Below are 60948 nucleotides of genomic sequence, written 5' to 3'. Positions count from 1 at the left end.
GGCAGCGTTCACTCTGTAGTATCTGGTGAATGTGCTCAGTGATGCCCATGAGGCTGCAAATAAGTGCAAACGCCTGCAGTGAAGCATCACTGAGGCTGGTGGCAGAAATGTTGAAAGTAGACTGCTGCAGAGAAGCTGAGAGGGCAAGCATTAGATGGGAGAGGGAGTTGCCTCTGGTGTATCCAGCATGCGTGCAACTCCCTCAGATATTGTTCGGAAGGAGGGATAGAAAAGGAGGCAGGGGCGGGAACACGCCTGAAGAAAGCAGGTGGGGGTTTCCGGCTGCCGTATGTCCAGCTGCTGGCGGGCCTGTGCCCTGAATGACAGACCCCATGACAGACCCCATGACAGAATCAGAATCAGAATCAGAAACCGTTTTTTGCCAGGAATGTTTACACAAACGAGGAATTTAGTTTGGTGGAAGGTGCATACATTAGACATTCGACAAGACAAACAACAATCACAGACAACGACAGCAACAGTGCAATGATATTTAAATCAATTATAGATAAAGATAAAGTGCTCAGACAACAGTTAAAGTGACATGTGTGTTTAAGTTAAAGTTAAAGTTAAGTGTATGTTAGGTGGCATGAGTGTTTAAATATGAAGTGTGCAGTGGAGTGACCGGTGAGAAGAGAGAAAAGGAAGAAAAATTATCCGAAAGAAAGAATTGTCCGAGAAATAGTCCTGTGGTGATAGAATCAGTCAGTGGGGAACCCGGGCTCTGTTGATGAGCCCGACTGCCGACGAGAAGAAACTGTTAGTGTGGCGTGAGGTCTTAGTCCTGATGGACCTCAAACTCCTGCCAGAGGGAAGGGACACAAACAGGTTGTGTCCAGGGTGAGAGGGGTCAGCTGCGATCTTTCTTGCTCGCTTCAGTTTCCTGGAAGTGAACAAGTTCTGGAGGGATGGCAAATTGCAGCCAATCACCTCTCCGCAAAGCGGATGATGCGCTGCAGCCTGCCCTTGTCCTTGGCAGTGGCTGCGGCATGCCAGACGTGATGGAGGAGCAGAGGATGGACTCAACGATGGCAGTGGAGAACTGCACCATAATTTTCTTTGGCAGGTAGAATTTCCTCAGCTGCCTCAGGAAGAACATCCTCTGCTGGGCCTTTTTTGTGATGGAGCTGATGTTCAGCTCCCACTTGAGGTCCTGGGAAATGATGGAGCCCAGGAAGCGGAAGGACTCCACAGCGTTGATGGCAGAGTCACACAGGGAGGGGGCGGGTGGGGCTGCATTCTTTCTGAAGTCAACAACCATCTTCACTGTCTTCAGAGTGTTGAGCTCCAGGTTGTTCTGGCTGCACCAGGTCTCCAGGTGGTCAGTCTCCCACCTGTAGGCAGACTCGTCCCCACCAGCGATGAGTCCGATGAGGGTGGTGTCATCCGCGAACTTCAGGAGCTTGACGGACTGGTGACTGGAGATGCAGCTGTTGGTGTACAGGGAAAGAACGCAGCCTTAGGGGGAACCGGTGCTGATGGTCCGAGAGCCTGAGACGTGTTTCCCCATCTTCACGTGCTGCTTCCTGTCAGTCAGGAAGTCTGTGATCCACCTGCAGGTGGAGTCGGGCACGTGTAGCTGGGAGAGCTTGTCCTGCAGCAGAGACGGGATGATGGTGTTGAAGGCAGAGCTGAAGTCCACGAACAGGATCCTGGCGTAGGTTCCTGGGGAGTCCAGATGCTGGAGGATGTGGTGGAGGGCCATGTTGACAGCATCGTCTACAGACCTGTTGGCCCTGTAGGCGAACTGCAGAGGGTCCAGGAGTGGGTCAGTCAGGGTTTTGAGGTCGGACAGGACAAGGCGCTCAAAGGACTTCCTGACCACAGAGGTCAGGGCGACGGGCCTGTAGTCATTGAGTCCTGTGATCCTGGGTTTCTTGGGGACGGGGATGATGGTGGAGGCCTTGAAGCAGGCTGGTACGTGGCATGTCTCCAGGGAGGTGTTGAAGATCTCAGTGAACATCAGAGACAGCTGATCAGCACAGTGCTTCAGGGTGGAGTGGGAGACAGAGTCCGGGCCCGCTGCTTTGCGGGGTTCTGTTTTTTAAACAGTCTGTTGACGTCCCGACAGTGTTCCTTTGTCCTCTTTTAGTGATCCACGACAAGTTGTATCGAGTAAGATGATTTATTGTCTTTCAATTAGGACATGGATAGGCTTCCTAGATGCCTATTACCCTTGCCCAACATTACCGTCGAAGTGGTCAAAACCTTTTGCTCTTTCCGGGGTCCAACACCTGTCGTCAATCATAACTGATTGATTATATAGCCACTCCCAGAACACAGCACAGCGCCACCCGGTGTAGACATTTAGGAACAGTGTTGATCTAATTTGGCTCCTACAGACCCAATGACAGACCCAATGACACACCCCATGACAGACCCAATGACACACCCTATGACACACCCCATGACAGACCCAATGACACACCCTATGACAGACCCAATGACACACCCTATGACACACCCTATGACACACCTCATGACAGACCCAATGACAGACCCAATGACACACCCTATGACACACCCTATGACACACCTCATGACAGACCCAATGACAGACCCAATGACACACCCTATGACACACCCTATGACACACCTCATGACAGACCCTTTGACACACCCTATGACACACCCAATGACAGACCCAATGACACACCCTAATTTACAAGGCATGATGCCACAGTTCATGCAGGGGTTCTCCGAAAGACCCTCCCTCAGGTGCAAGACAAGGGGCAAAAGTCATGGCCTACACGCTCAGTATGGTCATTGACTTAATTAACCTCAGTAGCGTCCCACCAGTCAGCCTGAGCGGGGCATAACATAATAGTTAGCCTGCATAGCGATAAGATGAAAAAGGACTGATCTCAGGATGACACCGGAACTTATACCCGACTGGGGTCATCCAAGGTCACAGGTGACTTTGATATAAATACTCGACCTGCGCATGTGCGAGATGGAAGATATCCAGCGTTAAGCACTGCCTCAGGAAGGATGAGATAGAACAATAAACAACAGTAACAACAAACAACTCTTAAAGAAAACATGTTTTGTTTAGTTTCACTTATTTACCCCCCCAGAACCATGAACCTCCTGAAACCAGAGCAAACACACAGGAAAACCCAGAACCAGAGATCAGGACCAGAGACCAGAATCAGAGACCATATGTTACACACACACACACATATATGTGTGTGTGTGTGTGTGTGTGTGTGTGTGTGTGTGTGTGTGTGTGTGTGTGTGTGTGTGTGTGTGTGTGTTTATTTATATATTTGAATTTCCAACATGTTCTGATATCTTCAAATAAAGTTTTGAGTTTTGAAACTTTCTGTTGGCCATAAATTAAAGTAACGGATCAAATCAGCAGAAATATTAAGAAGTACTTCTGGTCTTCTGAATCAACAAAGAGGAGGACGGGTTGTTGGTCCCTCTGAACCAATCAGCTGTCAGAGATCTCACACTGATTAACCCGCCTGCTGCGTCATGTGACTCCAATGTTTAACCCCAAGAGGTTAGTGATGAACTAACACCCCATAAATACTAGAAGAACATCATATAAATACTGTAATGTGATGTCACGGCGCTCTGAGTATGAATGACATCAGCTGACGGACACTGTCGGCTGAGTGGAGGTACAGCCACAAGTACAGGTATAACTACAGGTATAAGTACAGGTACAAGTCTAGGTAAAAGTACAGGTATATTCAGAGTTTCGTGAACATTAAAGTGTAGAAACCCAGAATACTCATAATAACACTAATACCACAATGAACCTCTGAAGGAAGTCTCCGCTGTCTCTTCTCTACATCTGTCCTTGTGTCTTTGTGTCCTCACTCAAATGTAACTTCTAAAACAATGAACTCACTCTGAGAGGAGTTTATAATCCGTGACCTTTGACCCGGACCTTTGACCTCCCAGAGAGTTCATCAAAGTACTGAGGACTGCTGTGTTAATAAGTAGACGCTGTGTACTCTGTCAGCTGACCCACAGTCAGTTAATCATTCAACACGCTGGACTCTGAGAGGACGAGTCGGGGGTTTGGGGTTTTGGGGGGTGGAGTTAGACCTGCAGAGTTAGACCTGCAGAGTCTCTTCATCCAGTCTCAGGCGTCATGGCTCAGTTGGTGGAGTGTGTCCCCAACTTCTCCGAGGGGCGAAACAAAGAGGTGAGTCGTTTAAACTATTTCATAATCACTGTTATATATTCATGTTAATCATATAGTTCCTCAGTCAACGGATGGTTTAGTAGTACTTTCAGGCTGTAGATACTCAAGGGAAGTATAAATTTTTATATTCAGTAGACCCAATTGTAAATATTCATGCTCCCTTTTTTGAACTTGTACCTGCTTCTGAAAGAGCCTGATGCTTTTGAATGACCATTATAAATAGGAATAATAAACATTCCACATGATTATTGATTTGTGTGTCAGGTGATCGATGCCATCGCAGCAGCCGTCTCTGGCACCGCGGGCTGCAGCCTGCTGGACGTGGACCCCGGGGCCTCCACCAACAGGACGGTCTACACCTTCGTGGGCTCACCTGCAGCCGTGGTGGAGGGGGCGCTGAACGCCGCCCGGCAGGCCTTCAGCCTCATCGACATGAGCAAGCACTCAGGTGAGGTCCCAGGACACGTGTTACCTGTTCAGGTGAAAAGGTCCCACAGGACACGTGTTACCTGTTCAGGTGAAAAGGTCCCACAGGAAACCTGTTACCTGTTCAGGTGAAAAGGTCCCACAGGACACGTGTTACCTGTTCAGGTGAAAAGGTCCCACAGGAAACCTGTTATCTGTTCAGGTGAGCAGGTACTTCTTCCTCACAACATGAAACAGCTGACGTGTGTTACCTGTTCAGGTGAGCATCCTCGGACCGGAGCGCTGGACGTCTGTCCCTTCATCCCCGTCCAGAACGTCTCCATGGACGACTGCGTCCACTGCGCTGAAGAGTTCGGACAGAAACTGGCAGAGATGCTGCACGTCCCCGGTGAAGTACCGCCTTAATACTAACTAATACATCTATTATTAATACCCTATTATTCACTGATTATTAATTTATAGATACATTTCTCATAACAAATTAATGTCTAATTAATATATTATGAATAATTGACTATTCATAATTGGTTAATAACTGGTTATTACATATGTTACCATCAGGCTTAATAACTGGTTATTAGCTCATTATTACATATACGTTACTATCGGGTTAATAATTGGTTATTAACTGTTTATTACATATTTGTTACCATCAGGTAACTGATCATTACATGTAAATGGTAAATGGACCCGTACTTGATTCGCGCTTTTCTAGTCTTCCGACCAGTCAAAGCGCTTTAACACTACATGACATCATTCACCCATTCATCCCATGGTTATTACATATACGTTACTATCGGGTTAATAACTGGTTATTAACTATTATTATATACACATTACTATCGGGTTAATAACTGGTTATTAACTATTATTATATACACATTACTATCGGGTTAATAAGGTTAATACTAGTGATGTGTCCTTTCGTGTCGAGGCTTCGATGCGCGTGGCGAGTAATCCAGGTAGATTTTGGTGAAGCGTATCGAGGCTCGTGTCGATGACGTATGTGGTGACGTTCGAAAGGGTGAAAGGGTATTTTATAAAGCAGGCGAAATAGTCTCAAAAAGCCCAGCACTGTGGAAAAGTTCTTATTCTTACTTTAACAAAATTGGACACATCAACATGGACTAGCGGAGTCAAGGCTCGAATCACCGATCCTCTGACTGAAAGTCTGATATTCTAACCACTGACCCACAGTCACATCACAACCCTCTCCCAATTGGTTTCGAGTTTTGATTTTGATCCCGCCATTATATCATAAAGATAGACACAATATTAATAAGTTAATAATTGATGTATTGGCATCATAAACATAATTTGTTCAATTTGAAGCTTCACACACCAAAGCCATGGTGTCGTTATGATCACTCTGCCTGTTTTACAAGTATTGTCCACTTGGTGGCGCAGTAGAGCAAATGAAGCTCCATGAAGCTTCGGTCCATGAACGAACCAATTGGATGGAAAGCTTCAATGCTTCAGGAAGCTTCATCTCACCATCACTAGCTTTTACATATACGTTACTATCGGGTTAATAACTGGTTATTAACTGGTTATTACATATACGTTACTATCGGGTTAATAACTGGTTATTAACTATTATTATATACACATTACTATCGGGTTAATAAGGTAATTACGTATATGTTACTATCGGGTTAATAACTGGTTATTAACTGGTTATTACATATATGTTACTATCGGGTTAATAACTGGTTATTAACTGTTATTACATATACGTTACTTTTGGGTTAATAACTGGTTATTAACTGGTTATTACATACACGTTACTTATTGGGTTAATAACTGCTCATTAACTGTTATTACATATACGTTACTATTGGGTTAACAACTGGTTATTAACAATCATTATATACACATTACTATCGGGTTAATAAGGTTATTACATGTATGTTGCTATCGGGTTAATAACTGGTTATTAACTGGTTATTACATATATGTTACTATTGGGTTAATAACTGGTTATTAACTGTTATTACATGTACGTTACTATTGGGTTAATAACTGGTTATTAACTGATTATTACATATATGTTACTATCGGGTTAATAACTGGTTATTAACTGTTATTACATATATGTTACTATCGGGTTGATAACTGGTTATTAACTGTTATTACATATACGTTACTATCGGGTTAATAACTGGTTATTAACTGTTATTACATATACGTTACTATCGGGTTAATAACTGGTTATTGACTGGTTATTACATATTTAATAAGCCCTTCATGTCTTCAGTGTTTCTTTATGGAGAAGCAGCACGAAAGGAAATCAGAAGAAGTCTTCCGTCTGTGCGAACCGGAGAGTACGAAGCTCTACCTGACAAGGTGAGACACAACTTACTCTTTTATTATGAAGGCTACTTTCTGTCTGTCCTTAACTATGTCTTCAGCCAATGCATTGTGGGAAATGTAGCAGACCAGTAACAAGCAAAGTGTGTTGAGTGATTCCAAAAGACATTTTAATCTTCAGGAGGACCGAACTGATCGTCAACAGGTTTCCTGTGTTGTAGTTTCAAAATAAAAGTCCTGGAAAACACAATCTGAGAATATAATTGAACTCTTTCCTCCACCAGTTGAAACTGGCCGACTGGTCACCTGACTTCGGCCCCGCTGTGTTCATACCATCTTGGGGCGCCACGGTAACGGGCGCTCGCAAGTTCCTCATCGCCTACAACGTGAACCTGATCGCCACCAAAGAGCAGGCGCACCGCATCGCCCTGGACGTCAGAGAGCAGGGCCGCGGGAAAGACCAGGTGCATGCTGGGAGTTTGGTTTCTCAATGTCTGTCCTCTGTTTGAGGTGTCTCCACCTCAGTATGTTTGAAAACGTTCATTCTTTGAAATGTTCAGCTATTAAAAACAGACTCTCATTTAATACAAAATATATAATATATTTACCAAAATATATATATGAATCTATATATATATATTTATTAGGGTTGGGCACGTGAATGCAGCAAATTTGATCATGCGTTAACTTTTTTTGCATTGGAGGGGCTTAATGCTGCCGCTCACAGGTGCTGCACTTTAAATCTCTCCCAGACGGCGTAGTTCAGACCTGGGCATCTTACGGCTCTCCCAGTCCGGCCCGCATGAGGTCAATCAAAAAAGAGAAATAAATAAGATGCACGCCATGAATGCAATACAACGGCACTGCTTTTACTTTGAAGGCAGTTTACATATGTGCGCGCTTACGCAGCCCAACACAGACTGGACTTTTCTCATTGAGTAGGAACAACTGAACTGAACAAGATCAAAAGCACTGATTGCTTTTGTATGAAGTTAATCAATTGCTGGTCTTTAACATTCATCTTTAAGGTCAGCAACAAACTGAACATGACAAAAGAAGGAGTGGCTTGTCCCTCACAGGGACCCTTACTACTGAACATGACAAAAGAAGGAGTGGCTTGTCCCTCACAGGGACCCTTACTACTGAACATGACAAAAGAAGGAGGGGCTTGTCCCTCACAGGGACCCTTACTACTGAACATGACAAAAGAAGGAGTGGCTTGTCCCTCACAGGGACCCTTACTACTGAACATGACAAAAGAAGGAGGGGCTTGTCCCTCACAGGGACCCTTACTACTGAACATGACAAAAGAATAAGGGGCTTGTCCCTCACAGGGACCCTTACTACTGAACATGACAAAAGAAGGAGTGGCTTGTCCCTCACAGGGACCCTTACTACTGAACATGACAAAAGAAGGAGGGGCTTGTCCCTCACAGGGACCCTTACTACTGAACAGACTGTTTATGTTGTTCCTGATAAAAGACAAATGTTTCTTCTTCAGCATGATATTAAGCTGTTTCACATTATAATAAAATAGTCTATAACATCTGAAAATAAATACAATATTTAATTGAATGACCAGTCATATAGAAGCATTAAAATAAAATACATATTTTTTTTCTTCCCTAGCATATATTTTAGATGTATATTCTGTTGATAACTTGCTTTTGCTCCAGAGTGTTATATTGTTCTGATAACATTACTTTAAAATAAAAGCACACAATACACTAGTTTTTACTTCATTGTGGAATTTGGCGCATAATGCGATTAATCTCAGAAAAATTATGCGATTAATCAGTTAAATTTGTTCAACTTTGCCCAGCCCTATATATATATATATATATATATATATATATATATATATATATATATATATATATGTATATATACATGGTTTAATGGCCATGGAGACGATTAGTAACCCATCTTCAGATTACCTAGTGACCTCTCCCTGACCTCTAGTGATCTCAAATGACCTCTAATGACTTGTCGTGACCTCTCCCTGACTTCTAGTGACCTCTCCCTGACTTCTAGTGACCTCTCCCTGACCTCTAGTGACCTCTCCCTGACCTCTAGTGACCTCTCTCTGACCTCTAATGACCCCTAATGACTTCTAGTGACCTCTCCCTGACTTCTAGTGACCTCTCCCTGACCTCTAGTGACCTCTAATGACCTATAGTGACCCTTCCCTGTCTTTTAGGGACCTCTCTCAGATCTCTAGTGACCTCTAATGACCTCTAGTGACCCCTCCCTGTCCTCTAGTGACCTCTCCCCGATGTCTAGTGACCCCCTCCCCATCCTCTAGGGACCTTTCTCAGATCTCTAGTGACCTCTACCTGACCTCTAGTGACCTCTCCCTGTCTCCTGACCAGCCGGGACTGCTACAGAAGGTGCAGGGGATGGGCTGGTACCTGGACGAAGCCAACATCGCCCAGGTGTCCACCAACATCCTGGACTACGAGCTGACCCCCCTCCACACCGTGCACCAGGAGGTCTGCAGGGTCGCTGAGGTCAGAGGTCACAAATGTTTCAAAAGTTAGAATCAACAAGTAGATGTTGAACGATTGTCTGATCATTGATGGATGTGTTCAGGACCTGAAGCTGCCGGTGGTGGGCTCTCAGATCGTAGGTCTGATCCCTCTGAAGGCCGTGCTGGACTCGGCTGCCTTCTACATCCAGAGAGACGGACTCTTCATTGTTGAAGAGGAGCACAAAGTCCGGCTGGTGAGAGACCATATATATATATATATATATATATATATATATATATATATATATATATATATATAAATACATTAAATATTCTACTTTAACTACAGGTAAAGTTGAATGAGGAAAGGTCTCTTTGTGTCCTCAGGTGGTCAGTAAACTCGGCCTGGACTCTCTCGGCCCGTTCAACCCAAAGGAGAGGATCATAGAGTGAGTCTTTATACACACATGTGTATGTGCATTATGTGTATATATACATGTGTATACGTGTATATATGTATATGGACTGGTCTTCAGCAGAATGAGGTAGCAGGGTTAAATGTTTACCTGTGACTGGTGTCATACGCAGTGGGTAAAGGTTACCTGGTTACCTGGTCACCTGGTCACCTGGTCACCTGGTTACCTGGTTACCTGGTCACCTGGTCACCTGGTCACCTGGTTACCTGGTTACCTGGTCATCTGGTTACCTGCTTACATGTGACTGGTGTCATACGCAGTGGGTAAAGGTGCTCACCTGGTCACCTGGTTAGCTGGTTACCTGGTCATCTGGTTACCTGGTCACCTGGTTACCTGGTCACCTGGTCACCTGGTTACCTGGGTATCTAGTCACCTGGTTACCTGGTTACATGTGACTGGTGTCATACGCAGTGGGTAAAGGTGCTCACCTGGTCACCTGGTTACCTGGTTACCTGGATACCTGGTCACCTGGTTACCTGGTCATCTGGTTACCTGGTCACCTGGTTACCTGGTTACCTGGTCACCTGGTTACCTGTTACCTGGTTACATGTGACTGGTGTCATACGCAGTGGGTAAAGGTGCTCACCTGGTCACCTGGTTAACTGGTCACCTGGTCACCTGGTTACCTGGTCACCTGGTTGCCTGGTTACCTGATTACCTGTTTACCTGGTTACCTGGTTACATGTGACTGGTGTCATACGCAGGGGGTAAAGGTGCTCACCTGGTTACCTGGTCACCTGGTCACCTGGTCACCTGGTTACCTGGTCACATGGTTACCTGGGTACCTGATTACCTGTTTACCTGTTTACCTGGTTACATGTGACTGGTGTCATATGCAGTGGGTAAAGGTGCTCACCTGGTTACCTGGTTACCTGTGCAGGTACATGGTGAGCTCCCCGGAGGACAGCCGTCTGGTGTCTCTTTCTCTGCAGCAGTTCGTTCAGAGTGTCGCTGCTCGGTCGGCGGCTCCTGGAGGAGGATCGGTTTCTGCTGCCATCGCTGCTCTGGTACACGAATACACATCATTATACTAGTGAATACATCATCAATAAATTATGGTATAGAGTAGTACACATCACAGAATAACATGGTATATTTACATCACAGTATAAAGTAGTACCTCACACAGTATAAAGTGGTACCTCACACAATATAAAGTAATACCTTACACAGTATATAGAAGTACCTCACACAGTATATAGTAGTACCTCACACAGTATAAAGTAGTACCTCACACAGTATAAAGTAGTACCTCACACAGTATAAAGTAGTACCTCACACAGTATAAAGCGCTACCTCACACAGTACTCCCCTCCCGCTCCAGGGGGCGGCGCTGGGCAGCATGGTGGGTCAGATGACTTACGGGAAGAGGCAGTTTGAGGAGCTGGACGGCGAGATGAGGAGGCTGATTCCTCCGTTCCATCAGGCCGCCAGTGAGCTGCTGCTGATGGTGGACGCCGACTCTTTGGCCTTCAGCAGCTACATGGTGGAGTCCCGCCGCCACTTCTTCATCCTCATGTTCATCATCTGACATCTTCAACAGTCAATACTCAACCTCTGTCTCTCTCCGCAGGCGGCGCTGAAGATGCCCAAGAATACGGCCGAGGAGAAGCAGAGGTGCATCGCCTAACCCTAAGAATGATACCTTTATGTGTAAATACATATGTAGATATACATATGTATATACATATGTATATCTACATATATACATATGTATGTATACATACACAATTTCTGTATGTGGAGTGTATTATAACCTATAACCTATAATCTATAATCTATAACCTATAACCTATCATCTATATCTATAATCTATAACCTATAATATATAATCTACAACCTATAAACTATAACCTATAATCTATAACCTATAACCTATAATCTATGACCTATAATCTATAATTTATGACCTATAACCTACAATCTATAATCTATAACCTATTATCTACAATCTATAACCTATAACATATAATCTATAATCTATAACCTATAACCTATAATCTATAACTTAGCCCTATAACCTATAATCTATAACCTATAATCTATAATCTATAACCTATAATCTATAATCTATAACCTATAACCTATAATCTATAACCTATAATCTATAATCTATCACCTATAATCTATAACCTATAAACTATAATATATAACCTATAATCTATAATATATAACCCATAACCTATAACCTATAACCTACAATCTATAACCTATAACATATAATCTATAATCTATAACCTATAACCTTTAACCTATAATCTATAATATATAACCTATAATCTATAATATATAACCCATAACCTATAACCTATAACCTACAATCTATAACCTATAACATGTAATCTATAATCTATAACCTATAACCTATAACCTATAGCATATAATCTATAATCTATAACCTATAACCTTTAACCTATAATCTATAACCTATAACCTATAATCTATAACCTATAACCTATAACCTATAATCTATAACCTATAATCTATAATACATAACCTATAACCTATAACCTATAATCTATAACCTATAATCTATAATCTATAACCTAGCCCTATAACCTATAATCTATAACCTATAACCTATAATCTATAACCTAGCCCTATAACCTATAACCTATAACCCATAATCTATTACCTATAATCAAAACCAGGAGGGAGGCGGCCCTGCAGGCGGGCCTCCAGCGGGCGGCGGCCGTGCCCTTGGCTCTGGCTGACAGGATCAGCGTCCTCTGGTCGCCTCTGAAGGAAATGGTCGTCTACGGAAACATCGCCTGCAAGTCGGACACTCAGGTGACCAAAAGACCTGAAACACCGCTTTTAGTTCAGAAAGGAACATTTTAATGAAACCTTATACACCTTTATTTTGAAGTCTGTGTCTGCAGGTGGCAGTTAAAGCATCGGAGGCGGCTGTTTTCAAAATAAAACATGAAATAAACCTTTATTTTGAAGTCTGTGTCTGCAGGTGGCAGCTAAAGCGTCGGAGGCGGCTGTTTTCAAAATAAAACATGAAATAAACCTTTATTTTGAAGTCTGTGTCTGCAGGTGGCAGCTAAAGCGTCGGAGGCGGCTGTTTTCAAAATAAAACATTAAATAAACCTTTATTTTGAAGTCTGTGTCTGCAGGTGTCAGCTAAAGCGTTGGAGGCGGCTGTTTTCAAAATAAAACATTAAATAAACCTTTATTTTTAAGTCTGTGTCTGCAGGTGTCAGCTAAAGCGTTGGAGGCAGCTGTTTTCAGAATAAAAGATGAAATAAACCTTTAATTTGAAGTTTCCTCCTGCAGGTGGCAGCTAAAGCGTTGGAGGCGGCTGTTTTCGGAGCGTACTACAACGTCACCATCAACCTCAAAGACGTCACCGACGATGCCTTCAAGATGGCGGTACGTCTGTGCTCTTCGAGTGATGTTTGTTGAAATGAATGCAGAATAATAATCAATAACTGTGATGAATGTTTTGTTTGCAGACTCAGAAACGAGCAGCGCTGTTGCTGCAGGAAGCCAATGCGAGCGCCGCCGCCGTCCTGCTCGCCGCCGACGAGAGGAAGTGAAGTTCTTCTGTTTGTGGGGCGTGTTCTTGTTCTACAGGAAGTGAAGTTCTTCTGTTTGTGGGGCGTGTTCTTGTTCTACAGGAAGTGAAGTTCTTCTGTTTGTGGGGCGTGTTCTTGTTCTACAGGAAGTGAAGCGTCAGCTCAGCTTCTCCACTTCCTGTCTCGGGGTCAGAGGTCAAACCCTCACAGCTGATCATCAGATCTTCTTTGTATTCTGAACTTTATGTTTCAAACATCACATGAACATATTATTATAATTATTTTAATTATTATTCTCATTCCTTTTGAAGATTAAATAAAGATTTGAATCATAATATTATATGTATGTGTTATTACTGTACGATTATTCTTTTGGCTTTCTTACTTTATTGGAAAGTGATGGTCAGAAAAGGGGAATTCTTTTTTCATTATTCATATTTTTTGTATCTGGGTTTTTTGTGTGTGCTCGTATTTTATTTATATTATATTGTTGTCACAGTTCCGGTTGGTCACGCCCACCTCATCATCTCCATCACTCTCACCGCCACTCTGCTGCACTTCCTCCTTCCTGTATATAAGCTCCTCCCTCTGGTATATAAGCTCCTCCCTCTGGTATATAAGCCCCTCCCTCTGGTACACTCACTGCCAGATCATTCTCCCAGTTCTCCCAGTTCTCTCAGCACGACTCTTGGCCTTCTCCAGGTGCGTTTCTGGTAAGCAGGATAAGATCGTGCCCTCTTCCGCATCTGGTGCCCTCTTCCTCGTCTGGTTCCCTCTTCCTCATCTGGTTCCCTCTTCCTCGTCTGGTTCCCTCTTCCTCGTCTGGTTCCCTCTTCTTCGTCTGGTGCCCTCTTCCTCGTCTGGTTCCCTCTTCCTCGTCTGGTTTCCTCTTCCGCGTCTGGTGCCCTCTTCTTCGTCTGGTTCCCTCTTCCTCGTCAGGTTCCCTCTTCCTCGTCTGGGGCCCTCTTCTTCGTCTGGTTCCATCTTCTTCGTCTGGTTCCCTCTTCCTCGTCTGGTTCCCTCTTCTTCGTCTGGTTCCCTCTTCTTCGTCTGGTTCCCTCTTCCTCGTCTGGTTCCCTCTTCCTCATATGGTGCCCTCTTCCTCGTCTGGTTCCCTCTTCCTCGTCTGGTGTCCTCTTCTTCGTCTGGTTCCCTCTTCCTCATCAGGTTCCCTCTTCTTCGTCTGGTGCCCTCTTCCGCGTCTGGTTCCCTCTTCCTCGTCTGGTTCCCTCTTCCTCGTCTGGTGTCCTCTTCTTCGTCTGGTTCCCTCTTCCTCATCAGGTTCCCTCTTCTTCGTCTGGTGCCCTCTTCCGCGTCTGGTTCCCTCTTCCTCGTCTGGTTCCCTCTTCCTCGTCTGGTGTCCTCTTCTTCATCTGGTTCCCTCTTCCTCATCTGGTTCCCTCTTCTTCGTCTGGTGCCCTCTTCCGCGTCTGGTTCCCTCTTCCTCGTCTGGTTCCCTCTTCCTCGTCTGGTGTCCTCTTCTTCGTCTGGTTCCCTCTTCCTCATCTGGTTCCCTCTTCTTCGTCTGGTGCCCTCTTCCGCGTCTGGTTCCCTCTTCCTCGTCTGGTTTCCTCTTCCTCGTCTGGTGTCCTCTTCTTCGTCTGGTTCCCTCTTCCTCATCTGGTTACCTCTTTTTCGTCTGGTTCCCTCTTCCTCGTCTGGTTCCCTCTTCCTCGTCTGGTGCCCTCTTCCTCATCTGGTTCCCTCTTCCTCGTCTGGTTCCCTCTACCTCATCTGGTTCCCTCTTTTTCGTCTGGTGCCCTCTTCCTCGTCTGGTTCCCTCTTCCGCGTCTGGTTCCCTCTTCCTCATCTGGTTACCTCTTTTTCGTCTGGTTCCCTCTTCCTCGTCTGGTTCCCTCTTCCTCGTCTGGTGCCCTCTTCCTCATCTGGTGCCCTCTTCCTCGTCTGGTTCCCTCTTCCTCGTCTGGTGTCCTCTTCTTCGTCTGGTTCCCTCTTCCTCATCAGGTTCCCTCTTCCTCGTCTGGTGCCCTCTTCTTCGTCTGGTTCCCTCTTCTTCGTCTGGTGCCCTCTTCCTCGTCTGGTTCCCTCTTCCGCGTCTGGTTCCCTCTTCCTCATCTGGTTACCTCTTTTTCGTCTGGTTCCCTCTTCCTCGTCTGGTTCCCTCTTCCTCGTCTGGTGCCCTCTTCCTCATCTGGTGCCCTCTTCCTCGTCTGGTTCCCTCTTCCTCGTCTGGTTCCCTCTACCTCATCTGGTTCCCTCTTTTTCGTCTGGTTCCCTCTTCCTCGTCTGGTTCCCTCTTCCTCGTCTGGTTCCCTCTACCTCATCTGGTTCCTTCTTTTTCGTCTGGATCCCTCTTCCTCGTCTGGTTCCCTCTTCCTCGTCTGGATCCCTCTACCTCATCTGGTTCCCTCTTTTTCGTCTGGTTCCCTCTTCCTCGTCTGGTTCCCTCTACCTCATCTGGTGCCCTCTTCTTCGTCTGGTTCCCTCTTCCTCGTCAGGTTCCTCTTCCTCGTCTGGTGCCCTCTTCCTCATCTGGTTCCCTCTTCCTCGTCTGGTTCCCTCTTCTTCGTCTGGTCCACCTCTTCTTTGTCTGGTTCCCTCTTCCTCGTCTGGTTCCCTCTTCCTCGTCTGGTTCCCTCTGCTGCCTGACTAGACCTCTCTGTGGGTTCTTAATACGTATTCGTCTGGTTCCCTCTTCCTCGTCAGGTTCCTCTTCCTCGTCTGGTGCCCTCTTCCTCGTCTGGTTCCCTCTTCCTCGTCTGGTTCCCTCTTCTTCGTCTGATTCCCTCTTCTTCGTCTGGATCCCTCTTCCTCGTCTGGTTCCCTCTTCCTCGTCTGGATCCCTCTACCTCATCTGGTTCCCTCTTTTTCGTCTGGTTCCCTCTTCCTCGTCTGGTGTCCTCTTCTTCGTCTGGTTCCCTCTTCCTCATCTGGTTCCCTCTTTTTCGTCTGGTGCCCTCTTCCTCGTCTGGTTCCCTCTTCCTCATCTGGTTCCCTCTTCCTCGTCTGGTTCCCTCTTCCTCGTCTGGTGTCCTTTTCTTCGTCTGGTTCCCTCTTCCTCATCAGGTTCCCTCTTCTTCGTCTGGTGCCCTCTTCCGCGTCTGGTTCCCTCTTCCTCGTCTGGTTCCCTCTTCCTCGTCTGGTGTCCTCTTCTTCGTCTGGTTCCCTCTTCCTCATCTGGTTCCCTCTTTTTCGTCTGGTTCCCTCTTCCTCGTCTGGTTCCCTCTTCCTCGTCTGGTGCCCTCTTCCTCATCTGGTTCCCTCTTCCTCGTCTGGTTCCCTCTACCTCATCTGGTTCCCTCTTTTTCGTCTGGATCCCTCTTCCTCGTCTGGTTCCCTCTTCCTCGTCTGGATCCCTCTACCTCATCTGGTTCCCTCTTTTTCGTCTGGTGCCCTCTTCCTCGTCTGGTTCCCTCTTCCTCGTCTGGTTCCCTCTTCCTCATCTGGTTCCCTCTTTTTCGTCTGGTTCCCTCTTCCTCGTCTGGTTCCCTCTTCCTCGTCTGGTGCCCTCTTCCTCATCTGGTTCCCTCTTCCTCGTCTGGTTCCCTCTTCCTCGTCTGGTGTCCTCTTCTTCGTCTGGTTCCCTCTTCCTCGTCTGGTTCCCTCTTCCTCGTCTGGTGCCCTCTTCTTCGTCTGGTTCCCTCTTCTTCGTCTGGTGCCCTCTTCCTCGTCTGGTTCCCTCTTCCTCGTCTGGTTCCCTCTTCCTCATCTGGTTACCTCTTTTTCGTCTGGTTCCCTCTTCCTCGTCTGGTTCCCTCTTCCTCGTCTGGTGCCCTCTTCCTCATCTGGTTCCCTCTTCCTCGTCTGGTTCCCTCTTCCTCGTCTGGTTCCCTCTACCTCATCTGGTTCCCTCTTTTTCGTCTGGTTCCCTCTTCCTCGTCTGGTTCCCTCTTCCTCGTCTGGTTCCCTCTACCTCATCTGGTTCCTTCTTTTTCGTCTGGATCCCTCTTCCTCGTCTGGTTCCCTCTTCCTCGTCTGGATCCCTCTACCTCATCTGGTTCCCTCTTTTTCGTCTGGTTCCCTCTTCCTCGTCTGGTTCCCTCTACCTCATCTGGTGCCCTCTTCTTCGTCTGGTTCCCTCTTCCTCGTCAGGTTCCTCTTCCTCGTCTGGTGCCCTCTTCCTCATCTGGTTCCCTCTTCCTCGTCTGGTTCCCTCTTCTTCGTCTGGTCCACCTCTTCTTTGTCTGGTTCCCTCTTCCTCGTCTGGTTCCCTCTTCCTCGTCTGGTTCCCTCTGCTGCCTGACTAGACCTCTCTGTGGGTTCTTAATACGTATTCGTCTGGTTCCCTCTTCCTCGTCAGGTTCCTCTTCCTCGTCTGGTGCCCTCTTCCTCGTCTGGTTCCCTCTTCCTCGTCTGGTTCCCTCTTCTTCGTCTGATTCCCTCTTCTTCGTCTGGATCCCTCTTCCTCGTCTGGTTCCCTCTTCCTCGTCTGGATCCCTCTACCTCATCTGGTTCCCTCTTTTTCGTCTGGTTCCCTCTTCCTCGTCTGGTGTCCTCTTCTTCGTCTGGTTCCCTCTTCCTCATCTGGTTCCCTCTTTTTCGTCTGGTGCCCTCTTCCTCGTCTGGTTCCCTCTTCCTCATCTGGTTCCCTCTTCCTCGTCTGGTTCCCTCTTCCTCGTCTGGTGTCCTTTTCTTCGTCTGGTTCCCTCTTCCTCATCAGGTTCCCTCTTCTTCGTCTGGTGCCCTCTTCCGCGTCTGGTTCCCTCTTCCTCGTCTGGTTCCCTCTTCCTCGTCTGGTGTCCTCTTCTTCGTCTGGTTCCCTCTTCCTCATCTGGTTACCTCTTTTTCGTCTGGTTCCCTCTTCCTCGTCTGGTTCCCTCTTCCTCGTCTGGTGCCCTCTTCCTCATCTGGTTCCCTCTTCCTCGTCTGGTTCCCTCTACCTCATCTGGTTCCCTCTTTTTCGTCTGGATCCCTCTTCCTCGTCTGGTTCCCTCTTCCTCGTCTGGATCCCTCTACCTCATCTGGTTCCCTCTTTTTCGTCTGGTGCCCTCTTCCTCGTCTGGTTCCCTCTTCCGCGTCTGGTTCCCTCTTCCTCATCTGGTTACCTCTTTTTCGTCTGGTTCCCTCTTCCTCGTCTGGTTCCCTCTTCCTCGTCTGGTGCCCTCTTCCTCATCTGGTGCCCTCTTCCTCGTCTGGTTCCCTCTTCCTCGTCTGGTGTCCTCTTCTTCGTCTGGTTCCCTCTTCCTCATCAGGTTCCCTCTTCCTCGTCTGGTGCCCTCTTCTTCGTCTGGTTCCCTCTTCTTCGTCTGGTGCCCTCTTCCTCGTCTGGTTCCCTCTTCCGCGTCTGGTTCCCTCTTCCTCATCTGGTTACCTCTTTTTCGTCTGGTTCCCTCTTCCTCGTCTGGTTCCCTCTTCCTCGTCTGGTGCCCTCTTCCTCGTCTGGTGCCCTCTTCCTCGTCTGGTTCCCTCTTCCTCGTCTGGTTCCCTCTACCTCATCTGGTTCCCTCTTTTTCGTCTGGTTCCCTCTTCCTCGTCTGGTTCCCTCTTCCTCGTCTGGTTCCCTCTACCTCATCTGGTTCCTTCTTTTTCGTCTGGATCCCTCTTCCTCGTCTGGTTCCCTCTTCCTCGTCTGGATCCCTCTACCTCATCTGGTTCCCTCTTTTTCGTCTGGTTCCCTCTTCCTCGTCTGGTTCCCTCTACCTCATCTGGTGCCCTCTTTTTCGTCTGGTTCCCTCTTCCTCGTCTGGTTCCCTCTACCTCATCTGGTGCCCTCTTCTTCGTCTGGTTCCCTCTTCCTCGTCAGGTTCCTCTTCCTCGTCTGGTGCCCTCTTCCTCGTCTGGTTCCCTCTTCCTCGTCTGGTTCCCTCTTCTTCGTCTGGTCCACCTCTTCTTTGTCTGGTTCCCTCTTCCTCGTCTGGTTCCCTCTTCCTCGTCTGGTTCCCTCTGCTGCCTGACTAGACCTCTCTGTGGGTTCTTAATACGTATTCGTCTGGTTCCCTCTTCCTCGTCAGGTTCCTCTTCCTCGTCTGGTGCCCTCTTCCTCGTCTGGTTCCCTCTTCCTCGTCTGGTTCCCTCTTCTTCGTCTGGTTCCCTCTTCTTCGTCTGGTTCCCTCTTCCTCGTCTGGTTCCCTCCACCTCGTCTGGTTCCCTCTGCTGCCTGACTAGACCTCTCTGTGGGTTCTTAATACGTTTCGATGGTGAAGGATGATGCTACTTTTAAAATGTTGTATTGTGCTTTAGATGTAAACAAAACAAATATAGGAGTAAAAATAATATATTCATACAGGTATAATATTGACATACATGTTCATTTATGAACTAAATATTAATGTTGTATATTTTATGTAAGATATATTATGTATGTATGTATGTATGTGTATATATATATATATATATATATATATATATATATATGCACAAAACTATTAGAAATGAAAAAGGTATGTTATAAACAACACTATCCTTTTATTTTTAGTTTAAATTGTATATGTTTAGTGTATAAATATATAATATGATTATTTGTTTTTAATAAGTAATACAACAATAAGTAGGAGAGTGAAGAAGTTCAAAGATTAATTTAATGTGAAAAATACAGTTAAAACATTAATAGTTGTTATAACATGATGTTTTAAATAAAGTCATAAAAAAAAGTTTCTGATGTAACTTCTATCTTGTTAAACGTGTAGCGGTGTCGTCATCGATAGGTGACTTGATGACATTATTGAGTGATGACATCATCGAGTGGGGACTTGATGACATCATCGAGTGGTGGCATCATCGAGTGGTGACTTGATGACATCATTGAGTGGTGACATCATCAAGTGGTGACATCATCGAGCAGTGACTTGATGACATCATCGAGTGGTGACATCACTGAGTGGTGACTTGATGACATCATCGAGTGGTGACATCATCGAGCGGTGACTTGATGACATCATTGAGTGGTGACATCATCAAGTGGTGACATCATCGAGCAGTGACTTGATGACATCATCGAGTGGTGACATCACTGAGTGGTGACTTGATGACATCATCGAGTGATGACATCATCGAGTGATGACATCATCGAGTGATGACATCATCGAGTGGTGACCTCATCGAGCGGTGGCTTGATGACATCATCGAGTGATGACCTCATCGAGTGGTGACTTCATCGAGCAGTGACTTGATAACATTATCGAGTGGTGACATCATCGAGTGGTGACATCATCGAGAGGTGACTCGATGACATCATCGAGTGATGACATCATCGAGTGGTGACCTCATCGAGCGGTGGCTTGATGACATCATCGAGCGGTGACATCATCGAGCGGTGGCTTGATGACATCATCGAGTTGTGACTTGATGACACCATCGAGTGGTGACTTGATGACACCATCGAGTGGTGACATCATGGAGTGGTGACTTGATGACATCATCGAGTGATAACATCATTGAGCGGTGACTTGATGACATCATCGAGTGGTGACTTGATGACACCACCAAGTGATGACATCATTGAGCGGTGACTTGATGACATCATCGAGTGGTGACATCATCGAGCAGTGACTTGACATCACAGTGTGCTGAACTGCTTCAGAGCTCCTCTCAGTTTATCAGCGATCTGACCAATCAGAGAGCAGAGAAGAGATGACATTACACAGCTGCTCAGCTAGCCCCCTCCACCCCCCCCCCCCCCCCCCCCCCCCCCCCTCACCTGCTGGTAGAAGGTCACCTGTTGCTCCAGGTAGAGCTGCATCACTCTATTGTAGTCATAGATACGGTTACTATGGAAATGATTCATCTCAGCTGGAAGAAAACACAAAGAGTCGGATTACAAATACACACTGTGTGTACTAATACACACTGTATGTACTATTACACACTGTGTGTACTAATACACACTGTGTGTACTATTACACACTGTATGTACTATTACACACTGTGTATACTATACTCTCAGTACTACTCTGTGAGTAGTACTGTGTGTACTGTGTACTCACCCTGCAGACAGTAGCTCATGCAGCTGACTCGGTGGCTCATGGTCTTCTTGTCGCTGAGCAGAATTCTTCCTCCAGAAATCAGCCGGTCTGCCTCCTTCAGCTTGTCTGCTGCAGCCTGAACACACAGGAGGCCACGCCCCCTCAGTGACATCACATGCAGCCTGAACACACAGGAGGCCACGCCCCCTCTGTGACATCTAATGCAGCCTGAACACACAGGAGGCCACGCCCCCTCAGTGACATCACATGCACCGCATACAAACATAGTACTCTGTGTATTAGTACGACGGGAATGTGTGTACCTTGTGTACTGCAATGATCTCTGGGAAACATCCCAGCAGGCCTTTATACTCGCTGTTTGTCTCCAACAGGAAGTGAAGGTCCTTCTGAGGCTGATGGTCAGGAAACAACGTGTGTAGAAATATAGTGTAAAGTACACATAGTTATGTATATTTATAATTAGTAGTAGTAGATAATAAATCACCTGCTGAGCGACGATCTCTGCGATCTCCTCGTATGTTTTTCCAGCCGCAGTCAGAGCGTCAGTCAGCGTCTGCTCTCCTGAAACACAGATATGTATGTACTATGTGTACTATATATATTATATATATTAAAACAAAGTGCCCTCATTTCCCTCCTGGTCTCCTCCCTCCTCGCCTCATCCCTCATTTCCATCCTGGTCTCCTCCCTCCTGGTCTCCTCCCTCCTCGTCTCGTCCCTCATTTCCTTCCTGGTCTCCTCCCTCCTGGTCTCCTCCCTCCTCGTCTCGTCCCTCATTTCCTTCCTGGTCTCCTCCCTCCTGGTCTCCTCCCTCAGTTCCTTGTCTCCTCACCTGGATATTTGCTGCTGATGAAAACAGCTGACAGGTTCCTGAAGGCTCGACCGATCCGCTTGTACTCTTTAGGCAGCGCTGAACACAAACATGTACAAATACACTAAATATTACTCCTACTGTGTGTGTATATATATATAATATATATATATATATATATATATATATATATACATATACAAATATAATATAATATATACATAAATACATTTACACATTTACATATATAAATATAAACATATACACATATATACATATAAACATATAAACACATATACACAGATATAAATATAAACACATTTACACATATATAAATATAAACACATTTACACATATACACATATATAAAAATACATATATAAATAAAAACATATACATATAAACATATATAAATATAAACATATATACTTATAAACACATGAACACATATATACATATACACATATATACATCCATCCATTATCAGCCGCTTATCCGGGATCGGGTCTCGGTGGCAGCAGGTCCAGCAGGCCGACCCAGGCTTCCCTCTCACCCGCAACACTTTCCAGCTCATTCTGGGATCCCGAGGCGTTCCAAGGCCAGCCGGGAGATATAATCCCTCCAGCGTGTCCTCGGTCTTCCCCGGGGTCTCCTACAGTTGGACGTGCCTGGAAAACCTCTAATGGAGGCGACCAGGAGGCATCCTGACTAGATGCTGAACCACCTCAGCTGACTCCTTTAACACGAAGGAGCAGCGACTCGACTCCAAGCTCCTCCTTATGTCCGAGCTTCTTACCCTAACCCATTTATACATATAAACATATATAAATATAAACACATTTACACATATATACATATAAACATATATAAATAAAAACATAGACACATATATACATATACACATAAATATACACATATAAATATAAACACATATACACATATAAATATACACATATAAATATAAACACAAATAAATATACACAAATAAATATAAACACATATACACATATACATATATAAATATAAACACATATACATATATAAATATAAACACATATACACATATAAATATACACATATAAATATAAACACATATACACATATAAATATAAACACATATACATATATAAATATAAACACATATTCACATATACCACAAGGGGCCTCACCACTCCCCCAGCTGCAGCTGCTTAACCCCTGATTGAGGCTGGGGAGGAGAGCACATGGAGGAAGAAGCTGTGATCCAACCCCTACTGGGAAGAGAAGGAGCTGTGATCCAACCCCTACTGGGAAGAGAAGGACTAGAAGAGGACAACCTGTAACCTGGACTTTGTTTTGGTTAAATAACCACTTTCTCCTCCGTAACACTTTATGCTTGTTAATGGCCTTTTTTTGACGGAAAATACGAGCTGATACAAGCGGCCGAAATGAGCTTCCTCCGTAGGGTGGCCGGGCTCAGCCTTAGAGATAGGGTAAGGAGCTCGGACATCAGGAGGAGCTTGGAGTCGAGTCGCTGCTCCTTCGAGTTAAAGGAGTCAGCTGAGGTGTTCAGCATCTAGTCAGGATGCCTCCTGGACGCCTCCATTAGAAGTCAGGCACGTCCAACTGTAGGAGACCCAGAGGAAGACCAAGGACACGCTGGAGGGATTATATCTCCCGGCTGGCCTTGGAACGCCTCGGGGTCCCAGAATGAGCTGGAAAGTGTTGCGGGTGAGAGGGAAGCCTGGGTCGGCCTGCTGAACCTGCTGCCACCGCGACCCGACCCAGGATAAGCGGCTGATGATGGATGGATGGATGGAAAATAAACCTTCACTTTAATTTATACCGTCTGATTGTGCCTGTTTTCAGCTCTCTGTTGCACTGCCCCACTCTAGCCTGCCCTGGGACAACCCGTGATACTACAACACATATACATATATAAATAGACACATATAAACATAGACACATATATAAACATAGACACATATAAACATAGACACATAAACATAGACACATATATACATATATAAACATAGACACATATATATATAAACATAGACACATATATATATAAACATAGACACATATAAACATATATAAACATAGACACATATAAACATAGACACATATATACATATATAAACATAGACACATATATACATATATACACAGAGACACATATAAACATAGACAAATATACACATATATAAACATAGACACATATATACATATATAAACATAGACACATATATACATATATACACATAGACACATATAAACTTAGACACATATACACATATATAAACATAGACACATATAAACATAGACACATATGTACATATATAAACATAGACACATATATACATATATAAACATAGACACAAATACACATGTATAAACATAGACACATATAAACATAGACACATATACACATGTATAAACATGAACACATATAAACATAGACACATATAAACATAGACACATATATACATATACAAACATATACACATATAAACAAGGACACATATACACATATATAAACATAGACACATAAATATATACACATATATAAACATAGACACATATATACATATATAAACATAGACACATATAAACATATATAAAGATTGACGCATATAAACATAGACACATATATATATATATATAAACATATACACATATAAACATAGACACATATACAAACATAGACACATATATACATATATAAACATAGACACATATAAACAGAGATGCATATAAACATACACACATATATAAACATCGACACATATATACATATATAAACATAGACACATATAAACATAGACACATATATGCATATATAGACATAGACACATATAAACATATATAAACATAGACATATATAAACATAGACACATATATAAACATAGACACATATAAACATAGACACATATATACATATATAAACATAGACACATATAAACATAGACACATATATAAACATAGACACATATAAACATAGACACATATATAAACATAGACACATATATAAACATAGACACATATAAACATAGACACATATATAAACATAGACACATATATACATATATAAACATAGACACATATATAAACATAGACACATAAAAACATAGACACATATAAACATAGACACATACAAACATAGACATATATATATACACATATAAACATAGACACATATATACATATATAAAAATAGACACATATATACATATATACACATAGACAAATATACACATATATAAACATAGACACATATATAAACATAGACACATAAAAACATAGACACATATATATATATATAAAAACATAGACATATATATACACATATAAACATAGACACATATATACATATATAAAAATAGACACATATATACATATATACACATAGACAAATATACACATATATAAACATAGACACATATAAACATAGACACATATATACATACGTCCGGTGCAGCGTTTCCAGTGTGTTTGTCCGACGTTCAGCAGCTCTTTAACTCCGTCATCCATCGACTTAGTGAAGAGACTGTTCAGCTTACACTGATGTTCACTACACACACCCACACACACACACACACACACACACACACACACACACACACACACACACACACACACACACACATTAACACACACATTGACTACACCTTGAATAAAGAAAGTAGCACTTTACTAGCACTTAAATGTCTCTTACTGATAGCACTTTGTAGTTTAACTTTATTGAAGAAATTGTACTTTCTTGATTCTTGTTGTTCTGAGTTTGTACTCATGGTTATGTCGCCATTACTTATTGTAAGTCGTTTTGGATAAAAGCGTTAGCTAAATGCAATGTAATTAACACACACACACACACACAGTGACGTACACGTCGGTGGTCTCCAGCTCCGTGCCCTCGGGCTCGATCAGGCTGAACATCATCGGTCCCACCGTCTCGTCTTTCTCGGCCTTCCTCTTCCCAGACTTCCACTCCTGAAACACCAGACCAACTTTAGCCAATCGGGACAGAGCTACAAAACTTCCTCGTAGCCAATTGGCTGAAACGTGTACTGCAGAGGGGGGCGTGGCTTCACCCACCTTCTCGTCTCTGCAGGTGAGGAAGAGCTGGAAGACGTCACTCTGAGAGACGATGGGGTGGCGACACATCCGAGTCATCCAGTTCTGCAGCTGTTCCATCCTCACCCTGATGAAGTCCACCTGGAAGCGGCCTGAAAGCAAGTAACCGCTCAGACACAAGGGTCATGGGCCAGACAGGTGTAACGCCTGATCGTACAGGTGTAGCCGAACAGGTGCAACGCCTGGTCGCACAGGTGTAGCGCCTGGTTGTACAGGTGCAACGCCTGCCGTACAGGTGCAACGCCTGGTCGCACAGGTGCAACGCCTGGTTGTACAGGTGTAACGCCTGCTGTACAGATATAACGTTTGGTCGCACAGGTGTAACGCCTGCCGTACAGGTGTAACGCCTGGTCGTACAGGTGCAACGCCTGTCGTACAGGTGTAACGCCTGGTCGCACAGGTGTAACGCCTACCGTACAGGTGTAACACCTGGTCGTACAGGTGTAACGCCTGCCGTACAGGTGAAACGCCTGGTCGAACAGGTGTAGCCGTACAGGTGTAACACCTGGTCGCACAGGTGGAACGCCTGGTCGTACAGGTGTAGCCGCACAGGTGTAACGCCTGCCGTACAGGTGCAACGCCTGCCGTACAGGTGTAACGCCTGCCATACAGATGTAGCCGTACAGGTGTAGCCGTACAGGTGTAACTCCTGGTCGCACAGGTGTAACGCCTGGTTGCACAGGTGAAACGCCTGGTCGTACAGGTGTAGCCGCACAGGTGTAACACCTGCCGTACAGGTGTAACGCCTGCCGTACAGGTGCAACGCCTGTCGTACAGGTGTAATGCCTGCCGTACAGGTGTAACGCCTGCCATACAGATGTAACGCCTGGTCGTACAGGTGTAACGCCTGGTCGTACAGGTGTAACGCCTACCGTACAGGTGTAACACCTGGTCGTACAGGTGTAACGCCTGCCGTACAGGTGAAACGCCTGGTCGTACAGGTGTAGCCGTACAGGTGTAACACCTGGTCGCACAGGTGGAACGCCTGGTCGTACAGGTGTAGCCGCACAGGTGTAACGCCTGCCGTACAGGTGCAACGCCTGCCGTACAGGTGTAACGCCTGCCATACAGATGTAGCCGTACAGGTGTAACGCCTGGTCGCACAGGTGTAACGCCTGGTTGCACAGGTGAAACGCCTGGTCGTACAGGTGTAGCCGCACAGGTGTAACACCTGCCGTACAGGTGTAACGCCTGCCGTACAGGTGTAACGCCTGTCGTGCAGGTGTAACGCCTGCCGTACAGGTGCAACGCCTGGTCGTACAGGTGTAACGCCTGGTCGTACAGGTGTAACGCCTGCCGTACAGGTGTAACGCCTGGCCGTACAGGTGTAACGCCTGGTCGTACAGGTGTAACGCCTGGTTGTACAGGTGTAACGCCTGCCGTACAGATGTAACGCCTGGTCGTACAGGTGTAACGCCTGGTCGTCCAGGTGTAACGTCTGGTTGTACAGGTGTATCGTCTGGTTGTACAGGTGTTACGTCTGGTTATACAGGTGTGGCCCAGCTCACCTGTCACCTGTTTGTCGGGCAGCGAGGGGATTGGCAGAGCCGAGCCGAACTTCTCTAGCAGACGCTCGTACAGCCAATCAAAGTGCTTGTAGCGATGATTGACAGGTCTGTTGGTCGTCTGGAAGAAGACCGTCAGAGTGTTACTGTGTGTATTACTGTGTGGTAGTAGTAGTAGTAGTAGTAGTTGTTGTTGTACTATAGTGTACTCTTACGGTGGCAGTGATCTGGTACTCGATGAAGCTCTTCAGGCCGTACATTTTGGACTCTTTCTTGGGGTCGGTGATCGAACAGTCCAGAGGAGTCGGCGGGTAAAGCCAGACCGGACCGACCTCGCCCACCTTTCAATAAAGCTTTATTTAACTCTTCATCAACATAAATGTACACTACAGGTACACAGGTACTCTACAGGTACACAGGTGCACTACAGGTATTCTACAGGTACACTACAGGACACAGTACATGTGTTACAGGTACATGCTACATAGACAGGAAGTCGGTCTCTGGTGCTACTCACATAGACAGGAAGTAGGTATCTGGTGCTACTGCATAGACAGGAAGTAGGTATATGGTGCTACTGCATAGACAGGAAGTAGGTATATGGTGCTACTGCATAGACAGGAAGTAGGTATCTGGTGCTATTGCATAGACAGGAAGTAAGTATATGGTGCTACTACATAGACAGGAAGTAGGTCTCTGGTGCTACTCACATAGACAGGAACTCAGTCTCTGGTACTACTCACATAGACAGGAAGTCAGTCTCTGGTACTACTCACATAGACAGGAACTCGGTCTCTGGTGTTCGCTGGAGGTTTGGCTAACAAGAAGACTTCAGGACTCGGACCTTTGGAGAACGGAAACCTGAGCACACACAAGATTACCGGGATGTACTAGAGTCTACTGGGACGTATTAGAGTGTACTGGGACGTACTAGGACATACTGTGTTCTACTCAAGTCTACTGGGATGTACTATGATGTACTGGACTCTACTAGAGTCTACTGGGAGGTACTGGACTCTACTAGAGTCTACTGGGTTGTACTGGCCTCTACTAGAATCTACTAGATTCTACTGGGATGTACTGGACTCTACTAGAGTCTACTGGGATGTACTGGACTCTACTAGAGTCTACTGGGTTGTACTGGCCTCTACTAGACTATACTAGATTCTACTGGGATGTACTGGACTCTACTAGAGTCTACTGGGATGTACTGTGTGGATGTTTTTACTTGTTGTGGGAGATCTTCACGGTGCCTTGTCCTGAAGCCCTACCCTCCTCATCTAACTGATCGTCACCACGGTAGCCATCTTCTGCTTGGTCGTCCCAGTTGTTGTCCCAATCGCCGTCATCGTCCTCGACAGCTGCTGGAGACAGGACACCGTTTCCTGTTGGTTGTTGGACGGTACTTTCATTCAAAGGAGAGAAACCAGAAGGAATGTGTGTTACCTTGCTGACTGTCCCATCCTGCTGTTGTGGTACAAGCTAATGCCCGAGAAGGTCCTGACAAGGAGTCCCCGTCTCTCTCAGCGCCACCGTCCTGAAACACATCAACAACATGAAGGACCCCGACACTAAAGGACACTTTACGTCTCTTGTTGTGGACTCTAAAAGTCTCGTTGTGGCCTCTTGAAGTCTCTTTGTGGCCTCTTGAAGTCTCTTTGTGGCCTTGTTACGTCTTCTGGTGGCCTCTTGAAGTCTCCTTGTGGCTTTGTTACGTCTTCTGGTGGCCTCTTGAAGTCTCCTTGTGGCCTCTTGAAGTCTCCTTGTGTCCTTGTTATGTCTCTTTGTGGCCTCTTAAAGTCTCCTTGTGGCCTTGTTACGTCTCTTTGTGGCTTCCTTGAAGTCTCCTCGTGGCCTCATTACGTCTCTTTGTGGCCTCCTTGAAGTCTCCTCGTGGCCTCGTTACATCTCCTTGTGGCCTCTAGAAGTCTCCTTGTGGCCTCTTAAAGTCTCCTTGTGGCCTCTTGAAGTCTCTTCGTGGCCTTGTTACGTCTTCTGGTGGCCTCTTGAAGTCTCCTTGTGACCTCTTGAAGTCTCCTTGTGGCCTCTTGAAGTCTCCTTGTGTCCTTGTTACGTCTCGTTGTGGCCTCTTGAAGTCTCATTGTGGCCTCTTAAAGTCTCCTTGTGGCCTCTTGAAGTCTCCTTGTGGCCTCTTGAAGTCTCTGTGTGGCCTTGTTGCGTCTCTTTGTGGCCTCTTGAAGTCTCCTTGTGTCCTTGTTACGTCTCTTTGTGGCCTCCTTGAAGTCTCCTCGTGGCCTCGTTACATCTCCTTGTGGCCTCTTGAAGTCTCCTTGTGGCCTCTTAAAGTCTCCTTGTGGCCTCTTGAAGTCTCTTTGTGGCCTTGTTACGTCTTCTGGTGGCCTCTTGAAGTCTCCTTGTGTCCTTGTTACGTCTTTTTGTGGCCTCTTGAAGTCTCCTTTTGGCCTCTTAAAGTCTCCTTGTGGCCTCTTGAAGTCTCCTTGTGGCCTCTTGAAGTCTCTGTGTGGCCTCTTAAAGTCTCCTTGTGGCCTTGTTACATCTCTTTGTGGCTTCCTTGAAGTCTCCTCGTGGCCTCATTACGTCTCTTTGTGGCCTCCTTGAAGTCTCCTCGTGGCCTTGTTACGTCTCCTTGTGGCCTCTAGAAGTCTCCTTGTGGCCTCTTAAAGTCTCCTTGTGGCCTCTTGAAGTCTCTTCGTGGCCTTGTTACGTCTTCTGGTGGCCTCTTGAAGTCTCCTTGTGACCTCTTGAAGTCTCCTTGTGGCCTCTTGAAGTCTCTTTGTGGCCTTGTTACGTCTTCTGGTGGCCTCTTGAAGTCTCCTTGTGTCCTTGTTACGTCTCTTTGTGGCCTCTTGAAGTCTCATTGTGGCCTCTTAAAGTCTCCTTGTGTCCTTGTTACGTCTCTTTGTGGCCTCCTTGAAGTCTCCTCGTGGCCTCGTTACATCTCCTTGTGGCCTCTAGAAGTCTCCTTGTGGCCTCTTAAAGTCTCCTTGTGGCCTCTTGAAGTCTCTTTGTGGCCTTGTTACGTCTTCTGGTGGCCTCTTGAAGTCTCCTTGTGTCCTTGTTACGTCTTTTTGTGGCCTCTTGAAGTCTCCTTGTGGCCTCTTAAAGTCTCCTTGTGGCCTCTTGAAGTCTCTGTGTGGCCTTGTTGCGTCTCTTTGTGGCCTCTTGAAGTCTCCTTGTGTCCTTGTTACATCTCTTTGTGGCCTCTTGAAGTCTCCTTATGGCCTCTTAAAGTCTCCTTGTGGCCTTGTTACGTCTCTTTGTGGCTTCCCTTGAAGTTCTTTACTCCTGAGGTCTTTCAGACTAAGGATGCTTAGGCCGGCTGTTTTCTGGTTCAGATGTCAGCGGTCAGGTGACATGGACTCACCTGTAAATACCCCTCAGGTACCAGTCCACTGTGTCCGCTGGAGTTCTGGGCTTGGATCCAGCCTCCGCCCACAGTCTGAAACAAACGCTGCCGTTATGACCGAGTGTGTGTGATGTGTACTGTGTGTATAAATACATAGATGTGTGAGTACTGTGTGTATTAATACATAGATGTGTGTGTACTGTGTGTATACATACATAGATGTGTGTGCACTGTGTGTATAAATACATAGATGTGTGTGTACTGTGTGTATTAATACATATATGTGTGAGTACTGTGTGTATAAATACATAGATGTGTGTGTACTGTGTGTATAAATACATAGATGTGTGTGTACTGTGTGTATTAATACATATATGTGTGAGTACTGTGTGTATTAATACATAGATGTGTGAGTACCCGGTCCAGCACAGAGACAGTCTCTCCCTGACGGACCGACAGCTCGTTGTTTCCTGGTTCAGCCGTGAAGTCGTACAGAACCTCAGCCTGAAACAACAACAACAAGTAGAACTGTGAGGCTCTGTCTCCTGTCTCCTCTGTCTCCTCTGTCTCCTCTGTCTCCTCTGTCTCCTGTCTCCTCTGTCTCCTGTCTCCTCTGTCTCCTGTCTCCTCTGTCTCCTGTCTCCTGTCTCCTCTGTCTCCTGTCTCCTCTGTCTCCTGTCTCCTGTCTCCTCTGTCTCCTGTCTCCTCTGTCTCCTGTCTCCTGTCTCCTGTCTCCTCTGTCTCCTGTCTCCTCTGTCTCCTGTCTCCTGTCTCCTGTCTCCTCTGTCTCCTGTCTCCTCTGTCCTAGTCTAGAACACCGAGTCAGCGTTTAGGTCAGAAGACCGGTGTGTGTTTGAGAGGAAAGGTCTGCTTATCAGTGAAGTGACTTCCTGTTAACAGGAAGTGACTTCCTGTTGACAGCTGCAGGCGCCACTTATCCCAGAATCCTCTCTGGTTTCAGTTTTCCCTGAGATAATACCAGTAAAGACGTATCTAATAGCTTTATGACAGTTTAATTACATTTCTAGAAATTAGAGTGTCATTTGTATCATATTATTGTTTTATATATTATTATTGTTGTTATTATTATTATTATTATTATTATTATTATTATTATTATTATTATTATTATTATTATATGTTATTTTATCTTCATGGCAGCTCAAATGATTCTTCTATCTTAATAATAACATTTATATTCTCCTGTTTTCTGGTATTTGAGATCCCAGCAGATGTAATTTACATATTTAAATATTTATATATGTTTGATATGAAGAGTTGTGATACTTTTAGTCTTCATGTTTCATACTGTGGTGATATTTATACACTGCAGCAGATACTATGTTCTCCTCACTGTACTCTAATGTTCTATGAAGGTTCTCCTCGTTGTACTCTAGTGTTCTATGAAGTTTCTCCTCACTGTACCTTAGTGTTCTATGAAGGTTCTCCTCACTGTACTCTAGTGTTCTATGAAGGTTCTCCTCGTTGTACTCTAGTGTTCTATGAAGGTTCTCCTCACTGTACTCTAGTGTTCTATGAAGGTTCTCCTCGTTGTACTCTAGGTTCTATGAAGGTTCTCCTCACTGTACTCTAGGTTCTATCAAGGTTCTCCTCACTGTACTCTAGGTTCTATGAAGGTTCTCCTCACTGTACCTTAGTGTTCTATGAAGGTTCTCCTCGTTGTACTCTAGTGTTCTATGAAGTTTCTCCTCACTGTACCTTAGTGTTCTATGAAGGTTCTCCTCACTGTACTCTAGTGTTCTATGAAGGTTCTCCTCACTGTACCTTAGTGTTCTATGAAGGTTCTCCTCACTGTACTCTAGGTTCTATGAAGGTTCTCCTCACTGTACTCTGGGTTCTATCAAGGTTCTCCTCACTGTACTCTAGGTTCTATGAAGGTTCTCCTCACTGTACCTTAGTGTTCTATGAAGGTTCTCTTCACTGTACTCTAGGTTCTATGAAGGTTCTCCTCACTGTACCTTAGTGTTCTATGAAGGTTCTCCTCACTGTACTCTAGTGTTCTATGAAGGTTCTCCTCACTGTACCTTAGTGTTCTATGAAGGTTCTCCTCGTTGTACTCTAGGTTCTATGAAGGTTCTCCTCACTGTACTCTAGGTTCTATGAAGGTTCTCCTCACTGTACCTTAGTGTTCTATGAAGGTTCTCCTCACTGTACTCTAGTGTTCTATGAAGGTTCTCTTCACTGTACTCTAGGTTCTATGAAGGTTCTCCTCACTGTACTCTAGGTTATATGAAGGTTCTCCTCACTGTACTCTAGGTTATATGAAGGTTCTCCTCACTGTACTCTAGGTTCTATGAAGGTTCTCCTCGTTGTACTCTAGTGTTCTATGAAGGTTCTCCTCACTGTACTCTAGGGTTCTATGATGGTTCTCCTCGTTGTACTCTAGTGTTCTATGAAGGTTCTCCTCACTGTACTCTAGTGTTCTATGAAGGTTCTCCTCGTTGTACTCTAGGTTCTATGAAGGTTCTCCTCACTGTACTCTAGGTTCTATGAAGGTTCTCCTCATTGTACTCTAGGTTCTATGAAGGTTCTCCTCACTGTACTCTAGTGTTTTATGAAGGTTCTTCTCACTGTACTCTAGGTTCTATGAAGGTTATCCTCGTTGTACTCTAGTGTTCTATGAAGGTTCTCCTCACTGTACTCTAGTGTTCTATGAAGGTTCTCCTCGTTGTACTCTAGTGTTCTATGAAGGTTCTCCTCACTGTACTCTAGTGTTCTATGAAGGTTCTCCTCGTTGTACTCTAGGTTCTATGAAGGTTCTCCTCACTGTACTCTAGGTTCTATGAAGGTTCTCCTCATTGTACTCTAGGTTCTATGAAGGTTCTCCTCACTGTACTCTAGTGTTTTATGAAGGTTCTTCTCACTGTACTCTAGGTTCTATGATGGTTCTCCTCGTTGTACTCTAGTGTTTTATGAAGGTTCTCCTCACTGTACTCTAGTGTTCTATGAAGGTTCTCGCCACTGTACTCTAGTGTTCTATGAAGGTTCTCCTCACTGTACTCTAGGTTCTATGAAGGTTCTCCTCACTGTACTCTAGGTTCTATGAAGGTTCTCCTCACTGTACTCTAGTGTTCTATGAAGGTTCTCCTCGTTGTACTCTAGTGTTCTATGAAGTTTCTCCTCGTTGTACTCTAGTGTTCTATGAAGGTTCTCCTCACTGTACTCTAGTGTTCTATGAAGGTTCTCCTCACTGTACTCTAGGTTATATGAAGGTTCTCCTCACTGTACTCTAGGTTATATGAAGGTTCTCCTCACTGTACTCTAGTGTTCTATGAAGGTTCTCCTCACTGTACTCTAGTGTTCTATGAAGGTTCTCCTCACTGTACTCTAGGTTATATGAAGGTTCTCCTCACTGTACTCTAGGTTATATGAAGGTTCTCCTCACTGTACTCTAGGTTATATGAAGGTTCTCCTCACTGTACTCTAGTGTTCTATGAAGGTTCTCCTCACTGTACTCTAGGTTATATGAAGGTTCTCCTCACTGTACTCTAGTGTTCTATGAAGGTTCTCCTCACTGTACTCTAGGTTATATGAAGGTTCTCCTCACTGTACTCTAGGTTATATGAAGGTTCTCCTCACTGTACTCTAGGTTATATGAAGGTTCTCCTCACTGTACTCTAGTGTTCTATGAAGGTTCTCCTCACTGTACTCTAGGTTCTATGAAGGTTCTCCTCACTGTACTCTAGTGTTCTATGAAGGTTCTCCTCACTGTACTCTAGTGTTCTATGAAGGTTCTCCTCACTGTACTCTAGGTTATATGAAGGTTCTCCTCGTTGTACTCTAGTGTTCTATGAAGGTTCTCCTCACTGTACTCTAGTGTTCTATGAAGGTTCTCCTCGTTGTACTCTAGTGTTCTATGAAGGTTCTCCTCACTGTACTCTAGTGTTCTATGAAGGTTCTCCTCGTTGTACTCTAGGTTCTATGAAGGTTCTCCTCACTGTACTCTAGGTTCTATGAAGGTTCTCCTCATTGTACTCTAGGTTCTATGAAGGTTCTCCTCACTGTACTCTAGTGTTTTATGAAGGTTCTTCTCACTGTACTCTAGGTTCTATGATGGTTCTCCTCGTTGTACTCTAGTGTTTTATGAAGGTTCTCCTCACTGTACTCTAGTGTTCTATGAAGGTTCTCGCCACTGTACTCTAGTGTTCTATGAAGGTTCTCCTCACTGTACTCTAGGTTCTATGAAGGTTCTCCTCACTGTACTCTAGGTTCTATGAAGGTTCTCCTCACTGTACTCTAGTGTTCTATGAAGGTTCTCCTCGTTGTACTCTAGTGTTCTATGAAGTTTCTCCTCGTTGTACTCTAGTGTTCTATGAAGGTTCTCCTCACTGTACTCTAGTGTTCTATGAAGGTTCTCCTCACTGTACTCTAGGTTATATGAAGGTTCTCCTCACTGTACTCTAGGTTATATGAAGGTTCTCCTCACTGTACTCTAGTGTTCTATGAAGGTTCTCCTCACTGTACTCTAGTGTTCTATGAAGGTTCTCCTCACTGTACTCTAGGTTATATGAAGGTTCTCCTCACTGTACTCTAGGTTATATGAAGGTTCTCCTCACTGTACTCTAGGTTATATGAAGGTTCTCCTCACTGTACTCTAGTGTTCTATGAAGGTTCTCCTCACTGTACTCTAGGTTATATGAAGGTTCTCCTCACTGTACTCTAGTGTTCTATGAAGGTTCTCCTCACTGTACTCTAGGTTATATGAAGGTTCTCCTCACTGTACTCTAGGTTATATGAAGGTTCTCCTCACTGTACTCTAGGTTATATGAAGGTTCTCCTCACTGTACTCTAGTGTTCTATGAAGGTTCTCCTCACTGTACTCTAGGTTCTATGAAGGTTCTCCTCACTGTACTCTAGTGTTCTATGAAGGTTCTCCTCACTGTACTCTAGTGTTCTATGAAGGTTCTCCTCACTGTACTCTAGGTTATATGAAGGTTCTCCTCACTGTACTCTAGTGTTCTATGAAGGTTCTCCTCACTGTACTCTAGTGTTCTATGAAGGTTCTCCTCACTGTACTCTAGTGTTCTATGAAGGTTCTCTGCAGCCTGACAGCGGGTCGCGAGCAGCGGCGCAGAGATCAAAGGTCGCCGCCCCCCTCACGTGAGCCTCTTACCGTTAGCGCCATGATGACGTCACGAAGCTTCGGATTGTTTAATTGTTCAAAGTTTCATCCTGTCGGCGTCTCGGCGATCAACCTGCAACTTCTTCTTCTTCTTCTTCTGCATCAAGTCGGTAACGCAACGCCGACATGACTTCCGGTTTGTGATTTCACAACAAAAGCATTTGGGGCAAGAATAAATTTTTCTATTTTTCAAAGTTTTTATAATATTTTTTTTATACCTCGAAAACAAATAATACATTAAACTGAAACTAATGCATTCTTAGTTCATCCTTTACTAGTTTTTTAACAAAACAAGTTATGTTGAATAATTAAAATGTATGATTTTAAATAAACAGTAACACACAATAATAATAATAATAATAATAATAATAATAATAATAATAATAATAATAATAATAGTAAAACAACAGTTGACACGTCAATGCAATTGGTTATTTTCTTTATTTTTTTACAGATGTGGTTTTATTCTGAAAGTTCTTTGACCAGTTTCCTGTATTTTGTCGTCTTTAGCAGAGAATTTGACATAATGTGACGTCACACATCAGAACAGCTGAGTGGTTCGGGACAGAAAGCGTTTCCTCTTAAACACATTTGCAGTATACACTGTAAAAAACAACACACTTTACTGTAAATCACACATCACAGTACTACGCTGTAGAAAAAAACACATCACAGTACTACACTGTAGAAAACACACATCACAGTACTACACTGTAGAAAAAACACATCACAGTACTATACTGAAGAAAACACACATCACAGTACTACTCTGTAGAAAAAACACATCACAGTACTATACTGTAGAAAAAAACACATCACAGTACTACGCTGTAGAAAAAACACATCACAGCACTACACTGTAGAAATATTATACGCTATATTGCAAAAATATGACTACACTGTAAAAAAATACACAATAAAACAAAATACTGAAAAACATACAATACTACACTGTAAAAACATATCACGATACTATCCTGTAAAAACTGCTGTCCACCTGTCTAGTGTATGCCCACCTGTTATTCACCTGTTGCGTAGGCTCACCTGTTCTTCACCTGCAATGTAGGTCCACCTGTTCTTCACCTGTTCTTCACCTATCCAGTGTAGGTCCACCTGTTCTTCACCTGTCCAGTGTAGGTCCACCTGTTCTTCACCTGTCCAGTGTAGATACATCTGTTCTTCACCTGTCCAGTGTAGGTACATCTGTTCTTCACTTGTCCAGTATAGGTACACCTGTTCTTCACTTGTCCAGTATAGGTACACCTGTTCTTCACTTGTCCAGTATAGGTACACCTGTTCTTCACTTGTCCAGTATAGGTACATCTGTTCTTCACCTGTCCAGTATAGGTACACCTGTTCTTCACTTGTCCAGTGTAGGTACACCTGTTCTTCACCTGTCCAGTGTAGGTACATCTGTTCTTCAACTGTCCAGTGTAGGCCCCCACCTGTTCTTCACCTGTTCTTCAGTTTTTCACCTGTCCAGTGTAGGCCTGCCTGTTCTTCACCTGTTCTTCAGTTCTTCACCTTTCCAGCAACAGTCCTACGAAGACACCGGTCAACCTGCCACCTTCAGGTCTCATCAAGAAAATACTGACAACAGATTTCCTGTTTCAGGTGAGTTTATGAATGAAAGCCACTCAGGCACACACCTGAATTTTCTTCATCTCATGTTTTCCTTTTATAATTATCAGTTTAAAAAAGGGACTTCCTGTCCCCAGAAATCTGACCACACCCATTCCCAATAATCAGTCAATCAAAGAGCGTTTCCAGTTGGTCACCATTTATTGATTAGATTCACAGACAGAAGATAATTTTCATCTCAAGTCACAGAAGAATGTTTCAGTTGCATTTTATTTTGAAGGCCGGGTAGTTAGAGGAGCAGTTTCCTGTAAAACAGCTGATACAAATAGTGTAATGATCAGTCAAACTCTTTTAATAATCAATCAGCAGCTGAAATATTTCTTTCCACATGAATATTGCTGATATCTGTGATATCAGTGTGAATGTATTGATCAGACTGTTAAAGAAGCTGCTGTTACATGTTCCAGCCATAGATGGCTCTCTTCAGTGGATGCACCACCACATGACTGCCACTGAGGCCAGCAGACCAATCACAGAGCTCGCTGCAGAGGAGGGGGCGGAGTTACACAGGTCCGAGTTGCAGCACTTGAAGGTGAAACTGGAAACCTGGAAATGATTGATACAGTTATTGATCAGTGGTCAGAACAACTACACAGCTTATTCCTTCAGAATCCTAAAGAAGGTTCAATATTTCTGGACGTGTTTGCAGCACGTTTCTGTACAGATCCAGGACCACCTGAGTCCAGGACCACCTGAGTCCAGGTACTCCTGAGTCTAGGTGCACCTTGTGGACACTTCACCTGGGTCCAGGACCAACTGGGTCCAGGACCACTTGAGGTGCATCTGTTCTATTTTCTCACATCTGTTGTTGAAATGGTTTGTTAGAATCCAGAATGATGTGGGAGAGTGGAATCAGGTAGATCCAGGAGGGTCGTTACCTGGGGGAACATCTGGGCCAGGCGGCCATACTCACAGTCTGAGTACTTCAGACAATGACGGTACGTCATTCCACCTGCAGAACAATAGAAACAATAGAAACAGTAGAGTCAGTTCAGAGCTAATGGACTGATCTGGTTTCTTCAGGATCCTGAGGACAGGAAAGAGATAGTGAGGTAGTGGTACAGGTAGAGGTAGTGGTACAGGTAGAGGCACAGGTGTAGAGGTAGAGGTAGTGGTACAGTTGTACAGGTGTACAGGTAGAGGTACAGGCAGAGGTGCAGGTGTACAGGTAGAGGTACAGGTGTACAGGTACCTCTCTCGCTGAGTGTGAGACAGGCGTCGTCATAGCTACACTCCCGCTGCTTGGAGCAGCTGGCTGTGTAGTCCTTACAGCTGTAGCAGCGGATAGCGGACCCTGAAACACAGACCACAGAGTCCTGATCCACTAGAGTCCTGATCCACTAGAGTCCAGACCACACAGAGTCCTGATCCACTAGAGTTCAGGACTGGGAGGGACCTGGTCATGGTCCATGTTTTTATTTGAGTTGGTCTTTAAACACAAACCAGTGAAGTTTGTAGGAACAAAAACATAAATCTCATATTTTGTATTTATTATGTTGGAACTTTAATTCTGTGTCTAATATCTGTAATAAAAACCTGATTTCAGAATATTAAAGCATAGATAATATAATATATATATATTATATCTTCACATAAATGTTCTGCAGTCGTCATTTCAAACGTTTTCATAAGATCCTTTTTTAACCAGTTTACCACAAATTACATATTTTATATAATAATTAAATATGAATAGATTTGATCTATTAATTAGTTAGTCAACCGGTGATTCTTTAAATTCAAAGTTTAAAAAAACAAACGTGTGTTTCAAATGACAAGAGAATCAAACGCACCCAGTCCGATCAGAGCGGAGCAGACCAGCAAACAGATCCCCAGGGAGCGCTTCATTTTCCCCTCCGTGCAGCTCACTCCTCTGAACCAGACCACAGCAGCACATTCATCCAGGAGGAGACAACAACATGAACAAATGTTTTGCTGACAAACACAAATGTAAATAATAATGTGCAGTACTGTGTGTACTGTGTGTACTCACCCAGCAGCAGCAGGAACAGGAATACTTCTTGATGAGGAGAGCAGAGACAGAGTAAAGGCTCACACTTTGACTGACAGCTGAGTGGAGCTGAGAGGCCACGCCCCCTGGGAGGAGCCTATAGATATGCTTTAGAAAAACTTTGATTGTTTTCTGTTTTTACAAACTTATGCTTATACATTTGCTTATACTTATACATGTACTTATGCATAAACTTTTACATATACATATGCTTATAATTATGCTTATACTCACACATAAACTTATACTTTTATACATAAACTTATACTTATAAATATACCTATATTTATACTTGCACTTATTACTTATACATATGCTTATACTTATATATATATATATATATATATATATATATATATATATATATATATATATATATATATGCTTATACTTATATCTATACTTCTACTCATACTTATATCTATACTTGTACTCATACTTATATGTATACTTGTACTCGTACATATATGTATTTTTGTACTCGCACATATATGTATTTTGTACTCGCACATATATGTATACTTGTACTCATACTTATATGTATACTTGTACTCATACTTACATACACATACCGGCCGGTTGGTCATTTTGCATCTTTACTGACATCATTTGGTGGCTTTGTGTCTTTGTGTCTTTGTGTCCTCTGTACCTGAGCCTATCTGTCTTCTTGTCCTCTACTTCGCTCCAGACTGAAACAACATCGTTCATGTCCCCCTGACTTTATTGATCCTCTGACTCTTCCTCTACCATCACCATCATCATCAGGTCAGCATGTTAATGTCTCCAACACTTTGGTTTCAGACCAGAAAGCTGCAGGCCCATAGACATGGATCCGCCTGAGCTGGACTGTGTACTCATCATCACATCACAACACCTCGGTGGTGGTGGTGATGATGAAGCTGATGATGATGATGGTGGTGGTGGATGAGAGGCTTTGTGTTGTATTGTTTATCTCAGTGCAGAAGAAGAAGAGCTGCAGTGTTTTGTCCTTGAATGACCACAAACAAAGAGCGCTCAGAGACAAACAATCAGCTTCAGTCCAACTGGAGACAAAGAGCAGAGGAGGACACAAGGACACGAGGACACAAGGACACGAGGACAGAGCGTGTATTCAGGCTGCAGCACAGCGGCCGCATTCAAACACCATCATCATACCACTCGGATCAAAGACTCATTTAACGCTCAGCCAGTTTCCTCTGAAGAAAGGCAGCGCAGTAAAAACACAGAAATAATCATGAATGAAATGTGTATTTTAGAATAAACTTGTTCCAGCTGTCAGTGGACAGAGAGGTTAAAGGTCATCCAGTCAGTTTGATGTAATAATGGGATTCTCTTAAAATTGTGTCTTTTCCTGAACATGTGGAGTTGTCATTTCAGTGACGACGGGTTCTTGTATCATGGTTATTATTGTGATTGGTCACGTAAGGTCCTTAGCAGGTCGCGTTATGTCCTTGGCAGGTCATGTTATGTCCTAGACAGGTTATGGTATGTACTTGGCAGGTCACATTATGTCCATGGCAGGTCACATTGTTTCCTTAGCAGGTCACATTATGTCCATGGCGGGTCACATTGTTTCCTTGGCAGGTCACATTATGTCCTTGGCAGGTCACATTATGTCCTTGGCAGGTCACATTGTTTCCTTGGCAGGTCACATTATGTCCTTGGCAGGTCACATTATGTCCTTGGCAGGTCACATTATGTCCTTGGCAGGTCACATAATGTCCTTGGCAGGTCACATAATGTCCTTGGCAGGTCACATTATGTCCTTGGCAGGTCACATTATGTCCTTGGCAGGTCACATTATGTCCTTGGCAGGTCACATAATGTCCTTGGCAGGTCACATAATGTCCTTGGCAGGTCACATAATGTCCTTGGCAGGTCACGTTATGTCCTTGGCAGGTCACATAATGTCCTTGGCAGGTCACATTATGTCCTTGGCAGGTCACATAATGTCCTTGGCAGGTCACATAATGTCCTTGGCAGGTCACATTATGTCCTTGGCAGGTCACGTTATGTCCTTGGCAGGTCACATAATGTCCTTGGCAGGTCACATTATGTCCTTGGCAGGTCACGTTATGTCCTTGGCAGGTCACATAATGTACTTGGCAGGTCACGGTATGTCCTAGACAGGTTATGGTATGTACTTGGCAGGTCACATTATGTCCATGGCAGGTCACATTGTTTCCTTGGCAGGTCACATAATGTCCTTGGCAGGTCACATTATGTCCTTGGCAGGTCACATAATGTCCTTGGCAGGTCACATTATGTCCTTGGCAGGTCACATAATGTCCTTGGCAGGTCACGTTATGTCCTTGGCAGGTCACGTTATGTCCTTGGCAGGTCATGGTATGTCCTAGACAGGTTATGGTATGTACTTGGCAGGTCACATTATGTCCATGGCAGGTCACATTATGTCCATGGCAGGTCACATTGTTTCCTTGGCAGGTCACATTATGTCCATGGCAGGTCACATTATGTCCTTGGCAGGTCACGTTATGTCCTTGGCAGGTCACATAATGTACTTGGCAGGTCACATTATGTCCATGGCAGGTCACATTATGTCCTTGGCAGGTCATGGTATGTCCTAGACAGGTTATGGTATGTACTTGGCAGGTCACATTATGTCCTTAGCAGGTCACATTGTTTCCTTGGCAGGTCACATTATGTCCTTGGCAGGTCACATAATGTCCTTGGCAGGTCACATAATGTCCTTGGCAGGTCACATTATGTCCTTGGCAGGTCACATAATGTCCTTGGCAGGTCACATTATGTCCTTGGCAGGTCACGTTATGTCCTTGGCAGGTCACATAATGTCCTTGGCAGGTCACATTATGTCCTTGGCAGGTCACATAATGTCCTTGGCAGGTCACGTTATGTCCTTGGCAGGTCATGGTATGTCCTAGACAGGTTATGGTATGTACTTGGCAGGTCACATTATGTCCATGGCAGGTCACATTATGTCCATGGCAGGTCACATTGTTTCCTTGGCAGGTCACATTATGTCCATGGCAGGTCACATTATGTCCTTGGCAGGTCACGTTATGTCCTTGGCAGGTCACATAATGTACTTGGCAGGTCACATTATGTCCATGGCAGGTCACATTATGTCCTTGGCAGGTCATGGTATGTCCTAGACAGGTTATGGTATGTACTTGGCAGGTCACATTATGTTCATGGCAGGTCACATTGTTTCCTTGGCAGGTCACATTATGTCCATGGCAGGTCACATTATGTCCTTGGCAGGTCACATTGTTTCCTTGGCAGGTCACATTATGTCCTTGGCAGGTCACATTATGTACTTGGCAGGTCATGTTATGTCCTTGACAGGTCACGGTATGTCCTAGACAGGTTATGGTATGTACTTGGCAGGTCACATTATGTCCATGGCAGGTCACATTGTTTCCTTGGCAGGTCACATTATGTCCTTGGCAGGTCACATTATGTCCATGGCAGGTCACATTGTTTCCTTGGCAGGTCACATAATGTCCTTGGCAGGTCACATTATGTCCTTGGCAGGTCACATAATGTCCTTGGCAGGTCACATTATGTCCTTGGCAGGTCACATAATGTCCTTGGCAGGTCACGTTATGTCCTTGGCAGGTCACGTTATGTCCTTGGCAGGTCACATAATGTACTTGGCAGGTCACATAATGTCCTTGGCAGGTCACATTATGTCCTTGGCAGGTCACGTTATGTCCTTGGCAGGTCACGTTATGTCCTTGGCAGGTCACATAATGTACTTGGCAGGTCACGGTATGTCCTAGACAGGTTTTGGTATGTACTTGGCAGGTCACATTATGTCCATGGCAGGTCATGTTATGTCCTTGGCAGGTCACATAATGTACTTGGCAGGTCACATAATGTCCTTGGCAGGTCACATTATGTCCTTGGCAGGTCACGTTATGTCCTTGGCAGGTCACATTATGTCCTTGGCAGGTCATGGTATGTCCTAGACAGGTTATGGTATGTACTTGGCAGGTCACATTATGTCCATGGCAGGTCACATTATGTCCATGGCAGGTCACATTGTTTCCTTGGCAGGTCACATTATGTCCATGGCAGGTCACATTATGTCCTTGGCAGGTCACGTTATGTTCTTGGCAGGTCACATTATGTCCATGGCAGGTCACATTATGTCCATGGCAGGTCACATTATGTCCTTGGCAGGTCACATAATGTCCTTGGCAGGTCACATAATGTACTTGGCAGGTCACATTATGTCCATGGCAGGTCACATTATGTCCTTGGCAGGTCATGGTATGTCCTAGACAGGTTATGGTATGTACTTGGCAGGTCACATTATGTCCATGGCAGGTCACATAATGTACTTGGCAGGTCACATAATGTCCTTGGCAGGTCACATTATGTCCTTGGCAGGTCACATAATGTCCTTGGCAGGTCACATTATGTCCTTGGCAGGTCACATAATGTCCTTGGCAGGTCACGTTATGTCCTTGGCAGGTCACGTTATGTCCTTGGCAGGTCATGGTATGTCCTAGACAGGTTGTGGTATGTACTTGGCAGGTCACATTATGTCCATGGCAGGTCACATTATGTCCATGGCAGGTCACATTGTTTCCTTGGCAGGTCACATTATGTCCATGGCAGGTCACATTATGTCCTTGGCAGGTCACGTTATGTCCTTGGCAGGTCACATAATGTACTTGGCAGGTCACATTATGTCCATGGCAGGTCACATTATGTCCTTGGCAGGTCATGGTATGTCCTAGACAGGTTATGGTATGTACTTGGCAGGTCACATTATGTCCTTAGCAGGTCACATTGTTTCCTTGGCAGGTCACATTATGTCCTTGGCAGGTCACATAATGTCCTTGGCAGGTCACATAATGTCCTTGGCAGGTCACATTATGTCCTTGGCAGGTCACATAATGTCCTTGGCAGGTCACATTATGTCCTCGGCAGGTCACGTTATGTCCTTGGCAGGTCACATAATGTCCTTGGCAGGTCACATTATGTCCTTGGCAGGTCACGTTATGTCCTTGGCAGGTCACATAATGTACTTGGCAGGTCACGGTATGTCCTAGACAGGTTATGGTATGTACTTGGCAGGTCACATTATGTCCATGGCAGGTCACATTGTTTCCTTGGCAGGTCACATAATGTCCTTGGCAGGTCACATTATGTCCTTGGCAGGTCACATAATGTCCTTGGCAGGTCACATTATGTCCTTGGCAGGTCACATAATGTCCTTGGCAGGTCACGTTATGTCCTTGGCAGGTCACGTTATGTCCTTGGCAGGTCATGGTATGTCCTAGACAGGTTATGGTATGTACTTGGCAGGTCACATTATGTCCATGGCAGGTCACATTATGTCCATGGCAGGTCACATTGTTTCCTTGGCAGGTCACATTATGTCCATGGCAGGTCACATTATGTCCTTGGCAGGTCACGTTATGTCCTTGGCAGGTCACATAATGTACTTGGCAGGTCACATTATGTCCATGGCAGGTCACATTATGTCCTTGGCAGGTCATGGCATGTCCTAGACAGGTTATGGTATGTACTTGGCAGGTCACATTATGTCCATGGCAGGTCACATTGTTTCCTTGGCAGGTCACATTATGTCCATGGCAGGTCACATTATGTCCTTGGCAGGTCACATTGTTTCCTTGGCAGGTCACATTATGTCCTTGGCAGGTCACATTATGTACTTGGCAGGTCATGTTATGTCCTTGACAGGTCACGGTATGTCCTAGACAGGTTATGGTATGTACTTGGCAGGTCACATTATGTCCATGGCAGGTCACATTGTTTCCTTGGCAGGTCACATTATGTCCTTGGCAGGTCACATTATGTCCATGGCAGGTCACATTGTTTCCTTGGCAGGTCACATAATGTCCTTGGCAGGTCACATTATGTCCTTGGCAGGTCACATAATGTCCTTGGCAGGTCACATTATGTCCTTGGCAGGTCACATAATGTCCTTGGCAGGTCACGTTATGTCCTTGGCAGGTCACGTTATGTCCTTGCCAGGTCACATAATGTACTTGGCAGGTCACATAATGTCCTTGGCAGGTCACATTATGTCCTTGGCAGGTCACGTTATGTCCTTGGCAGGTCACATAATGTACTTGGCAGGTCACGGTATGTCCTAGACAGGTTATGGTATGTACTTGGCAGGTCACATTATGTCCATGGCAGGTCACATTATGTCCTTGGCAGGTCACATAATGTACTTGGCAGGTCACATAATGTCCTTGGCAGGTCACATTATGTCCTTGGCAGGTCACGTTATGTCCTTGGCAGGTCACATTATGTCCTTGGCAGGTCATGGTATGTCCTAGACAGGTTATGGTATGTACTTGGCAGGTCACATTATGTCCATGGCAGGTCACATTATGTCCATGGCAGGTCACATTGTTTCCTTGGCAGGTCACATTATGTCCATGGCAGGTCACATTATGTCCTTGGCAGGTCACGTTATGTCCTTGGCAGGTCACATTATGTCCATGGCAGGTCACATTATGTCCATGGCAGGTCACATTATGTCCTTGGCAGGTCACATAATGTCCTTGGCAGGTCACATAATGTACTTGGCAGGTCACATTATGTCCATGGCAGGTCACATTATGTCCTTGGCAGGTCATGGTATGTCCTAGACAGGTTATGGTATGTACTTGGCAGGTCACATTATGTCCATGGCAGGTCACATTGTTTCCTTGGCAGGTCACATTATGTCCTTGGCAGGTCACATTATGTCCTTGGCAGGTCACATTGTTTCCTTGGCAGGTCACATTATGTCCTTGGCAGGTCACATTATGTCCTTGGCAGGTCACATAATGTCCTTGGCAGGTCACAGTATGTCCTTGGCAGGTCACATAATGTCCTTGGCAGGTCACATTATGTCCTTGGCAGGTCACATAATGTCCTTGGCAGGTCACGTTATGTCCTTGGCAGGTCACGAAATGTCCTTGGCAGGTTATGGTGTGTCCTTAGCAGGTCACATTATGTCCTTGGCCGGTCACATTATGTTCTTGGCAGGTCATTTAATGTCCTTGACAGGTTATGGCATGTCCTTGGCAGGTCACATTGGCAAGTCACGTTATGTCCTTGGCAGGTCACGTTATGTCCTTGACAGGTTATGGTATGTCCTTAGCAGGTCACGTTATGTCCTTGGCAGGTTACGTTATGTCCTTAGTAGGTCGCGTAGTGTCCTTGGCAGGTGGCGTAATGTCCTTGGCAGGTCACGTTATGTCTTTGGAAGGTCGTGGTATGTTTTCAACAATGAACAATTAATCATATTTTCAGTAAAAGTGATGAAGCTGCTTCCACAAGAAAAGTGGGTTTATTAAACATGAGTCAGTGAGTGATGTCATCGCTCTGCAAGCTGCTGTTTGGTCCACAGACAGCAGGTGAGCGAGCCTGACAGGTGAGAAGCAGCTGTGATGATAAACGAAACCTTCATCCATAATTCATCAGCTTCACGTTGTGTCTCTAACAGAAGAGGTTTCTTTTAGACTCTGAACAACGGAAGGTGAGTTGGTTTCTATTGAAGCACATCTACTGAATGTTTCTATTGAAGTTCATCTACTGAATGTTTCTATTGAAGCACATCTACCGAATGTTTCTATGGAAGTTCATCTACTGAATGTTTCTATTGAAGCACATCTACTGAATGTTTCTATTGAAGTTCATCTACTGAATGTTCCTATTGATGTTCTGAAGTCAAACATGTTGTAGTTTAATCTCTAGTATTGTCTTTAGTATACAGTTTATTTCATAATGATTCATCATGTTATTGTGTTTTCAGCTGAACTCATCATGGATCTGGATAGCATTGGTAAACTGGTCTCTACTGTGTTCTATTGGGATTTTGTGGTCAAATAAAAAGCTGATTAGTTGTTGACTAAATGTTTATTGATGTGTTGTTTCCTTCAGAAGGACTGAATGAAATTCGTCCGTCCGTCTACAGAGTCGCCATGAAGCTTCTGTCCCTGCAGAGACTCAGTCATAGTAAGTATACAGTATTATACTACATGTATTATGTATTATACAACTGTATTATACTAAACACAATACTACTGTTTGTGTGTGTGTTTTTTTCCAGTGGACGTGGTGTCTTTTCGACACATCACGGCAGCCCTTCACTCCGCTAAGCTGCAGCAGAAAGTAGGGTTGAACAGACAGGAAGTGACCCGGACTCTGAACAGGATGTTCCACAGCGTCTCACAGGAAGTGCCGGGTCACGTGACTGTGGAAGCTCCAGAGGAGATCTGCAGTCTGATGTTCAGGCTCAACGACCGGTCAGACTGTACATTCTATTATTATTATTATTATTATTATTATTATTATTATTATTATTATTATTATTATGTATCGATAGTATACTGTATTTTATATAACATGTGTGTTTAAGTTATCTTCACACCTGTATTTAAATATATATATAAAATGTTGCATCTCTTCCAGGACTCAGTCTGGTTTTATATCAGCCGCTTCTCTTCAAACTTCTCTCATCGCTCTGTCAGCTGAAACTCTGCTGGTCAAATACAGAGGTGAGAACCAGAGGTCTGTCTGTCTGTCTGTCTGTCTGTCTGTCTGTCTGTCTGTTCATAACATTGCTTCCTTCAGAATAAAAGTCTGGTGTTCCGTCTGTAGTTCAGAACATTGCTTCCTTCAGAATAAAAGTCTGATGTTCTGCAGCTCTGGTGAGTCTTGCACAGACCAGTTCGGGATCCGTCAACAGGTCCCGACTCAGATCTTTGCTGCAGGACCTCAGCCAGGTAAAACCTGCACATTCTACATTTCCCAGCATGCCGTTCTCCTCTAACCCCTGTGTGTTCAGGTTCCTGCAGCAGTGCAGGAGCACGGCGTGTTCGGCAGCGTGGAAGCTGCAGTGAGGTCGTGTTTCAACGGGGTGAGAAAACTACAGTAACGGCTGCAGTGATTGGTGGTCGTCATGGAGACGCATTACCTGTGTGTGTTTACAGGTGTTGAACTCGACAGCCGGAGAAGAACACGTGTTGTCATGGCTGCAGAGCGAGCCCCGTCTGTTGCTGTGGTTACCCACTCTGTATCGCCTGTCTGTCAGTCAGAACGTCAGTCACGCCGTGCGCTGCCACACCTGCAAGACCCGCCCCCTCACCGGACTCAGGTGAGCCACACCGTCCAATCAGAGCGGCTTTTTCACCGTTAAATAATAATGAAGTGAAACCACTTGTATCCACATGTATCATGTCAGGTGTGTGTGTTCAGGTATCGCTGTACTTATGTCAGGTGTGTGTGTGTTCAGGTATCGCTGAACTTATGTCAGGTGTGTGTGTGTTCAGGTATCGCTGTATGAAATGTGTGAACGTCCACGTGTGTCAGAGCTGCTTCCTGACAGACAGACAGACGAGGAAACACAAAACCCACCATCCAGTGCTCGAGTTCTGCACACAGGTAACAATTCACACAGGTAAAAACACACACAGGTAACAATTCACACAGGTAACAATTCACACAGGTAACAACTCACACAGGTAATAACTCACGCAGGTAAAAATGCACACAGGTAACAACATACACAGGTAACAATTCACACAGGTAAAAACTCACACAGGTAACAATTCACACAGGTAAAAACTCACACAGGTAACAATTCACACAGGTAAAAACTCACGCAGGTAACAATTCACACAGGTAACAACTCACACAGGTAACAACATACAGGTAACAACTCACACAGGTAACAACTCACACAGGTAACAACATACACAGGTAACAATTCACACAGGCAACAACTCACAGAGGTAACAATTCACACAGGTAACAACATACACAGGTAACAATTCACACAGGTAACAACTCACAGAGGTAACAATTCACACAGGTAACAACATACACAGGTAACAATTCACACAGGTAACAACATACACAGGTAACAACTCACACAGGTAACAACATACACAGGTAAACATTGACACAGTTAACAACTCACACAGGTAACAACTCATACAGATACAGACAGGTAAGAGCATACAGGTAACACAGGTAGACAGACAAGTAACAGGTACAGGTAACAGGTACAGGTAACACAGGTAGACAGACAGGTAACAGGTACAGGTAACACAGGTAGACAGACAGGTACGTACAGGTAACACAGGTAGACAGACAGGTAACAGGTACAGGTAACACAGGTAGACAGACAGGTACAGACAGGTAACAGGTACAGGTAACACAGGTAGACAGACAGGTATCAGGTACGGGTAACACAGGTAGACAGACAGGTACAAACAGGTAACAGGTACAGCTAACACAGGTAGACAGACAGGTAACAGGTAACACAGGTAGACAGACAGGTAACAGGTAACACAGGTAGACAGACAGGTACAGATAGGTAACAGAGATCAGCTGTCTAACCCTCAGTGTGTTTGTTAGCCCACCTGGAGGGAGTCTCTGTCCTCGTTGGTGCACAGCGCTCGACACGCCCTGTTGCCACGGCGCTCCACTCGGGGAGAGGCCGACAGGAGGAGGGTCCTGATGTGGGCGGAGCCTCAGGACAGGTGAGACAGGTGTGAGTTAAAACGTCCACATTCCTTTTAAGACCTCTTTTAATACACTTTTGTTCCTCAGGGCTCCGCCCCCCTCTCATGCCACAACACCATTGGCTGCCTCGGCTGTCAGTCACAGTCCCTCCTCTGACGATCAACCTCCTTCCTGCTCGTCTTCATCAAAAGCTCTGCAGACTGATGAAGAGACTCAGCAGGTGACCTCTGATGACCTCCCTGTGGTCTGAAGATTATATTCATATAATAATAATAATAATAATAATAATAATAATAATAATAATAATAATAATAATAATAATCATGTGTTGTTGTTGTTGTTTAGCTGAAGGCGTCCGTTTTGCAGACAGAAGTCAGAAACCTGCAGAGAGACAAATGGTGAGAACCAGAAAGAAACTTCTTGTTCTTGTTCTTGTTATTGTTCTTCTTTGTTGGTCTTTAGGCTGATGGAGCAGGAGCTGCAGGTGTGGAGGCTCACCGTCCAATCAGAGCAGAGCATCCTGGAGGATAAGTGTTCTGAGATGGAGGTTGCCATGGAAACGCTGAGAGAACGCAACCTATGTCTGCAGAACTCACTCACACAGGTAACAACACACAGGTAGATACACACAGGTAACAACACACAGGTAGATCCCCTCTTATTAGTATGCGTTTTTTGTGCAATTTCATTGGCTATACGAAACGTCTGTCATCCGAGCTCTCGGATGTGACGACTCGGCCCATATATGGAAGAAGAGGCAGATACCTTTCTTCAACGTGGACTCTCATTGGCTAGTGCAGTCTGTGAAGAGGACATGACGCTCCTATTGGTTATAAGTGGGGATTCATTCCAAAGGTCAGAGTTCAGCGGACATTTTGATACCAAGCTTTCGTCTGAGCTCACATGAAAACTTGATTTGGACCTTTACGACGTAACAAGACCGTTGTTGTTGGAATGTTCGATGTATGGATCATATGAGGCGTCATCAATGAGTTACCTAGATTCTGATATGGTTTGTTTGTTGTTGTCTGACATGAACGTTGACTGTAGCTGCTGTGGTGGTCCATCTGGAAATGGTTGAAAGAATTAGAATCCAGAGAACTGTACGGTCTAACGCACTCGTAGTATTGAACTATAAATAGCGATCGTCTAAAGTGTTCAATGTACAGTGTACGTGCGCAACCCGCGGGCGGGCTAGCGGAACACTATGTGGTTTTAATCAATTATAAATGTTTTGTGTTTCAGGGAGGACAAATATGAATATATAATTAATATATATATATAATGAACAGACACAAGGGCGTTTGATGTTCCAACGTTTTTGGGATTTCCACAACAAGTATAAAGTAGAAATAGTGGTTATTTCAGACGTAGAGCCGCGATAATACATCGCAGAAATATGATTTTACGTCTGGCGGAAAGAGAAGACTTCCTGCTTCCGGGTGCCTGCGCAGCCAGAGCCCAGCATAATTTTAACATCATCAGGCACGAGAAAGGGCGGCAGTGTGTCATCTGACGCTGGCTAAAAAAAAAAGTTCTCGTCAGACAAAATCCTTCTCTGTGATTTGTTGAATCATATTCATTTGTGAACTAAACAACCAATGAACACTCAAGAAATCTCAAAGGACTTCACACCTGAGCATATAAACACGCTACAGTTTTCAGTCAGAGAGAAGCGACATCATGACGACGAAGAAGTACAACATCGAGGAAGCAAAACAGATGATTATTGAGAGCAGCGTCGCATCGTCGTCAGAGCTCGAAGGCTTTAGTTCTTCTGATGAAGAGCAATATGCCAACAAGAGACATCCATTTGAAGATGGGTAAGTGTAGTTACTAAACTCTATTACGTGTCTGTAAGACTGCATGGTGCAAACTAGTAATGTGTATACATTGTATGAGAGCATGCGGCGCGGTGCACACTGCTCACGGTACGACCACAGTCATGATCTGAGTAATATTTATACATACCACGCGGAGCACTCTGCTTAAGTTATGATCAGAGTCATGATCTGAGTAATGTTTACACTTGGACGCGGAGCATTTTGCTCAATCGTCACGTTATCTTTCTTTCAACTGACTAGTCTTCATTTATTTTACAGAGAGGAGTCACAGCCGCCCCCACCAGCCTGGCCAGCAAAGAGGCAGCGTGTTGCCCGACAACTAAAAACACTATTGCCAGCAAACAGGGCGCGTGCTGCCCGGCGACTACTTGCACCACAGGCCAGGCCGAGAAAGACGGCAGGGTGTGCACCACCTGCACCTACACTGTCCTGGAGGACGGATGAAGACCCGGACACTGCTCCCCCCATCATCAAGTTCCAGCCAGCCCGGAAACCAGGTCCACATGTCAGTGCCACAGCAACACCCATTGAACTCTTCAAACTGTTCTTCCCGCAACAAACGGTACAGACACTGTGTGAAAACACAAACAAACGGACTGCAAAACAATTAGCAAACGGAAAAATATACATGGACAGACTTGGATGCAGATTTCTTTTACAAGTACATTGGGTTGCTTATCTACTTCTCCCTGGTAAAGCTTCACAGTATTTCAGATTACTGGAGGCGGGATCACCTGTGTTCCGTGCTGTTGCCATGTCGGGTCATGTCACGTGACAGATTCAGCACAACATCTTGAACATTCATCTCAGCGACCCTGATGAGGACGTCCACAATGACCGTAAAAACGGCACAGTCGAACATGACAAACTTTTCAGAGTGAAACCCCTGTTGGACACCATCAAGACTGCCTGTAAGGCCTTTTACCATCCCCACAGAGACCTGGCTGTGGATGAAAGAATGGTCGCCTCCAGGGCTAACAGTGGGATGTGCCAGTTCATGAAAGACAAACCCACAAAGTGGGGATTCAAGTTGTTCGTCATGGCTGACTCAAGGAATGGCTACACGGTGGACTTTTCCATTTACCCCGGCAGAAGTAGCATCCCCTCCGCACATGGCCTGTCCTGTCATGACCCTTGTGCGACCCGGTTACCTCGGCATAGGCTACCACATTTACACTGACAATTTTTATTCCAGCCCCAAGCTCTTCAGGGCTCTCCTTGAGTGCAGAGTTGCTGCCTGTGGGACGTACAGGGAGTACCGGAAGGAATGCCCTCGTTCTGATGTGAACGCCCTCACAAAGAAGTCACCAAGAGGCTCCATGAGATGGATCCTTGATGGCCACATCGTCTTTGTGAAATGGATGGACACAAGGGAAGTATCGGCCTGCTCCACAGTTTACTCTACATACTCTGGGGGAACTGCGGAGAGGAGGATGAAGCAGCAAGATGGCTCCTGGAAAAGAGCACCAGTCCCCTGTCCGACACCAGTTGCAGAGTACAACAAGTACATGGGTGGAGTTGATCTGTCAGACCAGCTCATCCAGTATTACTCTGTACATCGCAGACGATGCGCTGGTACAGAACACTTTTTTTTCATTTTGTGGACATTGCCGCCACCAACAGCTACATCATCCACCAGGAACTCTGTCTGCCCAGCGAACAGATCCCATGACGCACAGAGGTTTCATGGAGCAGCTGAGTGCTGATCTGTGGACAGCCGCTTCACACCGCTCCTGCCTCAGCACCTGCAGGTCATGATCCTGTGCCTGTCTCTGCTGCTGCTGCAGCCTGCCCCAAAACAAAGTCAATGGCGGGTCGCAGGATTTGCGAGCTTTGCAGAATGAAGAAATTGCGAAAACACACACCATGGAAGTGTGAGATGTGTAACGTTCCCCTCTGCCTGCAGCTGGACAGAAACAGTTTCCAGGCATGGCATGCCATGGCATGAGGATATGCCATTGAAGCCATACTTGTATATTGTAAATAGTCTGACTAGTTTTTTTCTGTTTTATATTTATCAACATTCATATTCTGTACATATATTTTTTTTATAATACATATTTTTATTTCAAAAAAACTAAATTGTTGTGATGGTCATTTTTCATTTGCACACACCCCATGAAGTTTTATCTGCAGTATGAAGTCATTTCTCAGTCCCATTTTTATCATTTTGGTGAAAGGTGTGAAAGACCATAATTCTACTAAAAAAAACGATAATAAAAGATTTAGCTTTAGACATTTATTGACATGTATCTACCATGTTATTCATGTATTTCACTGCTTTTGTTAACCTAAAACCTTTGGTAAACCAATTTCCACCACCTAAACCTAGTTACCACCTATATACCAACTGTAAAGTTATGTCTGAACACGAAATATGAAGAATTTCCAAAAATCGAGATTACATTTTTCAGCTTTAGTCATATCTTCTCTTTACACTTTTGCCTTATGACAATGGTGCCTCGTTATATAGAGAGCTAAGATTGTTCAGCAATATATGATGTAAAACATGGGTATGTATCTTGTATGAAAGTGCCTTAAAAGGTGAATTTAAGAAATGATCTCAAATCGACTGAAAATGACCTCAGTGGTAGTATCGTGATAATATTGAAGTATCGTGATAATAAGTATCGTGATAATATTGAAGTATCGTGATAATAAGTATCGTGATAATACGTATCGTGATAATACGTATCGTGGCTTAAGTATCGTGATAATAAGTATCGTGGCTTAAGTATTGTGATAATATGAATCGTGGCTTAAGTATCGTGATAATAAGTATCATGATAATAAGTATCGTGGCTTAAGTATCGTGACAATACGTATCGTGGCTTAAGTATCGTGATAATAAGCATCGTGATAATAAGTAAAGTATCGTGATAATACGTATCGTGGCTTAAGTATCGTGATAATAAGTATCGTGATAGTACGTATCGTGGCTTTAGTATCGTGATAATAAGTATCGTGATAATACGTATCGTGGCTTAAGTATCGTGATAATACGTATCGTGATAATACGTATCACGATAATACGCATTGTGATAATAAGTATCGTAATAATAAGTATCGTGATAATAAGTATCATGATAATACGTATCGTGATAATACGTATCGTGATAATAAGTATCGTGATAATACGCATCGTGATAAGTATCGTGATAAGTATCTTGATAATACGTATTGTGGCTTAAGTATCGTGATAATACACATCATGATAATACACAATAAGTATCAATAATAAGTATCGTAATAATAAGTATCGTGATAATACGTATTGTGATAAGTATTGTGATAATACGTATCGTGATAATAAGTATTGTGATAATACGTATCGTGATAATAAGTATCGTGGCTTAAGTATCGTCATAATACGTATCGTGGCTTAAGTATCGTGATAATAAGTATTGTGGCTTAAGTATCGTGATAATACGTATCGTGGCTTAAGTATCGTGATCATAAGTATCGTGATAATACGTATCGTGATAATAAGTATCGTGATAATACGTACCGTGGCTTAAGTATCGTGATAATAAATATTGTAATAAGTATCGTGGCGTAAGTATCGTGATAATAAGGATCGTGATAATACGTATCGTGGCTTAAGTATCGTGATAATAAGTATCATGATAATACGTATCACGGCTTAAGAATTGTGATAATAAGTATCGTGATAGTAAGTATAGTGATAATAAGTATCGTGATAATATCGTGATAATAAGTATCGTGATAAGTATCTTGATAATACGTATTGTGGCTTAAGTATCGTGATAATACGTATCATGATAATACACATTGTGATAATAGGTATCGTGACAATAAGTATCGTAATAATAAGTATCGTGATAATACGTATTGTGATAATACGTATCGTGATAATAAGTATCGTGATAATACGTATTGTGATAATACGTATCGTGATAATAAGTATCGTGATAATACGTATCGTGGCTTAAGTATCGTGATAATACGTATTGTGGCTTAAGTATCGTGATAATGTGTATCGTGGCTTAAGTATCGTGATAATAAGTATCGTGATAATACGTATCGTGATAATAAGTATCGTGATAATACGTATCGTGATAATAAGTATTGTGATAAGTACCGTGGCTTAAGTATCGTGATAATACGTATCATGGCTTAAGTATCGTGATAAGTATCGTGATAATACGTATCATGGCTTATGTATTGTGATAATACGTATCGTGATAATACGTATCGTTGCTTAAGTGTCGTGATAATAAGTATCGTGATAGTAAGTATCGTGATAATAAGTATCGTGATAATACGTATCGTGATAATATCGTATCGTGGCTTAAGTATCATGGTAATACGTTTTGTGCGACCTTTGGTGATTCCCACCCCTAGTAGATACACACGGGTAGATACACACATACATACACACGGGTAGATACACACATATATACACACAGGTAGATATACACATACATACACACAGGTAGGTTTTGAGTTGATGTTTTTCTTTCTTCAGACTCTGAACAAGATGGAGGTTCAACAACACGCTAACTACACGCCACCAAACAGAAACGAGGAGGACAAGGAGGACGAAGAGGACGAGGAGGACGAAGAGGATGAGGAGGACGAAGAGGACAGGGTGGATAGAGAGGACAAGGAGGACAAAGAGGATAGGGAGGACGAGGAGGACAAGAAGGACAAGAAGGATAGGGAGGACGAGGAGGACAAGAAGGACAAGGAGGACAAGGAGGATGAGAAGGACAAGAAGGACAAGGAGGATAGGGAGGACGAGGAGGACAAGAAGGACAGGGAGGATGAGGAGGACAAGGAGGATAGGGAGGACGAGGAGGACAAGAAGGACAGGGAGGATGAGGATGACGAGGAGGATAGGGAGGACGAGCAGGACAAGTGGAGGGAGGAAGAACTACAAGCTCTATTTTCCACAATGCACCAGAACCCCACTGACATCCACTATGAAGAGGATGCTGCAGGTGACTGGCTACTCTGCCGTCCAATAGAACAGCAGGATGGATCTGAGGGGGCAGGGCTACAGGTAGAGGACACCTGTCTGTCTGAAGTAGAGGATTGTGGGACTTGTAGTCCAGAGGAGCTGCTGCAGGAGACCGTAGAGAGGCTGAAGACGGGGATGCAGACAGACAGGTGGAGAGGAAGACAGACAGGTAAAACATTTATAATGATGTCATTAATATTAAGTCTAATTACCAGATCATAAATCATTTACATTTAAAAACATTATATTAACTACAGAAAGAGTATTCACTTTATGATAAACCAATAATATGAATAATAATAATACTCTCAGTCACTAATATTCTGATTTATTTAGATCTAATCATGACTTCCGGTCTCCAGGTGAGGGGGCGGAGCTTCTGCAGGCTGCGGCACAGGTGGGAAGCTGGATACACCACCTGGTGGACGCTGTGAGAACTGACACACACTGATGACTACTAGGTTATAAAAGATGTTTATTCAACATTAACTTATTGATCTTTAAATATACACCAGATGTGAATATGTAAAGGTATAAAACAATTAGTACCTGACAGGTGTGTCTAGTGTTACAGAAATATTCAGCTGCCAACAATATAATAAAACCATTTCATCAAATTCCCCTTTCAGTTGTGCATATTTATATCATCATGATTTATTACAATATATGCTTTTTTAAGTAAAAAAATATAAATCATAATTAAACATAAAATAAAATGTTAATATTGATGATTTCATTCTAATTGATATCAATAATCTCCAGCAGTAGGTAAATAAATGACAGGATACCTGTCCTGCTACCTGGACAGGTGTCCTGCTGGATGAACATGATACCTGTCCTGCTACCTCCGCCCCCTCTCGTAGCCCCGCCCCTGGCGGACACTCCCCCGGCCTGGAGAGCCGGGGACTTTACTGCCGGGTCCCGCCCGACGTAGACCTCCTCTCCTGGGCTGTGGGCGGGCGGCTTGAGCCCTGGTTCTTCTCTCGGAGGGAGGGGGGCGTGTCCTGTAGCTCCTACCCCGCACTGACCTGCTGTGAGGGGGCGGGGCCTGAGCTGTCCTGCCCCGCCTCCCGACTGTCTTTTCCGAGTCACTCCCTTTGGCGTGGCTGAAGGGCGTGTCTGGTGACCTCTGACCTTTGACCCCCGGTGGCCTGTCGGCATTCAGGTCCAGACTCAGACTTCTGAACAGCTGACGGACGCAGGGGGGCGGGCTGGAGGGGGCGGAGCCTCGAGGGGGGTTCCTCAGGACGCGGTTGCTGCTGGGGTCGTAGAACCTGACAGGAAACTGTTTGTATTTGACCTTTAACCCCTGCGCGTCCAACGGACGCCGCTTCTTCCGGCAGCGCTTGAGGGCGGAGCCTGGTGCAGGTGTGTGTGTGGGGGCGGGGCTTGAGGGGCAGCAGAGCAGGTAGACCAGAGAGGTGCGCGGCTGCACAGGTGTGACGATGTTGGAGTACGACGGCGGGAGGCAGCGAGACGTCCGCGCCGCAGGGGTCCTCGATGCTGCCTCCCGATTGGCTGGAGCGATGCTAGTGGGCGGGGCCTCCGAAGCTGGTTCACGGACGGCTGGGACCACCAATTGGATCGTCTGCGTGCTGTGACTGACTTTGACCACCTGAAGGAACCAACAGGTAAAGAATGAACCAACAGGTGAAGAAGGAACAAACAGGTAAATAAGGAACCAACAGGTAAAGAAGGAACCAACAGGTAAAGAAGGAACCAACAGGTAAAGAAGGAACCAACAGGTGAAGAAGGAACAAACAGGTAAAGAAGGAACCAACAGGTGAAGAAGGAACAAACAGGTAAAGAAGGAACCAACAGGTGAAGAAGGAACCAACAGGTGAAGAAGGAACCAACAGGTAAAGAAGGAACCAACAGGTGAAGTGGAACCAACAGGTAAAGAAGGAACCAACAGGTGAAAAAGGAACCAACAGGTGAAGAGGAACCAACAGGTGAAGGATGAACCAACGGGTGAAGTGGAACCAACAGGTGAAGTGGAACCAATAGGTAAAGAAGGAACCAACAGGTAAAGAAGGAACCAACAGGTGAAGAAGGCGTTAACTTACGATACAAACGGACAGAAAGCTGTCCGTCAAACTCACCTGACACCTGGACGCTACTTTGAAGGCCCGCCCCTTTCTCCTCCTCCTAATGTACGCTGAGTCAGCGTCATCATGGTCCAATAGGGGCAGGACACCTGCTGGCTCTGCCTCCTTGTTCTCACCACGCCATTTGTTTTGGCTCCTCCTACCGTACCTGACGCCATTGAAAAAGAAAAGGTTTATCAAATATAAGTTACAGTACATGAGTACAGGTGAGTATATATACTCACCTGTACTCATGTACTGTATACATGATATAGGTGAGTCTGTATACTACTCTGTATACACCAGTACAGGTAAGTATATATATTACAGAATGTACATGAGTACAGGTGAGTCTGTATACACCAGTACAGGTGAGTATATATACTACAGTATGTACATGAGTACAAGTGTGTTATAGACTCACCTGTACTCATGTACTGTATACACCAGTACAGGTCAGAGTCAGTATACTACAGTACATGAGTACAGGTGAGTCTATATACTACAGTACATCTATACAGGTGAGTCTGTATACTACTCTGTATACAGGTCAGTAACACACCTGTAATCATGAGTACAGGTGAGTATGTGTACTACAGTACATCAGTACATTTATATACTACTCTGTATACACCTGTACAGGTGAGCCAGTAACACACCTGGCATAGAGACTCTGAGTCAGTAACTCACCTGTACTGTCAGTAACTCACCTGGCCAGAGACTCTGAGTCAAAGTAGCAGGTGAACCTCCCCCTTCTGAACTGTCGGACCAGTTTTTCCACCTTCCCCTGGTCCTCCTGTTCTATCTGGGTCCAGGTCTTCCCCCTGAAGGATTCTGGGATGTGCTCCGGAGCCGGCAAGACCTCCTCGATCGGCAAAGTCCAGAAGCCCTGGTCCTGCCGGGCCCCGCCCCTTGTCCACTGCTCGTCGTGGAGGGCGGAGTCTAGCTGGTAGGAGTACACATGGTCCTGCAGGTCCACTTGAAGGTCCATCAGACCACTCAAGTCCTGCCCCCCAACTGGGCTCACCTGGGCAGGTGTTGGTCCTCTCTGTAAAGAACCAACAAAACATAAAGTTATCTGTCACACCGGATCCTCACTGCTCCAGCGGGACCACGGGTACCTGGACAGGTGAGTCCCAGTCCTCACTCTGGGTTTCCGTGGAGACGGGGAGGCTGAAGTGAAGGCTCTCTGAAGAGGAACCGCCATGACGACACACCTGGATCACCTGAAAACAAAAATGGGATTCACTTTGAGGATCAGCTGAAGGCCTGAACTAGACCGAAACACACCAACCTCCTCGATGGTCCGGTCCAGAGAGTCGCTAGACCAGGTACCAGGCTGTGTGCGGGGCCGGGGCCCCGGGTCTGCACTCTTGTGGGGCGGTGATGAGGTTGAGGTGCTGGTTTTCCTCCTGTTGGTCTTCCTGTGGGCCTTTCTGTGGACAGAGGGCGGGGCCTGATGGTATGGAGGCGGGGCCTGTACATGTAATGACAGCGTGTCCCCTGTTCCTTCTTCCTGCTCTCTGATTGGCTTAGACAGCCTATCCTGACTTCCCTCTCCTGATTGGCTATGTGAGCGGTTGTCTCCTTTCTGATTGGCGGGCCGGCAGGAGGCGTCGTCAGAGCTGGACAGGTGTTCACGGTTGCCCAGAGACCGCCTGTCGTCGTCAGAGAAACAGAGTTCGTCAAGCTCCGCCCTTGGCAACAGAGTGGCGGAGACTGATGGAAGGTCAGCGTGAGAC

General features: G+C 44.8%; 5 protein-coding genes across 6 annotated transcripts in view; 2 read left to right on the top strand and 3 right to left on the bottom strand.

Moving 5' to 3' along the window:
• Positions 1-4108: 4108 nt before the first annotated feature.
• Positions 4109-13583, top strand: ftcd (formimidoyltransferase cyclodeaminase; the record flags this gene model as incomplete). The annotated part of the gene is made up of 14 exons (XM_079236663.1): positions 4109-4162; positions 4427-4610; positions 4848-4976; positions 6846-6934; positions 7183-7362; positions 9271-9408; positions 9491-9622; positions 9756-9817; positions 10725-10851; positions 11169-11330; positions 11418-11461; positions 12496-12634; positions 13127-13222; positions 13306-13583. The coding sequence occupies 14 exons, from the start codon at positions 4109-4111 to the stop codon at positions 13387-13389; spliced, it is 1620 nt and encodes a 539-aa protein (XP_079092789.1). The 3' UTR covers positions 13390-13583.
• A 6246-nt stretch (positions 13584-19829) lies between these two features.
• LOC306753116 (sorting nexin-9-like) lies at positions 19830-36249 on the bottom strand. Its single transcript, XM_079236958.1, has 17 exons — positions 36146-36249; positions 31429-31515; positions 31030-31104; positions 29130-29220; positions 28912-29047; positions 28460-28544; positions 27899-28024; positions 27687-27804; positions 26140-26270; positions 25931-26034; positions 25512-25615; positions 22084-22161; positions 21736-21812; positions 21554-21643; positions 21252-21366; positions 20966-21057; positions 19830-20872 (listed from the first exon to the last, which is right to left on the bottom strand). The coding sequence occupies exons 1-17, from the start codon at positions 36155-36157 to the stop codon at positions 20825-20827; spliced, it is 1569 nt and encodes a 522-aa protein (XP_079093084.1). The 5' UTR covers positions 36158-36249; the 3' UTR covers positions 19830-20824.
• A 1668-nt stretch (positions 36250-37917) lies between these two features.
• Positions 37918-39824, bottom strand: cd59a (CD59 molecule (CD59 blood group) a). The gene is made up of 5 exons (XM_079236655.1): positions 39786-39824; positions 39586-39665; positions 38988-39089; positions 38674-38747; positions 37918-38341 (listed from the first exon to the last, which is right to left on the bottom strand). The coding sequence occupies exons 2-5, from the start codon at positions 39638-39640 to the stop codon at positions 38219-38221; spliced, it is 354 nt and encodes a 117-aa protein (XP_079092781.1). The 5' UTR covers positions 39641-39665; positions 39786-39824; the 3' UTR covers positions 37918-38218.
• A 7761-nt stretch (positions 39825-47585) lies between these two features.
• On the top strand, positions 47586-57570 carry dytn (dystrotelin; the record flags this gene model as incomplete). The annotated part of the gene is made up of 18 exons (XM_079236756.1): positions 47586-47604; positions 47703-47777; positions 47872-48067; positions 48234-48319; positions 48468-48547; positions 48610-48681; positions 48755-48918; positions 49094-49205; positions 50184-50308; positions 50379-50511; positions 50637-50689; positions 50754-50895; positions 51957-52114; positions 52571-52697; positions 52914-53152; positions 53331-53710; positions 57127-57288; positions 57482-57570. 18 exons carry the CDS (start codon positions 47586-47588, stop codon positions 57568-57570), a joined length of 2412 nt encoding a protein of 803 aa, XP_079092882.1.
• A 15-nt stretch (positions 57571-57585) lies between these two features.
• zdbf2 (zinc finger, DBF-type containing 2) overlaps positions 57586-60948 on the bottom strand; it is an 8777-nt gene continuing 5414 nt past the window's right edge. For both annotated transcript variants that reach the window (XM_079236946.1, XM_079236947.1), the window contains exons 7-11: positions 60501-60948; positions 60328-60432; positions 59917-60254; positions 59222-59375; positions 57586-58734 (exon numbers count right to left, since the gene is read on the bottom strand). The exon at positions 60501-60948 is cut by the window's right edge and continues 3 nt beyond it. In XM_079236946.1, coding sequence (XP_079093072.1) covers positions 57961-58734; positions 59222-59375; positions 59917-60254; positions 60328-60432; positions 60501-60948 — 1819 coding nt within the window. In that variant the 3' untranslated portion in view covers positions 57586-57960. The remainder of the gene's footprint in view (positions 58735-59221; positions 59376-59916; positions 60255-60327; positions 60433-60500) is intronic.

This window comes from Taurulus bubalis (genome assembly GCF_910589615.1).
Source record: "Taurulus bubalis genome assembly, chromosome: 21".
NCBI classification, from domain to species: domain Eukaryota; kingdom Metazoa; phylum Chordata; class Actinopteri; order Perciformes; family Cottidae; genus Taurulus; species Taurulus bubalis.
The sequence above is the reverse complement of the archived record's forward strand: the minus strand, read 5'-3'. Positions and strand labels throughout refer to the sequence as shown.

Coding starts and splice junctions, on each gene's coding strand:
- cd59a (XM_079236655.1), bottom strand. CDS start 39,640: ATGAAGCGCTCCCTGGGGATCTGTTTGCTGGTCTGCTCCGCTCTGATC. Junction 39,090..39,585: donor CTCCGCTCTGATCGGACTGG/GTGCGTTTGATT, acceptor TCTGTGTTTCAG/GGTCCGCTATCCGCTGCTAC. Junction 38,342..38,673: donor TGGCCCAGATGTTCCCCCAG/GTAACGACCCTC, acceptor AATCATTTCCAG/GTTTCCAGTTTCACCTTCAA.
- LOC306753116 (XM_079236958.1), bottom strand. Junction 29,221..31,029: donor TACCTGAGGGGTATTTACAG/GTGAGTCCATGT, acceptor GATGTGTTTCAG/GACGGTGGCGCTGAGAGAGA. Junction 25,616..25,930: donor GAGCTGGAGACCACCGACGT/GTACGTCACTGT, acceptor GGGTGTGTGTAG/TGAACATCAGTGTAAGCTGA.